Here is a 72089-nt window from a genome sequence, read left to right as displayed (position 1 = left end):
GACAACGATATCATTTTACAGAAAACGGGGAAATTAGAGAATATATTAACTCCGCAAAAAGAAAATGATCCGACATAACACAAGGTAAAGAACTCAAAATTCGTTTAAAAATCGATGTATTGATAGAGATCTAATTTAAACTGAACGTTAACAATATTTGTTACACTCTCTGACCATCCCGGGTATATATTTAAAAATAATAATAACTTGGAAAGTAATTTCATTAAACACTAAAGGATATTAAATAACGAAAAACCTATAATCACGAATTATTTAGGAAAAATTAAACAAATCAAGAATAAACCAAAATAACTACATTTCCTTAATTTTTCCAAGTTTTCACTCATTTTTTTAAAAAAATTCCTCCGAATGAAATAAAATATCGAGCAAACTTTACACATTCCGTTACGTTCTCCCGATATCCCTAATTAAAATTTCCTCACGAAAGAACATTTTAATCTCAAATCATATCTAAAAAAGTTGTACGATGACACAGCATTACACAAAATTCTAAAAATTATACGAATCTCATCGGAATCGCTTGAGTTTTTAAACGCAAATCAAACGAAAAGGTATCCATAATATTAATAACGTAGATTCTCATGTTCTCTACAGTGTTATTCTCATAATCAACATAATATACACAGCACTAATAATACAGATAAAAATATTTAAAGAAATGGAATATCTATAATGACAACGCATTCGAAGCAATACACGTCTCTTCTGAAAGTCTACACATCCATTTTTACTCTACAATAAAATTGGTCATCGAAGATATGAGACTTAAACAATTCAAGCATATCCCAACAAATCATCAACGGTCGACGAAGCAGAGGAGAGGCTGACCCGACAACGATTGGATTTCAGGTAACAGGAAAATATCTAACATATTACTTCCGGAAGAAATATATTTTCCAGCAAAAACAGAACACAATGGAGTCAAATCTCGTTAACAAATATAGGTTGTCATACAAATTTAATTTTTACTGAAGGTTAACAGTATTTAATATACCCTCCGACCCTCCCAGGTATATTAATTAATGATACATACTTAGAACGTAATTTCATTAATAATTATTGGTTATTAAATTACGATATCTTGTAATCATAAAATAAATTCGGAAAACTTAAACAAATCAAGAACACATTCAAAGGTCTACTTTTAAAACCCTCTTAGTTATGACTTTAGTAACATTTCTATCCGAAAAAAATATTTTTCGAGGAGCAAATAATACATTCCGGTACAGTCTCTCGATATCCAGAATCATATTCATCTCATCAATGAAATGAAATACTCACAATTCATCTCCAGAACATATTGTACGAACCAAAAAAAATCGACAACATAATGAAACACCATATCATTCTCAAAACCGATTGATTTTTTAAAACTCAGATCAATAGAAATTCTACCCAAACTATTCTTAACGTTCTATCTCGTGTTCTCTACAGTTCTATTCTCATAATCAAAATGAAATAAACAGGAATAACAAGACACATAAGAATATTGTAAAGAATTCGAATATCTTTATTAAGAACGCATTCGAAGTAATAAAGGTATTTTCTGAAGGGTACACGCATCCATCGTTTCTCTCTTCAAAATTATTGGTCATCGAAGATAAGACATAAACAATTCAAACTTATCGCAACAAAAACATCAACGGCCGATGAAGCATAATAAAACGCCGGCAAGACAACGATATCATTTTACAGAAAACGGGGAAATTAGAGAATATATTAACTCCGCAAAAAGAAAATGATCCGACATAACACAAGGTAAAGAACTCAAAATTCGTTTACAAATCGATGTATTGATAGAGATCTAATTTAAACTGAACGTCAACAATATTTGTTACACTCTCTGACCATCCCGGGTATATATTTAAAAATAATAATAACTTGGAAAGTAATTTTATTAACCACTAAAGGATATTAAATAACGAAAAACCTATAATCACGAATTATTTAGGAAAAATTAAACAAATCAAGAATAAACCCAAATAACTACATTTCCTTAATTTTTCCAAGCTTTTACTCATTTTCTTAAAAAAATTCCTCCGAATGAAATAAAATATCGAGCAAACTTTACACATTCCGGTACGTTCTCCCGATATCCAGAATGAAAATTTGCTCACGAAAGAACATTTTAATCTCAAATCATATCGAAAAAAGTTGTACGATAACACAGCATTACACAAAATTCTAAAAATTATACGAATCTCATCAGAATCGCTTGAGTTTTTAAACGCATATCAAACGAAAATGTATCCATAATATTAATAACGTAGATTCTCATGTTCTCTACAGAGTTATTCTCGTAATCAACATAATATACACAGCACTAATAAAACAGATAAAAATATTTTTTAAAAATAGAATATCTATAATAACAACGTATTCGAAGCAATACACGTCTCTTCTGAAAGTCTACACATCCATTTTTTACTCTACAATAAAATTGGTCATCGAAGATATGAGACTTAAACAATTCAAGCATATTTGAACAAATCATCAACGGTCGACGAAGCAGAGGAGAGGCTGACACGACAACGATTGGATTTCAGGTAACAGGAAAATATCTAACATATTACTTCCGCAAGAAATATATTTTCCAGTAATAACAGAACACAATGGAGTCAAATCTCGTTTACAAATATAGGTTGTCATACAAATTTAATTTTAACAGAACGTTAACAGTATTTAATATACCTTCCGACCCTCCCAGGTATATTAATTAATAATACATACTTAGAACGTAATTTCATTAATAATTATTGGTTATTAAATTACGATATCTTGTAATCATAAAATAAATTCGGAAAACTTAAACAAATCAAGAACACATTCAAAGGTCTACTTTTAAAACCCTCTTAGTTATGCCTTTAGTAACATTTATATCCGAAAAAAATATTTTTCGAGGAGCAAATAATACATTCCGGTACAGTCTCTCGATATCCAGAATCATATTCATCTCATGAATGAAATGAAATACAGTACTCACAATTCATCTCCAGAACATATTGTACAATCCAAAAAAAATCGACAACATAATGAAACACCATATCATTCTCAAAACCGATTGATTTTTAAAACTCAGATCAACCAAAATTCTACCCAAACTATTCTTAACGTTCTATCTCGTGTTCTCTACAGTTCTATTCTCATAATCAAAATGAAATAAACAGGAATAACAAGACACATAAGATTATTGTAAAAAATTCGAATATCTTTATTAAAAACGCATTCGAAGTAATAAAGGTATTTTCTGAAGGGTAGACACATCCATCGTTTCTCTCTTCAATATTATTGGTCATCGAAGATATGAGACATAAACAATTCAAACATATCGCAACAAAACATCAACGGCCGATGAAGCATAATAAAACGCCGGCAAGACAACGATATCATTTTACAGAAAACGGGGAAATTAGAGAATATATTAACTCCGCCAAAAAGAAAATGATCCGACATAACACAAGGTAAAGAACTCAAAATTCGTTTACAAATCGATGTATTGATACAGATCTAATTTAAACTGAACGTTAACAATATTTGTTACACCCTCTGACCATCCCGGGTTTATATTTAAAAATAATAATAACTTGGAAAGTAATTTCATTAAACACTAAAGGATATTAAATAACGACGAACCTATAATCACGAATTATTTAGGAAAAACTAAACAAATCAAGAATAAATAAAATAACTACTTTTCCTTAATTTTCCAAGTCTTTACTCATTTTTTTAAAAAAATTCCTCCGAATGAAGTAAAATATCGAGCAAACTTTACACATTCCGGTACGTTCTCCCGATATCCAGAATGAAAATTTGCTCACGAAAGAACATTTTAATCTCAAATCATATCTAAAAGAGTTGTACGATAACACAGCATTACACAAAACTCTAAAAATTATACGAATCTCATCACAATCGCGTGAGTTTTTAAACGCATATCAAACGAATATGTATCCATACTATTAATAACGTTGATTCTCATGTTCTCTATAGTGTTATTCTCGTAATCAACATAATATACACAGCACTAATAAAACACATAAAAATATTTTAAAAAATGGAATATCTTTAATAACATCGCATTCGAAGCAATACAAGTCTCTTCTGAAAGTACACACATCCATTTTTTACTCTACAATAAAATTGGTCGACGAAGATTTGAGACTTAAACTATTCAAGCATAACCCAACAAATCATCAACGGTCGACGAAGCAGAGGAGAGGCTGACACGACAACGATTGGATTTCAGGTAACAGGAAAGTATCTAACATATTACTTCCGCAAGAAATATATTTTCCAGTAATAACAGAACACAATGGAGTCATATCTCGTTTACAAATATAGGTTCTCATACAAATTTAATTATAACTGAACGTTAACAGACCTCCGATCCTCCCAGGTATATTAATTAATAATGCATACTTAGAACGTAATTTCATTAATAATTATTGGTTATTAAATTACGATATCTTGTAATCATAAAATAAATTCGGAAAACTTAAACAAATCAAGAACACACTCAAAGGTCTACTTTTTATACCCTCTTAGTTATGCCTTTAGTAACATTTATATCCGAAAAAAATATTTTTCGAGGAGCAAATAATACATTCCGGTACAGTCTCTCGATATCCAGAATCATATTCATCTCATGAATGAAATGAAATACTCACAATTCATCTCAAGAACATATTGTACAATCCAAAAAAATCGACAACATAATTAAACACCATATCATTCTCAAAACCGATTGATTTTTTAAAACTCAGATCAACCGAAATTCTACCCAAACTATTCTTAACGTTCTATCTCGCGTTCTCTACAGTTCTATTCTCATAATCAAAATGAAATAAACAGGAATAACAAGACACATAAGATTATTGTAAAAAATTCGAATATCTTTATTAAAAACGCATTCGAAGTAATAAAGGTATTTTCTGAAGGGTAGACACATCCATCGTTTCTCTCTTCAATATTATTGGTCATCGAAGATATGAGACATAAACAATTCAAACATATCGCAACAAAACATCAACGGCCGATGAAGCAGGATAAAACGCCGACAAGACAACGATATCATTTTACAGAAAACGGGGAAATTAAAGAATATATTAACTCCGCAAGAAGAAAATGATCCGACATAACACAAGGTAAAGAACTCAATTTCGTTTACAAATCGATGTATTGATACAGTTCTAATTTAAACTAAACGTTAACAATATTTTTTACACCCTCTGACCATCCCGGGTATATATTTAAAAATAACAATAACTTGGAAAGTAAATTCATTAACCACTAAAGGATATTAAATAACGACGAACCTATAATCACGAATTATTTAGGAAAAATTAAACAAATCCAGAATAAACCAAATAACTACTTTTCCTTAATTTTCCAAGTTTTCACTCATTTTTTAAAAAAAATTCCTCCGAATGAAATAAAATATCGAGCAAACTTTACACTTTCCGGTACGTTCTCCCGATATCCAGAATGAAAATTTCCTCACGAAAGAACATTTTAATCTCAAATCATATCTAAAAATGTTGTACGATAACACAGAATTACACAAAATTCTAAAAATTATACGAATCTCATCAGAACCGTTTGAGTTTTTAAACGCATATCAAACGAAAATGTATCCATACTATTAATAACGTTGATTCTCATGTTCTCTACATTGTTATTCTCATAATCAACATAATATACACAGCACTAATAAAACAGATAAAAATATTTTTTAAAAATGGAATATCTATAATAACAACGTATTCGAAGCAATACACGTCTCTTCTGAAAGTCTACACATCCATTTTTTACTCTACAATAAAATTGGTCATCGAAGATATGAGACTTAAACAATTCAAGCATATCCGAACAAATCATCAACGGTCGACGAAGCAGAGGAGAGACTGACACGACACCGATTGGATTTCAGGTAACAGGAAAATATCTAACATATTACTTCCGCAAGAAATATATTTTCCAGTAATAACAGAACACAATGGGGTCAAATCTCGTTAACAAATATAGGTTGTCATACAAATTTAACTTTAACTGAACGTTAACAGTATTTAATATACCCTCCGACCCTCCCAGGTATATTAATTAATAATACATACTTAGAACGTAATTTCATTAATAATTATTGGTTATTAAATTACGATATCTTGTAATCATAAAATAAATTCGGAAAACTTAAACAAATAAAAAACACATTCAAAGGTCTACTTATAAAACCCTCTTAGTTATGCCTTTAGTAACATTTATATAAGAAAAAAATATTTTTCGAGGAGCAAATAATACATTCCGGTACAGTCTCTGGAAATCCAGAAACATATTCATCTCATGAATGAAATGAAATACTCACAATTCATCTCCAGAACATATTGTACAATCCAAAAAAAATCGACAACATAATGAAACACTATATCATTCTCAAAACCCATTGATTTTTTAAAACTCAGATCAACCTAAATTCTACCCAAACTATTCTTAACGTTCTATCTCGTGTTCTCTACAGTTCTATTCTCATAATCAAAATCAAATAAACAGGAATAACAAGACACATATGAATATTGTAAAGAATTCGAATATATTTATTAAGGACTAATTCGAAGTAATAAAGGTATTTTCTGAAGGGTAGACACATCCATCGTTTCTCTCTTCAATATTATTGGTCATCGAAGATATGAGACATAAACAATTCAAACATATCTTAACAAAACATCAACGGCCGATGAAGCAGGATAAAACGCCGACAAGACAACGATATCATTTTACAGAAAACGGGGAAATTAAAGAATATATCAACTCCGCGAAAAGAAAATGATCCGACATAAGACAAGGTAAAGAACTCAAAATTCGTTTGCAAATCGATGTATTGATACAGATCTAATTTAAACTAAACGTTAACAATATTTGTTACACCCTCTGACCATCCCGGGTATATAATTAAAAATAACAATAACTTGGAAAGTAATTTCATTAACCACTAAAGGATATTAAATAACGACGAACCTATAATCACGAATTATTTAGGAAAAATTAAACAAATCCAGAATAAACCAAATAACTATTTTTCCTTAATTTTCCAAGTTTTCACTCATTTTATTAAAAAAATTCCTCCGAATGAAATAAAATATCGAGCAAACTTTACACATTCCGGTACGTTCTCCCGATATCCAGAATGAAAATTTCCTCACGAAAGAACATTTTAATCTCAAATCATGTCTAAAAATGTTGTACGATAACACAGCATTACACAAAATTCTAAACATTATACGAATCTCATCAGAATCGCTTGAGTTTTTAAACGCATATCAAACGAAAATGTATCCATACTATTAATAACGTTGATTCTCATGTTCTCTACTGTCGTGTATTCACACGTATAGGTTAATTGATTCGCACACGTAGGTACTTCACAGTATAAAGATAGAAACGAGGATACAAAATAACGATTTAATATTGAACTTACAATAACCATTTCTAAGATGGCTGAACTCTCAATTTTAACAATAACAACTTTTCAAACAATTGAATATCGATTCAGATATTATGCACACGTAACATTCCCCCTCTTCCTTATTTGACTCAGTTATATTTCAGTCTATCAGGCGGTTTTCTCTGTCGAGAGGACCTCCTACACTGATGCTGCTGTTGTCGCTGATGTTGGCTGCAGGAATCATCCAAGTACGATGTAGATGGTTTGTCATTTGGTGTAGAAGCTTCCGGCGCCACAGAACCACTGCCATTACTTTCACTTTTTCCTGTAATGAATAAGTCTTGATCGCAGAAAATTGATTCGCCGTCTTGACCTGTATCTGGTCCATGAATTCGTTCATCATTATTCTCCGCCTTCTTCTGACTTCCAAAATGATATCTATCTTTCTTGTCTTGCATCCATTTTAACTGATCTTCATGCACGACCCGGTTTCTACCTTCAACATTCACCAGCCATGTAACTTTGCTTTTCCGTGCTATAAGTTTTCCCTTGACATACCTCATAGCATTCCTCTTGTCTTTAAATGGTAACATAACCCATGCAAAATCGCCTCTTTGGTTCACCTTTTCATCTGCTTCTGCTTTATCCCTTTCGCAGTTTTGACCTATTATTTCTTCCATTTGGGCATCAAATTTATTCCTGAGAATGTAGGAAAATATCATTTGTTGTGGCGTTTTGTCACCTGATGCGTTATATTCGCTTCTCAAAGCTACCAATACTCTCTGCAACAATTCTTCAACGTTGACATGTGTATTCTTATTCAATTGCTCCCGTACAGCACAGTCTAGCTTTGTTTTCACTGTCTGCACGTAGCGCTCGACCTGACCATTGCTTTCAGGATGGTACGCAGGAGTATGGTACAAATTGACGTGACGTTCATCACAGAATGTTTTAAATTCTGAAGATGAGAATGGGGGACCATTATCTACCACAATACACTTTGGTAACCCAAAAATAGCAAAATGTTTAATTAGATAACGCTTTACTTCTTTAAATGAAGTAGACGAAACCCTATCACAATCTACCCATTTGCTGTAGGCATCTACTATTATAATATAAGTAATACTTCTATACACAAAAAAATCCATATGCATCCTTTCCCACGGATGTCTGCATTCAGTCCATGCACTATAGTTCTTAGAACTAGTATTTGGCTTGACTGCCGCACAAACTTCACATTTATTTACATACTCTTCAATAGCCTTATCTATTCCTGGCCACCAATATCTCTCTCTGAGCATTACTTTCATTTTTACAATACCACAATGATCTTCATGGGCTCTCTGAATAATGTAATTTCGCACTCCTTTGGGAACAACCAGTCTCCGACCCCAATACAGTAACTCATCCGTAATGCATAATTCTGCCTGTCTTCTCTTGTACGCCAACAGTTCCTTCAATTCATCTCCTTTGAACCCTTTCACATCTTGTGGCCATCCATTATTGCAATAAGATTTCGTTAACTTAAGAATTTCATCTCGTTTCAAATACGTCAAAATCGCCTGCTTTGCATTCGGCGTAAGCGTAACCTGGTACACAAATTCTTCTTGCCTAGGATCATCATCATGTACGTCAGGAAGTGGCAACCTTGATAACATGTCTGCAAGTTCAACCTTTTTAGTACATATTAGTTTGTATGTGAAAGAAGCCAAAAATAAGCACCACCTTTGAATGCGTGGCGACGCCATAATAGGAATTGGTTTTTCCATAGCTAACAATTGCTTAGCTGGCATTGAATCTGTCCATATTTCAAACGATCTACCTTGTACGTATTTTTGGAATTTCCTCACTGCATATATGATACATAAAGCTTCCTTTTCATGCATAGGATACTTAACCTCATGCTTATTTAACGTACACGAAATACATTCAATCGTACGCAATTCCCCTTGTACTTTATGGCATAATTGCGAACCTAATCCATTTTGAGATGCATCACACTGTATAATAACTTCTTTATTCTGGTCGTATGGAACAAGGACCTTGGTATTTTGCAAAGCCAGTTTAGCTGCCTCAAATTGCCGCTGACAATCATTTGTCCATTGCCACCGCACATTTTTCTTCAATAAATTGTAAAGATCCGACAAGATAACTGACAGATTAGGCACACATCTTCTGTAAAAATTAATACCTCCAAGGAAAGCCTTTAATTGTTTGGTGTTGCAAGGCTTTGGACATTGTATCAATGCATGCAGCTTCTTTTCAGAAGGATGTATTCCTTCTTTACTTAAAGTACATCCTAAATAATCTATTTTGTTTTTGAAGAATGAACACTTGCTCCAATTAACCTTAACATTGTACTCATTCAAACGGTTTAAAACTTCAAGTGTTCTGGATACTGCTTGTTCTAATCCCTTGCTAACAATGAGTAAGTCATCTTGGTATGGAATGACAAAATCTAATCCCTGTAGTATGCCTTCAATAGTTCTTTGAAATATTTGTGATGCGATCCGTACACCAAATGGCAATCTAGTATGTTGTACCAATCCCCATGGGGTATTCATTACTAGTAACTGTTTGGCTTGATCATCAAGTTTTATTTGAAGGGAAGCACTTCTGAGATCCAAGGTAACAAATACATCACATCCATTAACTTTTGGAAACACTTCGTCTATCCTGGGCAATGGATAAGTTACGTTTTCTACATATTTATTCACTGTGTTCTTGAAATCGCAGCAAAGCCTCAAATTACCATCATTCTTACACACAACGACCATAGGACTCGCCCAATCCTTGAGTCAATCTTCTCTAGAATGTATTGCTCAATCAATTTGTCTAATTCAGACTTAACTTTGTCACGTAAACCATACGGAACATTATAAAATTTCTTAAAAATTGGTGTAATGCCTTGTTTCATTGGAATAGTGGCGGTAAAATGTTTAATTGGCTGCGACAAATCATTATCGAATAACTCTTTATATTCGTGCTTAATAAATTTTATTAATCCTTGCACATCACAAGATGCAATCAGATTTTCACACTAAACCATCTGTGATTTAATCAAGGCTTGCGCATGCACAATTTTCAACTTGTCAGCTGTTAACACAGACGAAGCTTTAGACGTATCCTTCGACTTAACCAAAGTTTGCCCTTGCACAAATTTCAACTTGTCAGATGTTAACATAGACGAAATACGAGTCTTGTCGTCATACACTTCCAACGATGGCCTAAGTTGAGATAGATTAATGTGACAATCAGGCAATAAATGCTTAATCCATTGTCTTCCCATGAGTGGATATTTTAAATCACATGCGACTACATATAAGTCTAGTGTTTTATCTACATGTTCATAACGAACTCTTACAGCGACCTTTCCTACTAACGGCAAAGTCATATTGCTAGCACATCGTAAAACACACTCAGCTTCCAGATATTGCAAACCATGCAGTTGACTGTCACAAAATGTTTTACTTGCAATCGAAACTTGTGAACCCCTATCTATTTCAAAGTTCAACATAGAATCATTAATATTGAGAGCAATTAGATATTCGGACGAAAAAAACAAACTTACTAGTAGCTTTATCACAATGAGCTATTTTCATAGGCAATGAAGAATGGTCAGATTTAAGATATGGTTGCGACGAAACTGAACTTTCATTACAGTGGGACAAACTATACTCAATCGATTTTTCTTGCATACATTTACTTTCTCCATTTACTTCCATAGTAATCATTCCAACCCTTAATTCATTTACATCTAACACCTCATTGTCCATATCATCCGAAGAAACAGGTTCAACAGCCTGTACAGCGTTAGCCATGTACTTGCTATACGGTTTAGTACTATTAGTTTCTTTATTGCGCTGTAACTTGAAACACTGGGAAACATCGTGACCGAATTTCTTACAGTATCTGCAATGCTTGAAATATTGTTGCTTTCTTTCCCGTTCATTTTTACTTCCCTCATTATCCGATTGATTTTGTCTGAACCTAAGATTGGATCCAATTGACACAGTATTTTGGAATTTCCAGCTATCCTGTTTTGGATTAGAATTGGCACCGGAGTTCAAACGCGTATCGCCCTTGCACTTATTTACCCTTGCGCGGTTAGTGTTCACGAAATTTACATTGGACTGGACGTAATACTCCTTCATATCTGCTTCTAATTTTTCCATCTGCTTAGCTACCTCAAAAGCTTTGTGAAATTCCATTACATTGTCAGCAATGAGTTTCTTACGAATAGTGTTAGACCTGATTCCGCTAATTAGTGAATCAAATAAAGCAATGGAAAGAAACTCACCATAACCACACGGCTCTCCGATCTTTCTTAATCTCCTTACAAAATCTTCTATTTGTTCGTCTTCTTCTTGTACACATTTTCTAAGCTTTAACCTTTGCAGAATATAGTTGCTTGATGGACTATAATAAGATTTTAATCTATTTCCTGATAGGATTTATCATGAGGCAATGTAGGTGCAAATAATTCACGCAGAACTTCATATGGCTTGTTTCCAATGACTGATATTAATCTAGGAACTTTTTTGTCCTCTGGAATAGCTTGTGTTTGACAATAATTATCAAAGCGCTCCAAATACGCTACTATCGATCCAGCTTGGGGATCATATTTATCAAAACCAGCTACTAAAGCCATTATACATTTACACTATAACACGAAGCTTAGAAGTGAAATATACTTATCCTCGATTTCAAACTAAATTCTCGTCGCAATGTATAAATCTCTGTCGTGTATTCACAAGTATAGGTTAATTGATTCGCACACGTAGGTACTTCACAGTATAAAGATAGAAACGAGGATACAAAATAACGATTTAATATTGAACTTACAATAACCATTTCTAAGATGGCTGAACTCTCAATTTTAACAATAACAACTTCTCAAACAATTGAATATCGATTCAGATATTATGCACACTTAACATCTACATTGTTATTCTCATAATCAACATAATATACACAGCACTAATAAAACAGATAAAAATATTTTTAAAAAATGGAATATCTATAATAACAACGCATTAGAAGCAATACACGTCTCTTCTGAAAGTCTACACATCCATTTTTTACTCTACAATAAAATTGGTCATTGAAGATATGAGACTTAAACAATTCAAGCATATCCGAACAAATCATCAACGGTCGACGAAGCAGAGGAGAGGCTGACACGACAACGATTGGATTTCAGGTAACAGGAAAATATCTAACATATTACTTCCGCAAAATATATATTTTCCAGTAATAACAGAACACAATGGAGTCAAATCTCGTTAACAAATATAGGTTGTCATACAAATTTAACTCTAAATGAACGTTAACAGTATTTAATATACGCTCCGACCCTCCCAGGTATATTAATTAATAATACATACTTAGAACGTAATTTCATTAATAATTATTGGTTATTAAATTACGATATCTTGTAATCATAAAATAAATTCGGAAAACTTAAACAAATCAAGAACACATTCAAAGGTCTACTTTTAAAACCCTCTTAGTTATGCCTTTAGTAACATTTATATCCGAAAAAAATATTTTTCGAGGAGAAAATAATACATTCCGGTACAGTCTCTCGATATCCAGAATCATATTCATCTCATGAATGTAATGAAATACAGTACTCACAATTCATCTCCAGATCATATTGTACAATCCAAAAAAAATCGACAACATAATGAAACACCATTTCATTCTCAAAACCGATTGAAATTTTAAAACTCAGATCAACCGAAATTCTACCCAAACTATTCTTAACGTTCTATCTCGTGTTCTCTACAGTTCTATTCTCATAATCAAAATGAAATAAACAGGAATAGCAAGACACATAAGAATATTGTAAAAAATTCGAATATCTTTATTAAAAACGCATTCGAAATAATAAAGGTATTTTCTGAAGGGTAGACACATCCATCGTTTCTCTCTTCAATATTATTGGTCATCGAAGATATGAGACATAAACAATTCAAACATATCGCAACAAAGCATCAACGGCCGATGAAGCAGGATAAAACGCCGACAAGACAACGATATCATTTTACAGAAAACGGGGAAATTAGAGAATATATTAACTCCGCAAAAAGAAAATGATCCGACATAACACAAGGTAAAGAACTCAAAATTCGTTTACAAATCGATGTATTGATAGAGATCTAATTTAAACTGAACGTTAAAGATATTTGTAACACCCTCTGACCATCCCGGGTATATATTTAAAAATAACAATAACTTGGAAAGTAATTTCATTAACCACTAAAGGATATTAAATAACGACGAACCTATAATCACGAATTATTTAGGAAAAATTAAACAAATCAAGAATAAACCAAATAACTACTTTTCCTTAATTTTTCCAAGTTTTTACTCATTTTTTTAAAAAAATTCCTCCCAATGAAATAAAATATCTAGCAAACTTTACACATTCAGGTACGTTCTCCCGATATCCAGAATGAAAATTTCCTCACGAAAGAACATTTTAATCTCAAATCATATCTAAAAAAGTTGTACGGTGACACAGCATTACACAAAATTCTAAAAATTATACGAATCTCATCAGAATCGCGTTAGTTTTCAAACGCATATCAAACTAAAATGTATCCATACTATTAATAACGTTGATTCTCATGTTCACTACATTGTTATTCTCATAATCAACATAATATACACAGCACTAATAAAACAGTTAAAAATATTTTTAAAAAATGGAATATTTATAATAACAACGCATTCGAAGCAATACACGTCTCTTCTGAAAGTCTACACATCCATTTTTTACTCTACAATAAAATTGGTCATCGAAGATATGAGACTTAAACAATTCAAGCATATCCGAACAAATCATCAACGGTCGACGAAGCAGAGGAGAGGCTGACACGACAACGATTGGATTTCAGGTAACAGGAAAATATCTAACATATTACTTCCGCAAGAAATATATTTTCCAGTAATAACAGAACACAATGGAGTCAAATCTCGTTAACAAATATAGGTTGTCATACAAATTTAACTCTAAATGAACGTTAACAGTATTTAATATACGCTCCGACCCTCCCAGGTATATTAATTAATAATACATACTTAGAACGTAATTTCATTAATAATTATTGGTTATTAAATTACGATATCTTGTAATCATAAAATAAATTCGGAAAACTTAAACAAATCAAGAACACATTCAAAGGTCTACTTTTAAAACCTTCTTAGTTATGCCTTTAGTAACATTTATATCCGAAAAAAATATTTTTCGAGGAGCAAATAATACATTCCGGTACAGTCTCTCGATATCCAGAATCATATTCATCTCATGAATGTAATGAAATACAGTACTCACAATTCATCTCCAGATCATATTGTACAATCCAAAAAAAATCGACAACATAATGAAACACCATTTCATTCTCAAAACCGATTGATTTTTTAAAACTCAGATCAACCGAAATTCTACCCAAACTATTCTTAACGTTCTATCTCGTGTTCTCTACAGTTCTATTCTCATAATCAAAATGAAATAAACAGGAATAGCAAGACACATAAGAATATTGTAAAAAAATCGAATATCTTTATTAAAAACGCATTCGAAGTAATAAAGGGTATTTTCTGAAGGGTAGACACATCCATCGTTTCTCTCTTCAATATTATTGGTCATCGAAGATATGAGACATAAACAATTCAAACATATCCCAACAAAGCATCAACGGCCGATGAAGCAGGATTAAACACCGACAAGACAACGATATCATTTTACAGAAAACGGGGAAATTAGAGAATATATTAACTCCGCAAAAAGAAAATGATCCGACATAACACAAGGTAAAGAACTCAAAATTCGTTTACAAATCGATGTATTGATAGAGATCTAATTTAAACTGAACGTTAAAGATATTTGTAACACCCTCTGACCATCCCGGGTATATATTTAAAAATAACAATAACTTGGAAAGTAATTTCATTAACCACTAAAGGATATTAAATAACGACGAACCTATAATCACGAATTATTTAGGAAAAATTAAACAAATCAAGAATAAACCAAATAACTACTTTTCCTTAATTTTTCCAAGTTTTCACTCATTTTTTTAAAAAAATTCCTCCGAATGAAATAAAATATCGAGCAAACTTTACACATTCCGGTACGTTCTCCCGATATCCAGAATGAAAATTTCCTCACGAAAGAACATTTTAATCTCAAATCATATCTAAAAAAGTTGTACGATAACACAGCATTACACAAAATTCTAAAAATTATACGAATCTCATCAGAATCGCGTTAGTTTTTAAACGCATATCAAACCAAAATGTATCCATACTATTAATAACGTTGATTCTCATGTTCACTACATTGTTATTCTCATAATCAACATAATATACACAGCACTAATAAAACAGATAAAAATATTTATATAAAATGGAATATCTATAATAACAACGCATTCGAAGCAATACACGTCTCTTCTGAAAGTCTACCCGTCCATTTTTTACTCTACAATAAAATTGGTCATCGAAGATATGAGACTTTAACAATTCAAGCATATCCCAACAAATCATCAACGGTCGACGAAGCAGAGGAGAGGCTGACACGACAACGATTGGATTTCAGGTAACAGGAAAGTATCTAACATATTACTTCGGCAAGAAATATATTTTCCAGTAATAACAGAACACAATAGAGTCAAATCTCGTTAAGAAATATAGGTTCTCATACAAATTTGATTTTAACTGAACGTTAACAGTATTTAATATTTAACAGTATTTAATATACACGCCGACTCTCCCAGGTATATTAATTAATAATACATACTTAGAACGTAATTTCATTAATAATTATTGGTTATTAAATTACGATATCTTGTAATCATAAAATAAATTCGGAAAACTTAAACAAATCAAGAACACATTCAAAGGTCTACTTTTAAAACCCTCTTAGTTATGCCTTTAGTAACATTTATATCCGAAAAAAATATTTTTCGAGGAGAAAATAATACATTCCGGTACAGTCTCTCGATATCCTGAATCATATTCATCTCATGAGAGAAATGAAATACTCACAATTCATCTCCAGAACATATTGTACAATCCAAAAAAAATCGACAACATAATGAAACACCTTATCATTCTCAAAACCGATTGATTTTTTAAAACTCAGATCAACCGAAATTCTACCCAAACTATTCTTAACGTTCTATCTCGTGTTCTCTACAGTTCTATTCTCATAATCAAAATGAAATAAACAGGAATAACAAGACACATAAGAATATTGTAAAAAATTCGAATATCTTTATTAAAAACGCATTCGAAGTAATAAAGGTATTTTCTGAAGGGTAGACACAGCCATCGTTTCTCTCTTCAATATTATTGGTCATCAAAGATATGAGACATAAACAATTCAAACATATCGCAACAAAGCATCAACGGCCGATGAAGCAGGATAAAATGCCGACAAGACAACGATATCATTTTACAGAAAACGGGGAAATTAAAGAATATATTAACTCCGCAAAAAGAAAATGATCCGACATAACTCAAGGTAAAGAACTCAAAATTCGTTCACAAATCGATGTATTGATACAGATCTAATTTAAACTGAACGTTAACAATATTTGTTACACCCTCTGGTCATCCCGGGTATATATTTAAAAATAATAATATCTTGGAAAGTAATTTCATTAACCACTAAAGGATATTAAATAACGACGAACCTACAATCACGAATTATTTAGGAAAAACTAAACAAATCAAGAATAAACCAAATAACTACATTTCGTTAATTTTCCAAGTTTTTACTGATTTTTTAAAAAAAATTCCTCCCAATGAAATAAAATATCTAGCAAACTTTACACATTCCGGTACGTTCTCCCGATATCCAGAATGAAAATTTCCTCACGAAAGAACATTTTAATCTCAAATCATATCTAAAGGACTTGTACGATAACACAGCATTACACAAAACTCTAAAAATTATACGAATCTCATCACAATCGCGTGAGTTTTTAAACGCATATCAAACGAATATGTATCCATACTATTAATAACGTTGATTCTCATGTTCTCTATAGTGTTATTCTCATAATCAACATAATATACACAGCACTTATAAAACAGATAAAAATATTTAAAAAAATGGAATATCTATAATAACAACGCATTCGAAGCAATACACGTCTCTTCTGAAAGTCTACACATCCATTTTTTACTCTACAATAAAATTGGTCATCGAAGATATGAGACTGAAACAATTCAAGCATATCCGAACAAATCATCAACGGTCGACGAAGCAGAGGAGAGGCTGACACGACAACGATTGGATTTCAGGTAACAGGAAAATATCTAACATATTACTTCCGCAAGAAATATATTATCCAGTAATAACAGAGCAAAATGGGGTCAAATCTCGTTTACAAATATAGGTTCTCATACAAATTTAATTATAACTGAACGTTAACAGATCTCCGACCCTAACAGGTATATTAATTAATAATACATACTTAGAACGTAATTCCATTAATAATTATTGGTTATTAAATTACGATATCTTGTAATCATAAAATAAATTCGGAAAACTTAAACAAATCAAGAACACATTAAAAGGTCTACTTTTAAAACCCTCTTAGTTATGCCTTTAGTAACATTTATATCCGAAAAAAAAAATTTTCGAGGAGCAAATAATACATTCCGGTACAGTCTCTCGATATCCAGAATCATATACATCTCATGAATGAAATGAAATACTCACAATTCATATTCAGAACATATTGTACAAACCAAAAAAATCGAAAAAATAAAGAAACACCATATCATTCTCAAAACAGATTGATTTTTTAAAACTCAGATCAACCGAAATTCTACCCAAACTATTCTTAACGTTCTATCTCGTGTTCTCTACAGTTCTATTATCATAATCAAAATGAAATAAACAGGAATAACAAGACACATAAGGATATTGTAAAAAATTCGAATATCTTTATTAAAAACGCATTCGAAGTAATAAAGGTATTTTCTGAAGGGTAGACACATCCATCGTTTCTCTCTCCAATATTATTGGTAATCGAAGATAAGAGACGTAAACAATTCAAACATATCGCAACAAAGCATCAACGGCCGATGAAGCAGGATAAAAAGCCGACAAGACAACGATATCATTTTACAGAAAACGGGGAAATTAGAGAATTTATTAACTCTGCAAAAAGAAAATGATCCGACATAACACAAGGTAAAGAACTCAAAATTCGTTTACAAATCGATGTATTGATAGAGATCTAATTTAAACTGAACGTTAACAATATTTGTTACACTCTCTGACCATCCCGGGTATATAGTTAAAAATAATAATAACTTGGAAAGTAATTTCATTAACCACTAAAGGATATTAAATAACGAAAAACCTATAATCACGTATTATTTAGGAAAAATTAAACAAATCAAGAATAAACCCAATTAACTACATTTCCTTAATTTTTTCAAGTTTTCATTCATTTTTTTAAAAAAATTCCTCCGAATGAAATAAAATATCGAGCAAACTTTACACATTCCGGTACGTTCTCACGATATCCAGAATGAAAATTTCCTCACGCAAGAACATTTTAATCTCAAATCATATCTAAAAAAGTTGTACGATAACACAGCATTACACAAAATTCTAAAAATTATACGAATCTCATCAGAATCGCGTTAGTTTTTAAACGCATATCAAACGAAAATGTATCCATACTATTAATAACGTTGATTCTCATGTTCACTACATTGTTATTCTCATAATCAACATAATATACACAGCACTAATAAAACAGATAAAAATATTTTTAAAAAATGGAATATCTATAATAACAACGCATTCGAAGCAATACACGTCTCTTCTGAAAGTCTACACATCCATTTTTACTCTACAATAAAATTGGTCATCGAAGAATTGAGACTTAAACAATTCAAGCATATCCCAACAAATCATCAACGGTCGACGAAGCAGAGGAGAGGCTGACACGACAACGATTGGATTTCAGGTAACAGTAAAATATCTAACATATTACTTCCGCAAGAAATATATTTTCCAGTAATAACAGAACACAATGGAGTCAAATCTCGTTAAGAAATATAGGTTCTCATACAAATTTAATTTTAACTGAACGTTAAGAGTATTTAATATTTAACAGTATTTAATATACACGCCGACTCTCCCAGGTATATTAATTAATAATACATACTTAGAACGTAATTTCATTAATAATTATTGGTTATTAAATTACGATATCTTGTAATCATAAAATAAATTCGGAAAACTTAAACAAATCAAGAACACATTCAAAGGTCTACTTTTAAAACCCTCTTAGTTATGCCTTTAGTAACATTTATATCCGAAAAAAATATTTTTCGAGGAGAAAATAATACATTCCGGTACAGTCTCTCGATATCCTGAATAATATTCATCTCATGAATGAAATGAAATACTCACAATTCATCTCCAGAACATATTGTACAATCCAAAAAAAATCGACAACATAATGAAACACCATATCATTCTCAAAACCGATTGATTTTTTAAAACTCAGATCAACCGAAATTCTACCCAAACTATTCTTAACGTTCTATCTCGTGTTCTCTACAGTTCTATTCTCATAATCAAAATGAAATAAACAGGAATAACAAGACACATACGAATATTGTAAAAAATTCGAATATCTTTATTAAAAACGCATTCGAAGTAATAAAGGTATTTTCTGAAGGGTAGACACATCCATCGTTTCTCTCTTCAATATTATTGGTAATCGAAGATAAGAGACGTAAACAATTCAAACATATCCCAACAAAGCATCAACGGCCGATGAAGCAGGATAAAACGCCGACAAGACAACGATATCATTTTACAGAAAACGGGGAAATTAGAGAATATATTAACTCTGCAAAAAGAAAATGATCCGACATAACACAAGGTAAAGAACTCAAAATTCGTTTACAAATCGATGTATTGATAGAGATCTAATTTAAACTGAACGTTAACAATATTTGTTACACTCTCTGACCATCCCGGGTATATAATTAAAAATAATAATAACTTGGAAAGTAATTTCATTAACCACTAAAGGATATTAAATAACGAAAAACCTATAATCACAAATTATTTAGGAAAAATTAAACAAATCAAGAATAAACCCAATTAACTACATTTCCTTAATTTTTCCAAGTTTTCAATCATTTTTTTAAAAAAATTCCTCCGAATGAAATAAAATATCGAGCAAACTTTACACATTCCGGTACGTTCTCCCGATATCCAGAATGAAAATTTCCTCACGAAAGAACATTTTAATCTCAAATCATATCTAAAAAATTTGTACGATAACACAGCATTACACAAAATTCTAAAAATTATACGAATCTCATCAGAATCGCGTTAGTTTTTAAACGCATATCAAACCAAAATGTATCCATACTATTAATAACGTTGATTCTCATGTTCACTACATTGTTATTCTCATAATCAACATAATATACACAGCACTAATAAAACAGATAAAAATATTTTTAAAAAATGGAATATCTATAATAACAACGCATTCGAAGCAATACACGTCTCTTCTGAAAGTCTACCCGTCCATTTTTTACTCTACAATAAAATTGGTCATCGAAGATATGAGACTTTAACAATTCAAGCATATCCCAACAAATCATCAACGGTCGACGAAGCAGAGGAGAGGCTGACACGACAACGATTGGATTTCAGGTAACAGTAAAATATCTAACATATTACTTCCGCAAGAAATATATTTTCCAGTAATAACAGAACACAATGGAGTCAAATCTCGTTAAGAAATATAGGTTCTCATACAAATTTAATTTTAACTGAACGTTAACAGTATTTAATATTTAACAGTATTTAATATACACGCCGACTCTCCCAGGTATATTAATTAATAATACATACTTAGAACGTAATTTCATTAATAATTATTGGTTATTAAATTACGATATCTTGTAATCATAAAATAAATTGGGAAAACTTAAACAAATCAAGAACACATTCAAAGGTCTACTTTTAAAACCCTCTTAGTTATGCCTTTAGTAACATTTATATCCGAAAAAAATATTTTTCGAGGAGAAAATAATACATTCCGGTACAGTCTCTCGATATCCTGAATAATATTCATCTCATGAATGAAATGAAATACTCACAATTCATCTCCAGAACATATTGTACAATCCAAAAAAAATCGACAACATAATGAAACACCTTATCATTCTCAAAACCGATTGATTTTTTAAAACTCAGATCAACCGAAATTCTACCCAAACTATTCTTAACGTTCTATCTCGTGTTCTCTACAGTTCTATTCTCATAATCAAAATTAAATAAACAGGAATAACAAGACACATAAGAATATTGTAAAAAATTCGAATATCTTTATTAAAAACGCATTCGAAGTAATAAAGGTATTTTCTGAAGGGTAGACACATCCATCGTTTCTCTCTTCAATATTATTCGTCATAGAAGATATGAGACATAAACAATTCAAACATATCGCAACAAAGCATCAACGGCTGATGAAGCAGGATAAAACGCCGACAAGACAACGATATCATTTTACAGAAAACGGGGAAATTAGAGAATATATTAGCTCCGCAAAAAGAAAATGATCCGACATAACACAAGAGTAGTGGTATTTGTACTATAACCAGCTCAAGAAAGTAGGAACCCCCCTCAAGCAGAATTGTCTACACTTAAACCTAGCTCAACATGCCCATATGAGCTTTTTGCTCAAGTGTGGAACCCCCTCTAATCCAAGATTTTTGTAAAAATGCCCTCATGGATTCCATGAGAAAGTATGACCCCCCTCAGATTGATGTGCCTAAACTTATAAAAGGCACTTCTGTGAGATTGTTGTCCATAAATTTGTCAAAAATATGCCCCTCTTGATATTTTTTTTGGCCATACATAAAAATAGGCCAAAAATACTCATATGAGCCACACACACCCACCCACACATATTTACTTCCGGTCTATTTCCGGTTATACAGTATAAATTAGAATAAACAAAATTCAACAAGACAGGACAAGAATAGACAAAATTCAACAATTCAGGACCAGTCCAAACAAAATTCAACAAGACAGGACAAGAATAGACAAGATTCAACAAGACAGGACAAGAATAAACAAAATTCAACAAGACAGGACACAATATTACAGGTTAGAACCAGTCCAAACAAAATTCAACAAGACAGGACAAGAATAAACAAGATTGGACAATTAATAAACAGAAATTTTGAAAGCAAGGTTTTGATTGGTCCGACAAAACTATATAAGCCAGGGCACAGTGCAGATTCTTCACCATTGCTGGATCGGCAGTGGAACCCACAAGTGGGGGGCAGAACCTGAACAGGCTCCACCAAAGTATAGGAGAATTGAAGCATATAATTTGGCGGAATAACCCAAGTAAGGTCATAGAAACAATATACACTATTACAATAAAAACCAATTTTTGGCAAAAAGAGGGAAAGAGGGAAAAAAGGGCCTGTGCCGCGACTAGTTCCACTGCCCGGATCAATACTCGGGGCAGTTTCTCAAATTCTCGCCCCGAGGAGCTGGGGCACGGCCAGTTCCTCTGCCCGGATCAATACTCGGGGCAGTTTCTCGGATTTCTGCGCCGCGGCACTGTGGGATCAATATTCCTCGCCCGGGCAGTTCTATTCGCGCCGCAGAGTTCTGGGATCAATATTCGGGGCAGTTTCTCAGATTCCTGCCCCGCGGCGCTGTGGGATTAATATTCCCCGCCCGGGCAGTTTTATTCCCGGGTTCCTAAATACAAAACTCAAGAACTAATTGACATAGAGCTATGCAGTTTTTTTGTCTGCACTGAACCCAACTGATCCAGCATAAAGTTTTGATTTAAAACCCAGGAAATTTTATACAAATACCAAAGCCAAAAATATTAACACACACACACACACACACACACACACACACATACACACACACAAAGCACAGTACTGAACCCAACTGATATTTTTATCCAGCATAGAATTTTGATTTGAATCCCAGGAAATTGTATATAATAAACAAACAACAAAAATGCCAAATCAAAAATATTGCAATCAATGCAATAAGAATATATCCATCCCCAATTGGGCCAAGCACCAAAAGATTTGTAACCCAGACAAATACAGAACTCCCACAAAAATATGCCCCAAATGCCATAGAAAATACAGCATGCAATACTTCACATATACACTTAAAAATACTTGCTCTGCACAGTCATCAACTTTGCCCCCACAAGCATCTACATCTGGTCTGAAAAGGAAGCATGAAGCACCTGTTAATGCTGGACCTGCAAAGCAGCCACGCTATGAACCCATCCATAGCAGTTTTAATGCAAAACTTAGGGATTATCGGTTTGTATCAGAGCCAAGATGTGGTATTCAGAATTTTTTGAGCAGTGTAAATCCTGATCTGCAGGCAATTCTAAATGCACAAAATGGCTCTTATAAGCTGTCCCTCAAATTGTATACTCAATATAAGAAACCAAATGGCACAAAATTTACACAGCCCCACATAACAGAAACTGTACCTGTATATTCAAATACAAATTTAGACAGAATAATAAGCAGTTTGATGGATCAATTGAATATTAAACACTCTGAATTTGCAGCAAAAGAGTCTGGATGGAGCCTATGCGGATCTCCACACAAGTTATATGTTAATATTTCTGAATTCAGCCCATTACAAGGATCTACATATCTGCCATTACCTGATAATATTAAAAACAAACAAGCCGTGGTTAATATTGAAAATAATGATGAGAAATGCTTTTTGTGGTGTATATTAGCTGTTTTGTATCCAGTTTCAAGGAATCCTCAGAGAATAACTTATTACAAACAACATGAACATCTTTTTGACGATGCAATGAAGGGCTTAGAATATCCAATGTCTGTTCAGAATATTGTTAAATTTGAAAAAAGGGCCAGGCATATCAATGGCAAACAATTATCTATTAATGTATTTATTTGTTCCACTGGCAATTGCTCGATAGAACCTCTCAGAATCAGTACAATTGATGATGAATCTGCTATTCCGATTGATCTGCTCTTAATTGAAGGGGATGGCACATATCATTACACTCTGATACATAATCTTGAAGCTTTAGTGAGAACACAACTAGACAAATCCAATACAATATTCAAGTTGTGTAGAAGATGTTTAAGGGTATTTGATGGCAGGAAAATGGTAAATAGAGTTCCGGAAAAAAATGCAGAAATTGCAAAAAACAAGTTAATTGAGCATCTGAAATATTGTGGCAATCATAAACCTGTTCATATGGTGATGCCCAATCCAAGTGAAAATTGCAAATTCAAAAAATTTGAAGCCTTGTTGGAACACCCAGCATATATTGTCTATGATTTTGAATCAATCCTCAAATCTCTTGCATCGTGCAATCCAGATCCTGAAGAATCTTCAATTACACCATACCAGGTACATGAACCTTCCAGCTTTTGTTATGTGGTTGTACAGGATGGTGTTGTTAGTAAAGAATATTCATACATGGGGCCAGATGCCATCAAAATATTTGCACAAAAAATAGAAAATGAGTGCCGTGACATAGCATCTAATATTTTATTAAAATCAAAACCCATGTTGCCTTTAACAGAGAAACAGATTGAAGATTTCAACAATGCAGAAAAATGCCCGGTATGTGATTCTGAATTTTCAGATACAAATATCAAGGTGAAACACCATTCTCATACAGATGGTAAATTCAAAATGGCCCTGTGTAATAGCTGTAATATTCAGATCAAGAGACCAAAATTTATCCCCATATTTTGTCATGGAGCATCCAATTATGATTTCCATCATCTGATCAGATATGAGGGGTTTGAGAAGCAGAATTTAAATATTTTAGCTGAAAATGATGAGAAATATATATCTATTAGCAAAACAATTAAAGTTAATGGTGTTCCTATTCACATAAGATTTCTTGATTCTTACAGATTTTTATCTGCTAGCCTGGATACACTGGCCACTCAATTATCTGATGATCAATTCAAAATCACACGTGCATTGTTTCCAAATCAGGACCTGAAATTAATTAGGCGGAAGGGTGTATATCCTTATGATTATGTCTCAGATTTTTCTAAATTTGATGAATGTTCTTTGCCTCCACAACATGAGTTTTACAAAAAAATCAGAGGTTCTGGAATCACAGATGAAGATTATCACCATGCCCAATTGGTGTTTAACAATTTAAAATGCCGGACATTTGGTGATTATCACATGGCATATTTGAAACTTGATGTGACCATCTCAGCTGATATAACGCAGACATTCAGAAAATCTTCTATGCAAAATTATGGACTGGACCCAGTGTATTTTTACAGTGCCCCGGGCCTAGCATGGGCTGCAATGTTTTTAAATACCAAAATGCCATTGGATCTGATCCAGGATCAAGATATGTATCTGTTTATGGAGGAAAATATAAAAGGAGGTATGGTGCAATGTTCCCAGAGATATGCCAGAGCAAATAACAAATATATGCCTGATTATAATCCAGAATTGCCATCAAATTATATACTGTATGTAGATGCCAACAGCCTCTATGGTCATGCCAGGATGCAAAAACTGCCATATGCAGGGCTTGAATGGGTTGAAGATTTCAATATTGAGGATCTTCAGGACTTTGATGACAGTAATTATGGCCTCTTCTTAGAGGTTGATTTGACAATTCCAGATCATTTACATAACAAATTTTCTGATCTGCCCCCAATTCCTGAGGTTAAGTGCTCACCTGGCTCTAAACAGAAGAAGCTCATGATGACACTGGAGGCAAAACAGGGCTATGTTATATATTACAAAAACCTCCAGTTCCTGATGAAACATGGTGTCCAAGTGACCAAACTTGGAAAAGTTTTGAGATTCAAACACTCAGAATGGTTGAAACCATACATTGATACAAACACGGAGCTTCGAACATCTGCAAAGAGCCAATTTGATAAGGCCTTGTTTAAATTGATGGTGAATTCAGTATATGGCAAAACAATTGAAAATGTCAGAAAACATACCGATGTTAAAATAATTACTGACCCCAGCCGGAGCAAAAAATTGGTTGCAAAGCCTAATTTCAATTACAGAAGAATTTATGATGAAAATATGGCACTTTTCAACATGAAGAAAACAAAAATTAAGTTTGATAAGCCTATTTATGTAGGGGCTGCAATATTGGATTTGGCCAAATTACATATGTTAACATTGTATTATGATGTGTTGAAACCTTTTTATGGTGATAATATAAAATTGATGTACATGGACACGGATAGTTTTATTCTTGATATTCAAACAGAAGATGTTTATCAAGATATGGCACAGCCTGCATTGCTTGAATATTTTGATACCAGTGAACATACAAGGATTCAACCCCACAACAAAAAAGTGCCTGGCAAGTTAAAAGATGAGACACTTGGTGATGTTATTGTGGAATTTGCTGGGTTAAGTGCCACGATGTACAGTTTTAAAACATGTAATGCTGTTGTCAAAAAGGCCAAGGGTATTGGCAAAGTAACTGTGGAAAAAGAGCTTGAATTTGAAGATTATAAAAATTGCCTCAAATCCCAGAATTTAATTAGAACATTAGAATTCAGAATTCAGGGTGTGGATCACTTATTGACTTCAAATGTTGTAAGAAAAGTGGCTCTGGACCCACATGATGATAAGAGATGCATTTTATCATGTGGCATACATACTTTACCATGGGGTCATTGTGATTTGAAAAATGGCAATCAATGCACAAGCACAGAGCATGATTTGAAATAAATAAACATGCCTATGAACTTATTTGGGTTCAAAAAACGGGCTATTATGGACCTGCCAACACCACAACCCTCTTCTGATATGCAGTCTAAACTGAGTGGCTTGTTAATTATTCATCTGAACAGCATACTTACAGATGTTGATGATGAAACAGGCAAAATATTGTACATATTTAACAATAATTTAAATCATTACCAATTACCTGTAGGTGGGCAATTGCAATTTATTACAACCCCTGAGGGTGATGTTAAAATTTCAGTAGGGAGAAATATTTCTAGAATTAAGCACTCAAACATGATTTCTGGCACTGTTTATACTGTTTCTGCTAGTGACTGCTTATATATTGAAGTCCCTGGATCCTATGATAAGCTTATACCCTTTTTTATAGAATTAAGAATCAGATACTCTATAATAAATAACTACTAAACAAAATGCCTAATGATATTTTTGGCCATACAAGACATGAAGATCACAGTGATGAGATTCTGATGCTTGATGTCAGAGTCAAGAAATTAAGAAGTGATTTACAAGCTTTACAAACCACACTCAATGCCAGTCTTCAATTAGAAATTACAAATTTGCAATCACAATGCATGGACCCTCTTCTTAAAATTGATTCTGAACTCAAATTATTGCTTCAGAAATATACTGACCTGGCGACATTGGATAATTTTCAAAGTTTAGAAGAAGCTGTTGCAGCTCTTCAAGCCAAATTTAAGACCCAAGCCACCAATTCTGAGCAATTGAAACAGCAATTGGAAGAGCAGATAAATAATGTCCAGGCACAGCTCCAAACAATTGTCAAAAGCATAAAATCACAAGACGATTTTGATCTTGTGATTTCCACTCTAAAAGAACAGATTCAGTCACTCCAGATACCTAATCTGGACCCTCTGAACAATGCCATAGCCGAGGTTAAAGAAAAAATTGAGACACTTGAAAATTTTATGAACAACTTGCCCTCTTCTGATGCTTTGAATGCAATAACTCGCAGTGTAGCAAATATTAAGCTGCAACTTGAAACATATGAAGATTTTGGAAAAAATCAAAATTCCATAACCCATCTTGAAGGTACAATAGCAGCAGTGCAAAGTGATTTGGCAAATGTACTTGAATCCCGATTGCCCGGTATTGTAGATACCCTTGTCAGTGTCCAGCAACAAATCACAAAGCTTGAAAACCTCAACACTGAATCTGAACTGTCTCATTTTCATCACTTGATAGATGATATCCAAACAAAACTTGAAATTTTACAACAATCCACACCTACTCAGGCAGACATAACCCTGCTCCAAAATGCTATGCAAAATGTAGCTCATGCTTCTGAATTAAATGATGTGAAATTGGCACTTGAATCTTTGCAAAATACAGTATCAAATTTGCCTACATCACAGGAACTTAAAAATATTAAGAGGGCAGTGAATCGGATATTGAAATCAGAAGATATCAAGAATATCCAGGCAGAGATCAAACATCTCACACAGACAGTGGCCACTCTTCCAACCAATCAACATATTAATGAACTGCATGCCCTGTTTGAGGATATCAGAAGGCAGGTCCATGATCTTACAGCTCAAAATTCAAAATTGGCAGTTGTTGAAAATTTGCAACAAATTGTAGCTAATATCAAGCAACAGCTAGGGACCATGGAATCCAATCAAGCAAATGCTCTGTCTGTTTTTGCCACCCAGCTACAAGATATTGTGCAACAATACAAGAGACTTGCTGTGGACATAAAAATCAAGCCAGGCCATGATGATGTTGTTAGGACCATCAATGAGCACCTTGAATCTGTAACAAGTAGATTGCTCAGAGCAGAAAAAGAAATAACAGGCATAATTGAAAATCCTAAACATACAGTAATTCTTGAATTGTACAGCATCCCCAACAAAGAATATGATTCTCCATTTACACCAGGTGGCAAAATATATATGCTATCCCCTGCACAATTTTATTACCAATTTTTTGTTGGGGGCACATTGAGACCAATCAAGATCAAATATTGGCTTCAGCCACAGGCACACCACTACCCTACCTTATCAATAACAAATGCTGATAACAAAGTGAAAATCACCAGTGTAGAATTGGAGGATTTTACAGATCCCAATACATTAGAAACAGCCTATACTGAAGATGATGGCACTCTGGAATTTAAAATACAAATAGGGGACAAATTATATTTAGAAAATCCTGCAGTATCAGCTGCTGAACACCCCATAGTTGCAATATTCTTGTTTACATATTATGTCTAGACAAATTATTGTTGATGAATTACACAGACAGGCCAGACATAATTTTAAGAGAATCCCAGTAGTCACAAAGGGCATAGATGATTTATGGCAAGTGGACAGTTGAAAAACTTAGACAAAATCAACAAGGGCTACAAGTATCTACTCACTGTAATAGACACATTTTCAAAATTTGCCTGGGCTGTGCGACTCAAATCCAAGACTGGAAAATGTGTTACAGAAGCTTTCAGAACAATCATCAATCAGAGTGGAAGATCCCCGCGCTATTTGCAAACAGATAATGGCAAGGAATTTTATAATTCAGTGTTTCAACAATTTATTAAAAGCCAGGCAATAAAACATTATTCGAGTTACAGTGATCTCAAGGCCTCAATTGTAGAGAGATTCAAAAGAACCTTAAAAAATCTTATGTATAAACAATTTACACTTCAAGGTAATTATAAATGGATTAATATTCTTCCAGAACTTCTACATAAATATAATAATTCTGTCCATTCCACAATCAACATGAAACCCTCTGAAGTAACTTCATCTGATGAGCAAAAATTGATCAGCACTGTTTATTATCCTAAATATCAGCCAACAACAAGAAAGGCCAAATACAGGGTAGGGGATCAAGTAAGAATCAGCAAATATAAGCACTTATTCAAGAGAGGCTTTACAAGAAACTGGAGCACTGAATTATTTACAGTGGTTCAAGTTAAACCTGGGGCTCTTAACACATATATAATAAAGGATCACCGAGGAGAAATTCTCAAAGGCAGGTTCTATGAACAAGAGCTCAGCAAAACTAAACAGCCTGACACATATCTCATAGAAAAAATCATCCGCAGAAAAGGCAACAAGATACTTGTCAAATGGCTAGGACTTCCAGAATACAGCTGGATCGATGCAAACAAAATAATAATATGAGCACCTGGGATGTTATAAAAAGGCTGCCAGAACCTGAACAACAAAATAAGAGAAATGGGAAGTTGCTACCTGATAATATTAGGTGTCTTATTGTTGGGCCATCTGCTTGTGGTAAAACTACACTAATGGTTGATAATCTTTTATTGGCACCCAACTGGTTAGACTGGAAAAACAGGCACTTGTATATCTTCTCTAAGAGCTTGGAACAATTAAAATATCAGCAGCTGATGAAGCTATATGATGGATTGGATATTGCCACTTTTGAACCAGATGTTAAGCCACTTCATGAATGTCTCGATAATTCTGTTGTTGTTTTTGATGACATTATATTGGATAATCAAAACAAGGTTAGGAATTTCTTTACACAGGGCCGGCACAAAAACATTGATTGCTTCTACCTGGCACAGACTTTTTCAAAAATACCCAAGCAGCTGATCCGGGACAATAGCAATTTTATATCTGTGTTTCATCAAGACCATACCAACCTCAAACACATACATGATGAATATGTAGGTGGGGACTTGAGCTACAATGATTTTTCCAAGTTTTGCAGCAGGTGCTGGAACCAGGACAGTTATGGGTTTGTCACAATTGATATGACAAGAACACCCAATAGTGGCAAATACAGAAATAAAATCAACAATTTTCTAGACGTTGAAACATAAATAAATAACCATGAAAAGGCCAATTATTGATGATCTTAAGTTAAGAGATTATCTTGTAAAAAGATTTAAGGGATGGAAATCAGAGAACCGAGGAATTTATGAAAAACACAAACAAACAGAACAGCCTGTAATTGATGCTATTAATAATTTAGGTAAGAATATCAAAACTGTTACAGAGCAAAATCAAAATTTGATCACAGAGCTTGTACCTGTAGCTGCAAGGAACATATTAGATTATCCAATCACCCCACTTTCAAGTATTCATACACCTAGTCCTATTGCTCCTAGAAGAATTGAGGCTAGTCAGGATCCTATTGAATTGGGTCTTCTTGCTCAAAAATATTTAACCACACCTAAAGACAATAAAGATGAGGTGTTTGGCTTATATGCCGACACAGAGCTTGATGGTAGCATCATACATAGAATTGGCAATTTCAGAGTAACATTTATGGGAGATGATATAATTGTATATTCAGAATCTCGACTTGGAGAAAAAGGTGCTTTTGTTAAATATGCCGGAACACCTGGATTGTGGGAACTGATGACTAGGAAAAGGCCTGGCAGCTATACAGATCAAGATTATGAGGATTACAAAGAAATATTAATAAAATCAGATGCTCTATACCAGAACAATGATCCCACACAAAAAAGGGTTAAGTCTAGCAGTGGGGCAAAATACAATAATTTAATCAAGCCCATATGGTCACAGATCAAGACTGGCAGTGGAATCAAACAATACAACACCCTGCCTAAAGAATTTGTATGGGTTGATGATGTCAGGAAACTTGTAGATAGGTTATTGGTGATAGCTGGGGAGGAAAATGCTGGGAACCACAATTTTTACAATGAAAAGGTTGGAATTATGGACATGATAAGCACAAAATTGTCTAATTTTATAGTGAATGACACTAAGGGGATTGGATATCTCATAAAAATTATTAATACTCTACCACCTAAATTTTGGAATATTTCTGAGGGTCGGGGCTTGGTTAATGACATTATAAACAAACTGCCATTTGAACTACACATTCCAGGCTATCAATATTGTGGTCCCCGTACAAAATTGGACCATAGATTAAACAGAGGGGATCCTGGTGTTAATCCCCTAGATGCTGCTTGTAGAAACCATGACATAGCATACAACACACATTCTGATCTTGACAAGAGACATGTTGCAGACAAGAAATTAGAAGAGGCTGCATTTGGCAGATTTGTAAGCAAAGATGCTTCTTTAAGTGAAAAAATAGCAGCATTGGGAACCACCATAGCCATGAGCACCAAACAAAAATTGGGGTGGGGGTTGTGAATATGTATATAATAAACCTACAATGAAGGCCAAGGGTGTTATGTATCAAATACCTTATGCAGGTCTCAAATCTCTTAAAACTATTGACAGTCTTTTGACCAAAAAGCAGCGCAAGAAAAAAAATTCTTGTCTTGCAAAGGGACATGGTATGAAATTGTTGCTTAGCACCCCCCAATTAAAAAAATTACAGCAATCAAGAAAAAAATCACATGTGGGGGGATTTATATTTACCATCCCTGCCATCTTAGCTGCTCTCGGGGCTGTTGGGAGCTTGGCTGGGGGATCAGCTGCAATAGCAAAAACAGTAATAGATGCCAAGAAAAATAAGGCAGAATTAGATGAGCAGAAGCGCCATAACCTGGCAATGGAGAAACAAGGCAAAGGTGTTAAAAGAGCCATGAATAAGTTTAAAAAAAACAAGAGCCGCTTACAAACCAAGATATTGAAGCTTTAATCAAGCCACTGGGCATCAAACATTTTAGAGGTGTGTACATGTCTGATTCTTTACCGGAACAACCACTCAACAAAGAGTGTGGCATTGTTAATTTGGATAAGTACAAAAATCAAGGCACTCACTGGATTTGTTATCTTAAATATTTAAAAGATGAGGCATTTGTATTTGATTCATTTGGAGGTGTTCCACCTGAAAATTTAATAAAATATCTAAAATCACCTAATCTTTATTACAATAATGCCCGTGTTCAAAACTTCAAAGATGTTAATTGCGGACATTTGTGTTTATCTGTTCTTAGATATATGTCTCAAATAAATAAACCATCAATTGAAGATTTTCAAAAAGCCTTGTGGTATCTGAAACATCATGGGGGTATTCCATCTCACCAGCCAAAATTCAATATTGAAACTCAAATTGCATGATGACATAGTGTATCCCAAAACAATAGCTCTCAGGGCATTTTATGGCATGTACCTAATCCCCAATATTACACACCACAACAACACAATTGCAGTTGGGGATGAAAAAATTGTCATCACTCCAGGGCAATATAATCTCTCCACTCTAAATGCTCAATTACCCAGAGGTATAGTGTTAAGTCAAAATTCTGTCACTCACAGAGTAGAGATTGTATCTGCTACAGAAACAGTAGATCTGGGTACTATAGGAGAGCTGTTAGGCTTTGAGAACAACACAAAACTTGAACCAGGCATCAAACACACTGCTATGAATATACCTAAATTCTTAGCCATAGAGACTCTGAATATTCACTGCAATGTGGCTGAGGGTATGATCACCAAATCAAATGGCATAGGCACTCACAAACAAACAGGCATCATTGCAACATTCAAACCTAATTCTGAATTCATGGAGCCCATCATCTACAATCCATCCCCAACATTATATTTTCCTGTGTGTCATAACAGAATAGATAATATTGAATTGATGGTCACTAATGAAAAAGAAGAATTAGTTGATTTTGCTGGAGCCACAACAACTGCAATCATAGAGATTAACATTTAAATAAAAATACATACAAGAAGAAAATGGAAAATATTGAGAGTTATGAGCTACAATCATTCCCCCCAAACAGGAGGACATTTGCAAATTTAAATCAACCCAACACAGAGATTGAGGTTGATCTTGATGTAGGGGATGGATTTATACAACCTCACAGAGCAGATCTATACATCAAATTTGATGTTGTAAAGCTCGATGGTACAGATTACCCGGCAAATTCAAATATAAGATTGGTGGACAATTTTGTGCCACATCTATTCTCTGAAATTGAGATCAGAAAGCATGGCGTTGTTATAAACAGAGTGGATTATCCCGGCATTACCTCCACAGCTTTGGCCACATTAAAATTATCCAAAACCGAGGCTTCATACTACAAAATCGGTGGATTTCAGGCTGGTGATAAGATATTATCTAAGAACCACACTGTGCTGTTCCCGATGCGCCTGTTGCCAGGATTCTTCTCAGATTATAAAGAAATTATGTGGAAGGGAGGTTTAAGAATCACATTTAGAAGAGCTGCAAATGATAACAATGCTTTGATGAGGTACAGTGCAATAAACCCTGCAGGGGAAGCTCTGCCCAATACCCTACCAGATGCAGGCAAATGCATTATTCAGACTATGGAGTTAAGAATCCCTGTTGTTGGGTATGAGGCCAGTTATGCTCTTAAATACAAAGCAGATATAATAAAAAATCCACAGATTCCTCTGCAATTTTATACATATCAATGTGTACAGAAGCCCGCATCTGGTACATATTATGAATTTGATGCCACAAATTCATTCTCCAGTATTCAATATGACATGCCTGATTTTGTAGTGGTATTGTTTCAGACTAGGAGACACAATAATCAAGAAAAAAATTCAAGTAAATTTGATAACTGCAACATCAAGAACATATATCTTAAAAATGGCAGAAATGAGGTGTTTCCTAGAGAGAATTATAATTTAGACATGTCCAAGAATGATTTCCTCAAAATATATGAGGCATTTACATCCTTCAAAAGGGTCACTACAGGCAATACTGACATGTATTACACACCAGATGAATTCAAGGCACAGAGACCCATGTTTGTAATTAACACTTCAAAAAGGAAACAGGTTGTGGTGAATGACAGAACAAATATTAAAATTATCTGTGAATTCCATGAGGCATTACCTGATGACACCATATGTGGTGTTATTCTCATAGGAGAAAAATCATATGTTTATGATGTAAGAAATGAGAGGGTCACAGAGCAATTCTAGAGGGGCTCTGCATATTACATTGTTTTAATATTGGATATGCAAGTTGAGGCTGGGGTCCAATTAAACTTAAACTGGAAGTAAATATGTGTGTATATGGGTGGGTGTGTGTGTATGTGTGTATCTTAGCATAGTATTAAGTGTGGCCAAAAAAAATATCAAGAGGGGCATATTTTTGACAAATTTATGGACAACAATCTCACAGAAGTGCCTTTTATAAGTTTAGGCACATCAATCTGAGGGGGTCATACTTTCTCATGGAATCCATGAGGGCATTTTTACAAAAATCTTGGATTAGAGGGGGTTCCACACTTGAGCAAAAAGCTCATATGGGCATGTTGAGCTAGGTTTAAGTGTAGACAATTCTGCTTGAGGGGGGTTCATACTTTCTTGAGCTGGTTATAGTACAAATACCACTACTCACAAGGTAAAGAACTCAAAATTCGTTTACAAATCGATGTATTGATACAGATCTAATTTAAACTGAACGTTAACAATATTTGTTACACCCTCTGGTCATCCCGGGTATATATTTAAAAAAATAATAACTTGGAAAGTAATTTCATTAAACACTAAAGGATATTAAATAACGACGAACCTATAATCACGAATTATTTAGGAAAAACTAAACAAATCAAGAATAAATAAAATAACTACTTCTCCTTAATTTTCCAAGTTTTTTCTCATTTTTTTAAAAAAATTCCTCCGAATGAAATAAAATATCGAACAAACTTTACACATTCCGGTACGTTCTCCCGATATCCAGAATGAAAATTTCCTACGAAAGAACATTTTAATCTCAAATCATATCTAAAAAAGTTGTACGATAACACAGCATTACACAAAATTCTAAAAATTATACGAATCTCATCAGAATCGCGTGAGTTTTAAACGCATATCAAACGAATATGTATCCATACTATTAATAACGTTGATTCTCATGTTCTCTACATTGTTATTCTCATAATCTACATAATATACACAGCATTAATAAAACAGATAAAAATATTTAAAAAATGGAATATCTTTAATAACAACGCATTCGAAGCAATACACGTCTCTTCTGAAAGTCTACACGTCCATTTTTTACTCTACAATAAAATTGGTCATCGAAGATATGAGACTTAAACAATTCAAGCATATCCGAACAAATCATCAACTGTCGACGAAGCAGAGAAGAGGCTGACACGACAACGATTGGATTTCAGGTAACAGGAAAATATCTAACATATTACTTCCGCAAGAAATATATTATCCAGTAATAACAGAGCACAATGGAGTCAAATCTCGTTAACAAATATAGGTTGTCATACAAATTTAATTTTAACTGAACGTTAACAGTATTTAATATACCCTCCGTCCCTCCCAGGTATATTAAATAATAATTCATACTTAGAACGTAATTTCATTAATAATTATTGGTTATTAAATTACGATATCTTGTAATCATAAAATAAATTCGGAAAACTTAAACAAATCAAGAACACATTCAAAGGTCTACTTTTAAAACCCTCTTAGTTATGCCTTTAGTAACATTTATATCCGAAAAAAATATTTTTCGAGGAGCAAATAATACATTCCGGTACAGTCTCTCGATATCCAGAATCATACACATCTCATGAATGAAATGAAATACTCACAATTCATATTCAGAACATATTGTACAAACCAAAAAAATCGAAAAAATAAAGAAACACCATATCATTCTCAAAACAGATTGATTTTTTAAAACTCAGATCAACCGAAATTCTACCCAAACTATTCTTAAAGTTCTATCTCGTGTTCTCTACAGTTCTTTACCCATAATCAAAATGAAATAAACAGGAATAACAAGACACATAAGAATATTGTAAAGAATTCGAATATCTTTATTAAGAACGCATTCGAAGTAATAAAGGTATTTTCTGAAGGGTAGACGCATCCATCGTTTCTCTCTTCAATATTATTGGTCATCGAAGATATGAGACATAAACAATTCAAACATATCGCAACAAAACATCAACGGCCGATGAAGCAGGATAAAACGCCGACAAGACAATGATATCATTTTACAGAAAACGGGGAAATTAGAGAATATATTAACTCCGCAAAAATAAAATGATCCGACATAACACAAGGTAAAGAACTCAAAATTCGTTTACAAATCGATGTATTGATAGAGATCTAATTTAAACTGAACGTTAACAATATTTGTTACACTCTCTGACCATCCCGGGTATACATTTAAAAATAATAATAACTTGGAAAGTAATTTCATTAACCACTAAAGGATATTAAATAACGACGAACCTATAATCACGAATTATTTAGGAAAAACTAAACAAATCAAGAATAAATAAAATAACTACTTTTCCTTAATTTTCCAAGTTTTTACTCATTTTTTTAGAAAAATTCCTCCGAATGAAATAAAATATCGAGCAAACTTTACACATTCCGGTACGTTCTCCCGATATCCAGAATGAAAATTTCCTCACGAAAAAACATTTTAATCTCAAATCATAACTAAAAAAGTTGTACGATAACACAGCATTACACAAAATTCTAAAAAATTATACGGATCTCATCGAATCGCTTGAGTTTTTAAACTCATATCAAACGAAAATGTATCCATAATATTAATAAAGTTGATTCTCATGTTCTCTACAGTGTTATTCTCGTAATCAAGATAATATACACAGCACTAATAAAACATAAAAATATTTAAAAAATGGAATATCTATAATAACTACGCATTCGAAGTAATACACATCTCTTCAGAAAGTCTACACTTCCATTTTTTACTCTACAATAAAATTGGTCATCGAAGATATGAGACTTAAACAATTCAAGCATATACCAACAAATCATCAACGGTCGACGAAGCAGAGGAGAGGCTGACACGACAACGATTGGATTTCAGGTAACAGGAAAATATCTAACATATTACCTCCGCAAGAAATATATTTTCCAGTAAAAACAGAACACAACGGAGTCAAATCTCGTTAACAAATATAGGTTGTCATACAAATTTTATTTTAACTGAACGCTAACAGTATTTAATATACCCTCCGACCCTCCCAGGTATATTAATTAATAATACATACTTAGAACCTAATTTCATTAATAATTATTGGTTATTAAATTACGATATCTTGTAATAATAAAATAAATTCGGAAAACTTAAACAAATCAAGAACACATTCAAAGGTCTACTTTTAAAACCCTCTTAGTTATGCCTTTAGTAACATTTATATCCGAAAAAAATATTTTTCGAGGAGCAAATAATACATTCCGGTACAGTCTCTCGATATCCAGAATCATATTCATCTCATGAATGAAATGACATACAGTACTCACAATTCATCTCCAGAACATATTGTACAATCCAAAAAAAATCGACAACATAATGAAACACCATATCATTCTCAAAACCGATTGTTTTTTTAAAACTCAGATCAACCGAAATTCTACCCAAACTATTCTTAACGTTCTATCTCGTGTTCTCTACAGTTCTATTCTCATAATCAAAATGAAATAAGCAGGAATAACAAGACACATAAGAATATTGTAAAAAAATTCGAAAATCTTTATTAAAAAAGCATTCGATGAAATAAAGGTATTTTCTGAAGGGTAGACCCATCCATCGTTTCTCTCTTCAATATTATTGGTAATCGAAGATATGAGACGTAAACAATTCAAACATATCGCAACAAAGCATCAACGGCCGATGAAGCAGGATAAAACGCCGACAAGACAACGATATCATTTTACAGAAAACGGGGAAATTAGAGAATATATTAACTCTGCAAAAAGAAAATGATCCGACATAACACAAGGTAAAGAACTCAAAATTCTTTTCAAATCGATGTATTGATAGAGATCTAATTTAAACTGAACGTTAACAATGTTTGTTACACTCTCTGACCATTCCGGGTATATAATTAAAAATAATAATAACTTGGAAAGTAATTTCATTAACCACTAAAGGATATTAAATAACGAAAAACCTATAATCACGTATTATTTAGGAAAAATTAAACAAATCAAGAATAAACCCAATTAACTACATTTCCTTAATTTTTCCAAGTTTTCACTCATTTTTTTAAAAAAATTCCTCCGAATGAAATAAAATATCGAACAAACTTTACACATTCCGGTACGTTCTCCCGATATCCAGAATGAAAATTTCCTCACGAAAGAACATTTTAATCTCAAATCATATCTAAAAAAGTTGTACGATAACACAGCATTACACAAAATTCTAAAAATTATACGAATCTCATCAGAATCGCGTTAGTTTTTAAACGCATATCAAACCAAAATGTATCCATACTATTAATAACGTTGATTCTCATGTTCACTACATTGTTATTCTCATAATCAACATAATATACACAGCATTAATAAAACAGATAAAAATATTTTTTAAGAATGGAATATCTATAATAACAACGCATTCGAAGCAATACACGTCTCTTCTGAAAGTCTAACCGTCCATTTTTTACTCTACAATAAAATTGGTCATCGAAGATATGAGACTTTAACAATTCAAGCATATCCCAACAAATCATCAACGGTCGACGAAGCAGAGGAGAGGCTGACACGACAACGATTGGATTTCAGGTAACAGGAAATTATCTAACATATTACTTCGGCAAGAAATATATTTTCCAATAATAACAGAACACAATGGAGTCAAATCTCGTTAAGAAATATAGGTTCTCATACAAATTTAATTTTAACTGAACGTTAACAGTATTTAAAATTTAACAGTATTTAATATACACGCCGACTCTCCCAGGTATATTAATTAATAATACATACTTAGAACGTAATTTCATTAATAATTATTGGTTATTAAATTACGATATCTTGTAATCATAAAATAAATTCGGAAAACTTAAACAAATCAAGAACACATTCAAAGGTCTACTTTTAAAACCCTCTTAGTTATGCCTTTAGTAACATTTATATCCGAAAAAAATATTTTTCGAGGAGAAAATAATACATTCCGGTACAGTCTCTCGATATCCTGAATAATATTCATCTCATGAATGAAATGAAATACTCACAATTCATCTCCAGAACATATTGTACAATCCAAAAAAAAATCGACAACATAATGAAACACCTTATCATTCTCAAAACCGATTGATTTTTTAAAACTCAGATCAACCGAAATTCTACCCAAACTATTCTTAACGTTCTATCTCGTGTTCTCTACAGTTCTATTCTCATAATCAAAATGAAATAAACAGGAATAACAAGACACATAAGAATATTGTAAAAAATTCGAATATCTTTATTAAAAACGCATTCGAAGTAATAAAGGTATTTTCTGAAGGGTAGACGCATCCATCGTTTCTCTCTTCAATATTATTGGTCATCGAAGATATGAGACATAAACAATTCAAACATATCGCAACAAAACATCAACGGCCGATGAAGCAGGATAAAACGCCGACAAGACAACGATATCATTTTACAGAAAACGGGGAAATTAGAGAATATATTAACTCCGCAAAAAGAAAATGATCCGACATAACACAAGGTAAAGAACTCAAAATTCGTTTACAAATCGATGTATTGATAGAGATCTAATTTAAACTGAACGTTAACAATATTTGTTACACTCTCTGACCATCCCGGTTATATATTTAAAAATAATAATAACTTGGAAAGTAATTTCATTAACCACTAAAGGATATTAAATAACGAAAAACCTATAATCACGTATTATTTAGGAAAAATTAAAGAAATCAAGAATAAACCAAATAACTACATTTCCTTAATTTTTCCAAGTTTTCATTCATTTTTTTAAAAAAATTCCTCCGAATGAATTAAAATATCGAGCAAACTTTACACATTCCGGTACGTTCTCCCGATATCCAGAATGAAAATTTCCTCACGAAAGAACATTTTAATCTCAAATCATATCTAAAAGAGTTGTACGATAACACAGCATTACACAGAACTCTAAAAATTATACGAAACTCATCACAATCGCGTGAGTTTTTAAACGCATATCAAACGAATATGTATCCATACTATTAATAACGTTGATTCTCAAGTTCTCTACAGTGTTATTCTCATAATCAACATAATATAAACAGCACTAATAAAACAGATAAAAATATTTAAAAAAATGGAATATCTATAATAACAACGCATTCGAAGCAATACACGTCTCTTCTGAAAGTCTACACATCCATTTTTTACTCTACAATAAAATTGGTCATCAAAGATATGAGACTTAAACAATTCAAGCATATCCGAACAAATCATCAACGGTCGACGAAGCAGAGGAGAGGCTGACACGACAACGATTGGATTTCAGGTAACAGTAAAATATCTAACATATTACTTCCGCATGAAATATATTTTCCAGTAAAAACAGAACACAATGGAGTCAAATCTCGTTAACAAATATAGGTTGTCACACAAATTTAATATTAACTGAACGTTAACAGTATTTAATATACCCTCCGACCCTCCCAGGTATATTAATTAATAATACATACTTAGAACGTAATTTCATTAATAATTATTGGTTATTAAATTACGATATCTTGTAATCATAAAATAAATTCGGAAAACTTAAACAAATCAAGAACACATTGAAAGGTCTACTTTTAAAACCCTCTTAGTTATGCCTTTAGTAACATTTATATCCGAAAAAAATATTTTTCGAGGAGCAAATAATACATTCCGGTACAGTCTCTCGATATCCAGAATCATATTCATCTCATGAATGAAATGAAATACTCACAATTCATCTCCAGAACATATTGTACAATCCAAAAAAAATCGACAACATAATGAAACACCGTATCATTCTCAAAACCGATTGATTTTTTAAAACGCAGATCAACCGAAATCTACCCAAACTATTCTTAACGTTCTATCTCGTGTTCTCTACAGTTCTATTCTGATAATCAAAATGAAATAAACAGGAATAACAAGACACATAAGAATATTGTAAAAAATTCGAATATCTTTATTAAAAACGCATTCCAAGTAATAAAGGTATTTTCTGAAGGGTAGACACATCCATCGTTTCTCTCTTCAATATTATTGGTCATCGAAGATATGAGACATAAACAATTCAAACATATCGCAACAAAGCATCAACGGCCGATGAAGCAGGATAAAACGCCGACAAGACAACGATATCATTTTACAGAAAACGGGTAAATTAGAGAATATATTAACTCCGCAAAAAGAAAATGATCCGACATAACACAAGGTAAAGAACTCAAAATTCGTTTATAAATCGATGTATTGATACAGATCTAATTTAAACTGAACGTTAACAATATTTGTTACACCCTCTGACCATCCCGGGTATATATTTAAAAATAATAATAACTTGGAAAGTAATTTCATTAACCACTAAAGGATATTAAATAACGACGATCCTATAATCACGAATTATTTAGGAAAAACTAAACAAATCAAGAATAAATAAAATAACTACTTTTCCTTAATTTTCCAAGTTTTTACTCATTTTTTTAAAAAAATTCCTCCGAATGAAATAAAATATCGAGCAAACTTTACACATTCCGGTACGTTCTCCCGATATCCAGAATGCAAATTTCCTCACGAAAGAACTTTTTAATCTCAAATCATATCTAAAAAAGTTGTACGATAACACAGCATTACACAAAATTCTAAAAATTATACGAATCTCATCAGAATCGCGTGAGTTTTAAACGCATATCAAACGAATAAGTATCCATACTATTAATAACTTTGATTCTCATGTTCACTACAGTGTTATTCTAATAATCAACATAATATACACAGCATTAATAAAACAGATATAAACATTTAAAAAATTGAATATTTATAATAACAACGCATTCGAAGCAATACACGTCTCTTCTGCAAGTCTACACGTACATTTTTTACTCTACAATAAAATTAGTCATCGAAGAATTGAAACTTAAACAATTCAAGCATATCCCAACAAATCATCTACGGTCGACGAAGCAGAGGAGAGGCTGACACGACAACGATTGGATTTCAGGTAACAGGAAAGTATCTAACATATTACTTTGGCAAGAAATATATTTTCCAGTAATAACAGAACACAATGGAGTCAAATCTCGTTTACAAATATAGGTTCTCATACAAATTTAATTATAACTGAACGTTAACAGACCTCCGACCCTCCCATTTATATTAATTAATAATACATACTTAGAACGTAATTCCATTAATAATTATTGGTTATTAAATTACGATATCTTGTAATCTAAAAATAAATTCGGAAAACTTAAACAAATCAAGAACACATTCAAAGGTCTACTTTTAAAACCCTCTTAGTTATGCGTTTAGTAACATTTATATCCGTAAAAATTTTTTTCGAGGAGCAAATAGTGCATTCCGGTACAGTCTCTCGATATCCAGAATCATATTCATCTCATGAATGAAATGAAATACTCACAATTCATCTCCAGAACATATTGTAAAAACTAAAAAATCGACAGCATAATGAAACACCATATCATTCTCAATACAGGTTGTATTTTAAAACTCAGATCAACCGAAATTCTACCCAAACATTTCTTAACGTTCTATCTCGTGTTCTCTACAGTTCTTTACCCATAATAAAAATGAAATGAACAGGAATAACAAGACACATTAGAATATTGTAAAGAATTCGAATATCTTTATAAAGAACGCATTCGAAGTAATAAAGGTATTTTCTGAAGGGTAGACACATCCATCGTTTCTCTATTCAATATTATTCGTCATAGAATATATGAGACATAAACAATTCAAACATATCGCAACAAAGCATCAACGGCCGAAGAAGCAGGATAAAACGCCGACAAGACAACGATATCATTTTACAGAAAACGGGTAAATTAGAGAATATATTAACTCCGCAAAAAGAAAATGATCCGACATAACACAAGGTAAAGAACTCAAAATTCGTTTACAAATCGATGTATTGATCCAGATCTAATTTAAACTGAACGTTAACAATATTTGTTACACCCTCTGACCATCCCGGGTATATATTTAAAAATAATAATAACTTGGAAAGTAATTTCATTAACCACTAAAGGATATTAAATAACGACGATCCTATAATCACGAATTATTTAGGAAAAATTAACAAATCAAGAATAAATAAAATAACTACTTTTCCTTAATTTTCCAAGTTTTTACTCATTTTTTTAAAAAAATTCCTCCGAATGAAATAAAATATCGAGCAAACTTTACACATTCCGGTACGCTCTCCCGATATCCAGAATGCAAATTTCCTCACGAAAGAACATTTTAATCTCAAATCATATCTAAAAAAGTTGTACGATAACACAGCATTACACAGAACTCTAAAAATTATACGAATCTCATCAGAATTGCTTGAGTTTTTAAACGCATATCAAACGGAAATGTATCCATAATATTAATAACGTTGATTCTCATGTTCTCTACAGTGTTATTCTCATAATCAATATAAAAAACACAGCACTAATATAACAGATAAAATTTTTTAAAAAAATTGAATATCTTTAATAACTACGCATTCAAAGCAATCGATACAAATCGATGTATTATTACAGATCTAATTTAAACTGAACGTTAACAATATTTGTTACACCCTCTGACCATCCCGGGTATACATTTAAAAATAATAATAACTTGGAAAGTAATTTCATTAACCACTAAAGGATATTAAATAACGACGAACCTATAATCACGAATTATTTAGGAAAAACTAAACAAATCAAGAATAAATAAAATAACTACTTTTCCTTAATATTCCAAGTTTTTACTCATTTTTTTAGAAAAATTCCTCCGAATGAAATAAAATATCGAGCAAACTTTACACATTCCGGTACGTTCTCCCGATATCCAGAATGAAAATTTCCTCACGAAAGAACATTTTAATCTCAAATCATATCTAAAAATGTTGTACGATAACACAGCATTTCACAAAATTCTAAAAATTATACGAATCTCATCAGAATCGCGTGAATTTTTAAACGCATATGAAACGTATATGTATCCATACTATTAATAACGTTGATTCTCATGTTCTCTACAGTGTTATTCTCATAATCAACATAATATTTACAGCATTAATAAAAGAGATAAAAATATTTAAAAAATGGAATATCTATAATAACAACGCATTCGAAGGAATACACGTCTCTTCTGAAAGTCTACACGTCCATTTTTTACTCTACAATAAAATTGGTCATCGAAGATATGAGACTTAAACAATTCAAGCATATCCGAACAAATCATCAACGGTCGACGAAGCAGAGAAGAGGCTGACACGACAACGATTGGATTTCAGGTAACAGTAAAATATCTAACATATTACTTCCGCAAGAAATATATTTTCCAGTAATAACAGAGCACAATGGAGTCAAATCTCGTTATCAAATATAGGTTCTCATACAAATTTAATTTTAACTGAACGTTAACAGTATTTAATATACACGCCGACTCTCCCAGGTATATTAATTAATAATACATACTTAGAACGTAATTTCATTAATAATTATTGGTTATTAAATTACGATATCTTGTAATCATAAAATAAATTCGGAAAACTTAAACAAATCAATAACACATTCAAAGGTCTACTTTTAAAACCCTCTTGGTTATGCCTTTAGTAACATTTACATCCGATAAAAATATTTTTCGAGGAGCAAATAATACATTCCGGTACAGTCTCTCGATATCCAGAATCATATTCATCTCATGAATGAAATGAAATACTCACAATTCATCTCCAGAACATATTGTACAATCCAAAAAAAATCGACAACATAATGAAACACCTTATCATTCACGAAAACCGATTGATTTTTTAAAACTCAGATCAACCGAAATTCTACGCAAACAATTCTTAACGTTCTATCTCGTGTTCTCTGCAGTTCTATTCTCATAATCAAAATGAAATAAACATTAATAACAAGACACATAAGAATATTGTAAAAAATTCGAATATCTTTATTAAAAACGCATTCGAAGTAATAAAGGTATTTTCTGAAGGGTAGACACATCCATCGTTTCTCTCTTCAATATTATTGGTCATCGAAGATATGAGACATAAACATTTCAAACATATCGCAACAAAGCATCAACGGCCGATGAAGCAGGATAAAACGCCGACAAGACAACGATATCATTTTACAGAAAACGATTAAATTAGAGAATATATTAACTCCGCAAAAAGAAAATGATCCGACATAACACAAGGTAAAGAACTCAAAATTCGTTTACAAATCGATGTATTGATACAGATCTAATTTAAACTGAACGTTAACAATATTTGTTACACCCTCTGGTCATCCCGGGTATATATTTAAAAATAATAATAACTTGGAAAGTAATTTCATTAACCACTAAAGGATATTAAATAACGACGAACCTATAATCACGAATTATTTAGGAAAAACTAAACAAATCAAGAATAAATAAAATAACTACTTTTCCTTAATTTTCGAAGTTTTTACTCATTTTTTTAAAAAAATTCCTCCGAATGAAATAAAATATCGAGCAAACTTTACACATTCCGGTACGTTCTCCCGATATCCAGAATGAAAATTTCCTCACGAAAGAACATTTTAATCTCAAATCATATCTAAAAAATTTGTACGATAACACAGCATTACACAAAATTCTAAAAATTATACGAATCTCATCAGAATCGCGTGAGATTTTTAAACGCATATCAAACCAATATGTATCCATACTATTAATAACGTTGATTCTCATGTTCACTACATTGTTATTCTCATAATCAACATAATATACACAGCACTAATAAAACAGATAAAAATATTTTAAAAAATGGAATATCTTTAATAACTACGCATTCGAAGCAATACACGTCTCTTCTGAAAGTCTACACATCCATTTTTTACTCTACAATAAAATTGGTCATCGAAGAATTGAGACTTAAACAATTCAAGCATATCCTAACAAATCATCTACGGTCGACGAAGCAGAGGAGAGGCTGACACGACAACGATTGGATTTCAGGTAACAGGAAAGTATCTAACATATTACTTCGGCAAGAAATTTATTTTCCAGTAATAACAGAACACAATGGAGTCAAATATCGTTTACAAATATAGGTTCTCATACAAATTTAATTATAACTGAACGTTAACAGACCTCCGACCCTCCCATTTATATTAATTAATAATACATACTTAGAACGTAATTCCATTAATAATTATTGATTATTAAATTACGATATCTTGTAATCTAAAAATAAATTCGGAAAACTTAAACAAATCAAGAACACATTCAAAGGTCTACTTTTAAAACCCTCTTAGTTATGCCTTTAGTAACATTTATATCCGAAAAAAATATTTTTCGAGGAGCAAATAATACATTCCGGTACAGTCTCTCTATATCCAGAATCATATTCATCTCATGAATGAAATGACATACAGTACTCACAATTCATCTCCAGAACATATTGTACAATCCAAAAAAAATCGACAACATAATGAAACACCATATCATTCTCAAAACCGATTGATTTTTTAAAACTCAGATCAACCGAAATTCTACCCAAACTATTCTTAACGTTCTATCTCGTGTTCTCTACAGTTCTTTAGCCATAATCAAAATGAAATAAACAGGAATAACAAGACACATAAGAATATTGTAAATAATTCGAATATCTTTATTAATAACGCATTCGAAGTAATAAAGGTATTTTCTGAAGGGTACACGCATCCATCGTTTCTCTCTTCAATATTATTGGTCATCGAAGATATGAGACATAAACAATTCAAACATATCGCAACAAAACATCAACGGCCGATGAAGCAGGATAAAACGCCGACAAGACAACGATATCATTTTACAGAAAACGGGGAAATTAGAGAATATATTAACTCCGCAAAAAGAAAATGATCCGACATAACACAAGGTAAAGAACTCAAAATTCGTTTACAAATCGATGTATTGATAGAGATCTAATTTAAACTGAACGTTAACAATATTTGTTACACTCTCTGACCATCCCGGTTATATATTTAAAAATAATAATAACTTGGAAAGTAATTTCATTAACCACTAAAGGATATTAAATAACGAAAAACCTATAATCACGTTTTATTTAGGAAAAATTAAAGAAACCAAGAATAAACCAAATAACTACATTTCCCTAATTTTTCCAAGTTTTCATTCATTTTTTTAAAAAAATTCCTCCCAATGAATTAAAATATCGAGCAAACTTTACACATTCCGGTACGTTCTCTCGATATCCAGAATGAAAATTTCCTCACGAAAGAACATTTTAATCTCAAATCATATCTAAAAGAGTTGTACGATAACACAGCATTACACAGAACTCTAAAAATTATACGAATCTCATCACAATCGCGTGAGTTTTTAAACGCATATCAAACGAATATGTATCCATACTATTAATAACGTTGATTCTCAAGTTCTCTACAGTGTTATTCTCATAATCAACATAATATACACAGCACTAATAAAACAGATAAAAATATTTTAAAAAAATGGAATATCTATAATAACAACGCATTCGAAGCAATACACGTCTCTTCTGAAAGTCTACACATCCATTTTTTACTCTACAATAAAATTGGTCATCGAAGATATGAGACTTAAACAATTCAAGCATATCCGAACAAATCATCAACGGTCGACGAAGCAGAGGAGAGGCTGACACGACAACGATTGGATTTCAGGTAACAGTAAAATATCTAACATATTACTTCCGCATGAAATATATTTTCCAGTAAAAACAGAACACAATGGAGTCAAATCTCGTTAACAAATATAGGTAGTCACACAAATTTAATATTAACTGAACGTTAACAGTATTTAATATACCCTCCGACCCTCCCAGGTATAATAATTAATAATACATACTTAGAACGTAATTCCATTAATAATTATTGGTTATTAAATTACGATATCTTGTAATCATAAAATAAATTCGGAAAACTTAAACAAATCAAGAACACATTCAAAGGTCTACTTTTAAAACCCTCTTAGTTATGCCTTTAGTAACATTTATATCCGAAAAAAATATTTTTCGAGGAGCAAATAATACATTCCGGTACAGTCTCTCGATATCCAGAATCATATTCATCTCATGAATGAAATGAAATACACACAATTCATCTCCAGAACATATTGTACAATCCAAAAAAAATCGACAACATAATGAAACACCGTATCATTCTCAAAACCGATTGATTTTTTAAAACGCAGATCAACCGAAATCTACCCAAACTGTTCTTAACGTTCCATCTCGTGTTCTCTACAGTTCTATTCTCATAATCAAAATGAAATAAACAGGAATAACAAGACACATAAGAATATTGTAAAAAATTAGAATATCTTTATTAAAAACGCATTCGAAGTAATAGAGGTATTTTCTGAAGGGTAGACACATCCATCGTTTCTCTCTTCAATATTATTGGTCATCGAAGATATGAGACATAAACAATTCAAACATATCGCAACAAAGCATCAACGGCCGATGAAGCAGGATAAAACGCCGACAAGACAACGATATCATTTTACAGAAAACGGGGAAATTAGAGAATATATTAACTCCGCAAAAAGAAAATGATCCGACATAACACAAGGTAAAGAACTCAAATTTCGTTTACAAATCGATGTATTGATACAGATCTAATTTAAACTGAACGTTAACAATATTTGTTACACCCTCTGACCATCCCGGGTATATATTTAAAAAGAATAATAACTTGGAAAGTAATTTCATTAACCACTAAAGGATATTAAATAACGACGAACCTATAATCACGAATTATTTAAAAAAAACTAAACAAATCAAGAATAAATAAAATAACTACTTTTCCTTAATTTTCCAAGTTTTTACTCATTTTTTTAAAAAAATTCCTCCGAATGAAATAAAATATCGAGCAAACTTTACACATTCCGGTACGTTCTCCCGATATCCAGAATGCAAATTTCCCCACGAAAGAACATTTTAATCTCAAATCATATCTAAAAAAGTTGTACGATAACACAGCATTACACAAAATTCTAAAAATTATACGAATCTCATCAGAATCGCGTGAGTTTTAAACGCATATGAAACGAATAAGTATCCATACTATTAATAACGTTGATTCTCATGTTCTCTACAGTGTTATTCTAATAATCAACATAATATACACAGCATTAATAAAACAGATAAAAATATTTAAAAAATGGAATATTTATAATAACAACGCATTCGAAGCAATACACGTCTCTTCTGAAAGTCTACACGTCCATTTTTTACTCTACAATAAAATTAGTCATCGAAGAATTGAAACTTAAACAATTCAAGCATATCCCAACAAATCATCTACGGTCGACGAAGCAGAGGAGAGGCTGACACGACAACGATTGGATTTCAGGTAACAGGAAAGTATCTAACATATTACTTTGGCAAGAAATATATTTTCCAGTAATAACAGAACACAATGGAGTCAAATCTCGTTTACAAATATAGGTTCTCATACAAATTTAATTATAACTGAACGTTAACAGACCTCCGACCCTCCCATTTATATTAATTAATAATACATACTTAGAACGTAATTCCATTAATAATTATTGGTTATTAAATTACGATATCTTGTAATCTAAAAATAAATTCGGAAAACTTAAACAAATCAAGAACACATTCAAAGGTCTACTTTTAAAACCCTCTTAGTTATGCGTTTAGTAACATTTATATCCGAAAAAAATATTTTCCGAGGAGCAAATAGAACATTCCGGTACAGTCTCTCGATATCCGAATCATATTCATCTCATGAATGAAATGAAATACTCACAATTCATCTCCAGAACATATTGTATAAACCAAAAAATCGACAACATAATGAAACACCATATCATTCTCAATACAGGTTGTTTTTTAAAACTCAGATCAACCGAAATTCTACCCAAACATTTCTTAACGTTCTATCTCGTGTTCTCTACAGTTCTTTACCCATAATCAAAATTGAAATAAACAGGAATAACAAGACACATAAGAATATTGTAAAGAATTCGAATATCTTTATAAAGAACGCATTCGAAGTAATAAAGGTATTTTCTGAAGGGTAGACACATCCATCGTTTCTCTCTTCAATATTATTCGTCATAGAAGATAAGAGACATAAACAATTCAAACATATCGCAACAAAGCATCAACGGCCGATGAAGCAGGATAAAACGCCGACAAGACAACGATATCATTTTACAGAAAACGGGGAAATTAGAGAATATATTAACTCCGCAAAAAGAAAATGATCCGACATAACACAAGGTAAAGAACTCAAAATTCGTTTACAAATCGATGTATTGATAGAGATCTAATTTAAACTGAACGTTAACAATATTTGTTACACTCTCTGACCATCCCGGTTATATATTTAAAAATAATAATAACTTGGAAAGTAATTTCATTAACCACTAAAGGATATTAAATAACGAAAAACCTATAATCACGTATTATTTAGGAAAAATTAAAGAAACCAAGAATAAACCAAATAACTACATTTCCTTAATTTTTCCAAGTTTTCATTCATTTTTTTAAAAAAATTCCTCCGAATGAATTAAAATATCGAGCAAACTTTACACATTCCGGTACGTTCTCCCGATATCCAGAATGAAAATTTCCTCACGAAAGAATATTTTAATCTCAAATCATATCTAAAAGAGTTGTACGATAACACAGCATTACACAGAACTCTAAAAATTATACGAATCTCATCACAATCGCGTGAGTTTTTAAACGCATATCAAACGAATATGTATCCATACTATTAATAACGTTGATTCTCAAGTTCTCTACAGTGTTTTTCTCATAATCAACATAATATACACAGCACTAATAAAACAGATAAAAATATTTTAAAAAATGGAATATCTATAATAACAACGCATTCGAAGCAATACACGTCTCTTCTGAAAGTCTACACATCAATTTTTTCCTCTACAATAAAATTGGTCATCGAAGATATGAGACGTAAACAATTCAAGCATATCCGAACAAATCATCAACGGTCGACGAACCAGAGGAGATGCTGACACGACAACGATTGGATTTCAGGTAACAGTAAAATATCTAACATATTACTTCCGCATGAAATATATTTTCCAGTAAAAACAGAACACAATGGAGTCAAATCTCGTTAACAAATATAGGTTGTCACACAAATTTAATATTAACTGAACGTTAACAGTATTTAATATACCCTCCGACCCTCCCAGGTATATTAATTAATAATACATACTTAGAACGTAATTTCATTAATAATTATTGCTTATTAAATTACGATATCTTGTAATCATAAAATAAATTCGGAAAACTTAAACAAATCAAAAACACATTCAAAGGTCTACTTTTAAAACCCTCTTAGTTATGCCTTTAGTAACATTTATATCCGAAAAAAATATTTTTCGAGGAGCAAATAATACATTCCGGTACAGTCTCTCTATATCCAGAATCATATTCATCTCATGAATGAAATGACATACAGTACTCACAATTCATCTCCAGAACATATTGTACAATCCAAAAAAAATCGACAACATAATGAAACACCATATCATTCTCAAAACCGATTGATTTTTTAAAACTCAGATCAACCGAAATTCTACCCAAACTATTCTTAACGTTCTATCTCGTGTTCTCTACAGTTCTTTAGCCATAATCAAAATGAAATAAACAGGAATAACAAGACACATAAGAATATTGTAAATAATTCGAATATCTTTATTAATAACGCATTCGAAGTAATAAAGGTATTTTCTGAAGGGTACACGCATCCATCGTTTCTCTCTTCAATATTATTGGTCATCGAAGATATGAGACATAAACAATTCAAACATATCGCAACAAAACATCAACGGCCGATGAAGCAGGATAAAACGCCGACAAGACAACGATATCATTTTACAGAAAACGGGGAAATTAGAGAATATATTAACTCCGCAAAAAGAAAATGATCCGACATAACACAAGGTAAAGAACTCAAAATTCGTTTACAAATCGATGTATTGATAGAGATCTAATTTAAACTGAACGTTAACAATATTTGTTACACTCTCTGACCATCCCGGTTATATATTTAAAAATAATAATAACTTGGAAAGTAATTTCATTAACCACTAAAGGATATTAAATAACGAAAAACCTATAATCACGTTTTATTTAGGAAAAATTAAAGAAACCAAGAATAAACCAAATAACTACATTTCCCTAATTTTTCCAAGTTTTCATTCATTTTTTTAAAAAAATTCCTCCCAATGAATTAAAATATCGAGCAAACTTTACACATTCCGGTACGTTCTCTCGATATCCAGAATGAAAATTTCCTCACGAAAGAACATTTTAATCTCAAATCATATCTAAAAGAGTTGTACGATAACACAGCATTACACAGAACTCTAAAAATTATACGAATCTCATCACAATCGCGTGAGTTTTTAAACGCATATCAAACGAATATGTATCCATACTATTAATAACGTTGATTCTCAAGTTCTCTACAGTGTTATTCTCATAATCAACATAATATACACAGCACTAATAAAACAGATAAAAATATTTTAAAAAAATGGAATATCTATAATAACAACGCATTCGAAGCAATACACGTCTCTTCTGAAAGTCTACACATCCATTTTTTACTCTACAATAAAATTGGTCATCGAAGATATGAGACTTAAACAATTCAAGCATATCCGAACAAATCATCAACGGTCGACGAAGCAGAGGAGAGGCTGACACGACAACGATTGGATTTCAGGTAACAGTAAAATATCTAACATATTACTTCCGCATGAAATATATTTTCCAGTAAAAACAGAACACAATGGAGTCAAATCTCGTTAACAAATATAGGTAGTCACACAAATTTAATATTAACTGAACGTTAACAGTATTTAATATACCCTCCGACCCTCCCAGGTATATTAATTAATAATACATACTTAGAACGTAATTCCATTAATAATTATTGGTTATTAAATTACGATATCTTGTAATCATAAAATAAATTCGGAAAACTTAAACAAATCAAGAACACATTCAAAGGTCTACTTTTAAAACCCTCTTAGTTATGCCTTTAGTAACATTTATATCCGAAAAAAATATTTTTCGAGGAGCAAATAATACATTCCGGTACAGTCTCTCGATATCCAGAATCATATTCATCTCATGAATGAAATGAAATACACACAATTCATCTCCAGAACATATTGTACAATCCAAAAAAAATCGACAACATAATGAAACACCGTATCATTCTCAAAACCGATTGATTTTTTAAAACGCAGATCAACCGAAATCTACCCAAACTGTTCTTAACGTTCCATCTCGTGTTCTCTACAGTTCTATTCTCATAATCAAAATGAAATAAACAGGAATAACAAGACACATAAGAATATTGTAAAAAATTAGAATATCTTTATTAAAAACGCATTCGAAGTAATAGAGGTATTTTCTGAAGGGTAGACACATCCATCGTTTCTCTCTTCAATATTATTGGTCATCGAAGATATGAGACATAAACAATTCAAACATATCGCAACAAAGCATCAACGGCCGATGAAGCAGGATAAAACGCCGACAAGACAACGATATCATTTTACAGAAAACGGGGAAATTAGAGAATATATTAACTCCGCAAAAAGAAAATGATCCGACATAACACAAGGTAAAGAACTCAAAATTCGTTTACAAATCGATGTATTGATACAGATCTAATTTAAACTGAACGTTAACAATATTTGTTACACCCTCTGACCATCCCGGGTATATATTTAAAAAGAATAATAACTTGGAAAGTAATTTCATTAACCACTAAAGGATATTAAATAACGACGAACCTATAATCACGAATTATTTAAAAAAAACTAAACAAATCAAGAATAAATAAAATAACTACTTTTCCTTAATTTTCCAAGTTTTTACTCATTTTTTTAAAAAAATTCCTCCGAATGAAATAAAATATCGAGCAAACTTTACACATTCCGGTACGTTCTCCCGATATCCAGAATGCAAATTTCCCCACGAAAGAACATTTTAATCTCAAATCATATCTAAAAAAGTTGTACGATAACACAGCATTACACAAAATTCTAAAAATTATACGAATCTCATCAGAATCGCGTGAGTTTTAAACGCATATGAAACGAATAAGTATCCATACTATTAATAACGTTGATTCTCATGTTCTCTACAGTGTTATTCTAATAATCAACATAATATACACAGCATTAATAAAACAGATAAAAATATTTAAAAAATGGAATATTTATAATAACAACGCATTCGAAGCAATACACGTCTCTTCTGAAAGTCTACACGTCCATTTTTTACTCTACAATAAAATTAGTCATCGAAGAATTGAAACTTAAACAATTCAAGCATATCCCAACAAATCATCTACGGTCGACGAAGCAGAGGAGAGGCTGACACGACAACGATTGGATTTCAGGTAACAGGAAAGTATCTAACATATTACTTTGGCAAGAAATATATTTTCCAGTAATAACAGAACACAATGGAGTCAAATCTCGTTTACAAATATAGGTTCTCATACAAATTTAATTATAACTGAACGTTAACAGACCTCCGACCCTCCCATTTATATTAATTAATAATACATACTTAGAACGTAATTCCATTAATAATTATTGGTTATTAAATTACGATATCTTGTAATCTAAAAATAAATTCTGAAAACTTAAACAAATCAAGAACACATTCAAAGGTCTACTTTTAAAACCCTCTTAGTTATGCGTTTAGTAACATTTATATCCGAAAAAAATATTTTCCGAGGAGCAAATAGAACATTCCGGTACAGTCTCTCGATATCCGAATCATATTCATCTCATGAATGAAATGAAATACTCACAATTCATCTCCAGAACATATTGTACAAACCAAAAAATCGACAACATAATGAAACACCATATCATTCTCAATACAGGTTGTTTTTTAAAACTCAGATCAACCGAAATTCTACCCAAACATTTCTTAACGTTCTATCTCGTGTTCTCTACAGTTCTTTACCCATAATCAAAATTGAAATAAACAGGAATAACAAGACACATAAGAATATTGTAAAGAATTCGAATATCTTTATAAAGAACGCATTCGAAGTAATAAAGGTATTTTCTGAAGGGTAGACACATCCATCGTTTCTCTCTTCAATATTATTCGTCATAGAAGATAAGAGACATAAACAATTCAAACATATCGCAACAAAGCATCAACGGCCGATGAAGCAGGATAAAACGCCGACAAGACAACGATATCATTTTACAGAAAACGGGGAAATTAGAGAATATATTAACTCCGCAAAAAGAAAATGATCCGACATAACACAAGGTAAAGAACTCAAAATTCGTTTACAAATCGATGTATTGATAGAGATCTAATTTAAACTGAACGTTAACAATATTTGTTACACTCTCTGACCATCCCGGTTATATATTTAAAAATAATAATAACTTGGAAAGTAATTTCATTAACCACTAAAGGATATTAAATAACGAAAAACCTATAATCACGTATTATTTAGGAAAAATTAAAGAAACCAAGAATAAACCAAATAACTACATTTCCTTAATTTTTCCAAGTTTTCATTCATTTTTTTAAAAAAATTCCTCCGAATGAATTAAAATATCGAGCAAACTTTACACATTCCGGTACGTTCTCCCGATATCCAGAATGAAAATTTCCTCACGAAAGAATATTTTAATCTCAAATCATATCTAAAAGAGTTGTACGATAACACAGCATTACACAGAACTCTAAAAATTATACGAATCTCATCACAATCGCGTGAGTTTTTAAACGCATATCAAACGAATATGTATCCATACTATTAATAACGTTGATTCTCAAGTTCTCTACAGTGTTTTTCTCATAATCAACATAATATACACAGCACTAATAAAACAGATAAAAATATTTTAAAAAATGGAATATCTATAATAACAACGCATTCGAAGCAATACACGTCTCTTCTGAAAGTCTACACATCAATTTTTTCCTCTACAATAAAATTGGTCATCGAAGATATGAGACGTAAACAATTCAAGCATATCCGAACAAATCATCAACGGTCGACGAACCAGAGGAGATGCTGACACGACAACGATTGGATTTCAGGTAACAGTAAAATATCTAACATATTACTTCCGCATGAAATATATTTTCCAGTAAAAACAGAACACAATGGAGTCAAATCTCGTTAACAAATATAGGTTGTCACACAAATTTAATATTAACTGAACGTTAACAGTATTTAATATACCCTCCGACCCTCCCAGGTATATTAATTAATAATACATACTTAGAACGTAATTTCATTAATAATTATTGCTTATTAAATTACGATATCTTGTAATCATAAAATAAATTCGGAAAACTTAAACAAATCAAAAACACATTCAAAGGTCTACTTTTAAAACCCTCTTAGTTATGCCTTTAGTAACATTTATATCCGAAAAAAATATTTTTCGAGGAGCAAATAATACATTCCGGTACAGTCTCTCGATATCCAGAATCATATTCATCTCATGAATGAAATGAAATACTCACAATTCATCTCCAGAACATATTGTACAATCCAAAAAAAATCGACAACATAATGAAACACCGTATCATTCTCAAAACCGATTGATTTTTTAAAACGCAGATCAACCGAAATCTACCCAAACTATTCTTAACGTTCTATCTCGTGTTCTCTACAGTTCTATTCTCATAATCAAAATGAAATAAACAGGAATAACAAGACACATAAGAATATTGTAAAAAATTCGAATATCTTTATTAAAAACGCATTCGAAGTAATAAAGGTATTTTCTGAAGGGTAGACACATCCATCGTTTCTCTCTTCAATATTATTGGTCATCGAAGATATGAGACATAAACAATTCAAACATATCGCAACAAAGCATCAACGGCCGATGAAGCAGGATAAAACGCCGACAAGCCAACGATATCATTTTACAGAAAACGGGGAAATTAGAGAATATATTAACTCCGCAAAAAGAAAATGATCCGACATAACACAAGGTAAAGAACTCAAAATTCGTTTACAAATCGATGTATTGATACAGATCTAATTTAAACTGAACGTTAACAATATTTGTTACACCCTCTGACCATCCCGGGTATATATTTAAAAAGAATAATAACTTGGAAAGTAATTTCATTAACCACTAAAGGATATTAAATAACGACGAACCTATAATCACGAATTGTTTAGGAAAAACTAAACAAATCAAGAATAAATAAAATAACTACTTTTCCTTAATTTTCCAAGTTTTTACTCATTTTTTAAAAAAAATTCCTCCGAATGAAATAAAATATCGAGCAAACTTTACACATTCCGGTACGTTCTCCCGATATCCAGAATGCAAATTTCCTCACGAAAGAACATTTTAATCTCAAATCATATCTAAAAAAGTTGTACGATAACACAGCATTACACAAAATTCTAAAAATTATACGAATCTCATCAGAATCGCGTGAGTTTTAAACGCATATCAAACGAATAAGTATCCATACTATTAATAACGTTGATTCTCATGTTCTCTACAGTGTTATTCTAATAATCAACATAATATACACAGCATTAATAAAACAGATAAAAATATTTAAAAAATGGAATATTTATAATAACAACGCATTCGAAGCAATACACGTCTCTTCTGAAAGTCTACACGTCCATTTTTTACTCTACAATAAAATTAGTCATCGAAGAATTGAAACTTAAACAATTCAAGAATATCCCAACAAATCATCTACGGTCGACGAAGCAGAGGAGAGGCTGACACGACAACGATTGGATTTCAGGTAACAGGAAAGTATCTAACATATTACTTTGGCAAGAAATATATTTTCCAGTAATAACAGAACACAATGGAGTCAAATCTCGTTTACAAATATAGGTTCTCATACAAATTTAATTATAACTGAACGTTAACAGACCTCCGACCCTCCCATTTATATTAATTCATAATACATACTTAGAACGTAATTCCATTAATAATTATTGGTTATTAAATTACGATATCTTGTAATCTAAAAATAAATTCTGAAAACTTAAACAAATCAAGAACACATTCAAAGGTCTACTTTTAAAACCCTCTTGGTTATGCCTTTAGTAACATTTACATCCGATAAAAATATTTTTCGAGGAGCAAATAATACATTCCGGTACAGTCTCTCGATATCCAGAATCATATTCATCTCATGAATGAAATGAAATACTCACAATTCATCTCCAGAACATATTGTACAATCCAAAAAAAATCGACAACATAATGAAACACCTTATCATTCACGAAAACCGATTGATTTTTTAAAACTCAGATCAACCGAAATTCTACCCAAACAATTCTTAACGTTCTATCTCGTGTTCTCTACATTTCTATTCTCATAATCAAAATGAAATAAACAGGAATAGCAAGACACATAAGAATATTGTAAAAAATTCGAATATCTTTATTAAAAACGCATTCGAAGTAATAAAGGTATTTTCTGAAGGGTAGACACATCCATCGTTTCTCTCTTCAATATTATTGGTCATCGAAGATATGACACATAAACAATTCAAACATATCGCAACAAAGCATCAACGGACGATGAAGCAGGATAAAACGCCGACAAGACAACGATATCATTTTACAGAAAACGAGGAAATTAGAGAATATATTAATTCCGCAAAAAGAAAATGATCCGACATAACACAAGGTAAAGAACTCAAAATTCGTTTACAAATCGATGTATTGATACAGATCTAATTTAAACTGAACGTTAACAATATTTGTTACACACTCTGGTCATCCCGGGTATATATTTAAAAATAATAATAACTTGGAAAGTAATTTCATTAACCACTAAAGGATATTAAATAACGACGAACCTACAATCACGAATTATTTAGGAAAAACTAAACAATTCAAGAATAAACCAAATAACTACTTTTCCTTAATTTTCGAAGTTTTTACTCATTTTTTTAAAAAAATTCCTCCGAATGAAATAAAATATCGAGCAAACTTTACACATTCCGGTACGTTCTCCCGATATCCAGAATGAAAATTTCCTCACGAAAGAACATTTTAATCTCAAATCATATCTAAAAAAGTTGTACGATAACACAGCATTACACAAAATTCTAAAAATTATACGAATCTCATCAGAATCGCGTGAGTTTTAAACGCATATCAAACGAATAAGTATCCATACTATTAATAACGTTGATTCTCATGTTCTCTACAGTGTTATTCTAATAATCAACATAATATACACAGCATTAATAAAACAGATAAAAATATTTAAAAAATGGAATATTTATAATAACAACGCATTCGAAGCAATACACGTCTCTTCTGAAAGTCTACACGTCCATTTTTTACTCTACAATAAAATTAGTCATCGAAGAATTGAAACTTAAACAATTCAAGAATATCCCAACAAATCATCTACGGTCGACGAAGCAGAGGAGAGGCTGACACGACAACGATTGGATTTCAGGTAACAGGAAAGTATCTAACATATTACTTTGGCAAGAAATATATTTTCCAGTAATAACAGAACACAATGGAGTCAAATCTCGTTTACAAATATAGGTTCTCATACAAATTTAATTATAACTGAACGTTAACAGACCTCCGACCCTCCCATTTATATTAATTCATAATACATACTTAGAACGTAATTCCATTAATAATTATTGGTTATTAAATTACGATATCTTGTAATCTAAAAATAAATTCGGAAAACTTAAAAAATCAAGAACACATTCAAAGGTCTACTTTTAAAACCCTCTTAGTTATGCGTTTAGTAACATTTATATCCGAAAAAAATATTTTTCGAGGAGCAAATAGTACATTCCGGTACAGTCTCTCGATATCCGAATCATATTCATCTCATGAATGAAATGAAATACTCACAATTCATCTCCAGAACATATTGTACAAACCAAAAAATCGACAACATAATGAAACACCATATCATTCTCAATACAGGTTGTTTTTTAAAACTCAGATCAACCGAAATTCTACCCAAACATTTCTTAACGTTCTATCTCGTGTTCTCTACAGTTCTTTACCCATAATCAAAATGAAATAAACAGGAATAACAAGACACATAAGAATATTGTAAAGAATTCGAATATCTTTATAAAGAACGCATTCGAAGTAATAAAGGTATTTTCTGAAGGGTAGACACATCCATCGTTTCTCTCTTCAATATTATTCGTCATAGAAGATAAGAGACATAAACAATTCAAACATATCGCAACAAAGCATCAACGGCCGATGAAGCAGGATAAAACGCCGACAAGACAACGATATCATTTTACAGAAAACGGGTAAATTAGAGAATATATTAACTCCGCAAAAAGAAAATGATCCGACATAACACAAGGTAAAGAACTCAAAATTCGTTTACAAATCGATGTATTGATACAGATCTAATTTAAACTGAACGTTAACAATATTTGTTACACCCTCTGACCATCCCGGGTATATATTTAAAAATAATAATAACTTGGAAAGTAATTTCATTAACCACTAAAGGATATTAAATAACGACGAACCTATAATCACGAATTATTTAGGAAAAACTAAACAAATCAAGAATAAATAAAATAACTACTTTTCCTTAATTTTCCAAGTTTTTACTCATTTTTTTAAAAAAATTCCTCCGAATGAAATAAAATATCGAGCAAACTTTACACATTCCGGTACGTTCTCCCGATCTCCAGAATGCAAATTTAATCACGAAAGAACATTTTAATCTCAAATCATATCTAAAAAATTGTACGATAACAGAGCATTACACAAAATTCTAAAAATTATACGAATCTCATCAGAATCGCTTGAGTTTTTAAACGCATATCAAACGGAAATGTATCCATAATATTAATAACGTTGATTCTCATGTTCTGTACAGTGTTATTCTCATAATCAATATAAAAAACACAGCACTAATAAAACAGATAAAAATATTTAAAAAAATTGAATATCTTTAATAACTACGCATTCGAAGCAATACACGTCTCTTCTGAAAGTCTACACATCCATTTTTACTCTACAATAAAATTGGTCATCGAAGAATTGAGACTTAAACAATTCAAGCATATCCCAACAAATCATCAACGGTCGACGAAGCAGAGAAAAGGCTGACACGACAACGATTGGATTTCAGGTAACAGGAAAGTATCTAACATATTACTTCCGCAAGAAATATATTTTCCAGTAAAAACAGTACACAATGGAGTCAAATCTCGATTACAAATGTAGGTTCTCATACAAATTTAATTATAACTGAACGTTAACAGTATTTAATATACCCTCCGACCCTCCCAGGTATATTAATTAATAATACATACTTAGAACGTAATTTCATTAATAATTATTGGTTATTGATAAAATTACGATATCTTGTAATCATAAAATAAATTCGGAAAACTTAAACAAATCAAGAACACATTCAAAGGTCTACTTTTAAAACCCTCTTAGTTATGCCTTTAGTAACATTTATATCCGATAAAAATATTTTTCGAGGAGCAAATAATACATTCCGGTACAGTCTCTCGATATCCAGAATCATATTCATCTCATGAATGAAATGAAATACTCACAATTCATCTCCAGAACATATTGTACAATCCAAAAAAAATCGACAACATAATGAAACACCTTATCATTCACGAAAACCGATTGATTTTTTAAAACTCAGATCAACCGAAATTCTACCCAAACAATTCTTAACGTTCTATCTCGTGTTCTCTACATTTCTATTCTCATAATCAAAATGAAATAAACAGGAATAGCAAGACACATAAGAATATTGTAAAAAATTCGAATATCTTTATTAAAAACGCATTCGAAGTAATAAAGGTATTTTCTGAAGGGTAGACACATCCATCGTTTCTCTCTTCAATATTATTGGTCATCGAAGATATGAGACATAAACAATTCAAACATATCGCAACAAAGCATCAACGGACGATGAAGCAGGATAAAACGCCGACAAGACAACGATATCATTTTACAGAAAACGAGGAAATTAGAGAATATATTAATTCCGCAAAAAGAAAATGATCCGACATAACACAAGGTAAAGAACTCAAAATTCGTTTACAAATCGATGTATTGATACAGATCTAATTTAAACTGAACGTTAACAATATTTGTTACACCCTCTGACCATCCCGGGTATATATTTAAAAATAACAATAACTTGGAAAGTAATTTCATTAACCACTAAAGTATATTAAGTAACGACGAACCTATAATCACGAATTATTTAGGAAAAATTAAACAAATCAAGAATAAACCAAATAACTACTTTTCCTTAATTTTCCAAGTTTTCACTCATTTTTTTAAAAAAAATTCCTCCGAATGAAATAAAATATCGAGCAAACTTTACACATTCCGGTACGTTCTCCCGATATCCAGAATGAAAATTTCCTCACGAAAGAACATTTTAATCTCAAATCATATCTAAAAAAGTTGTACGATAACACAGCATTACACAAAATTCTAAAAATTATACGAATCTCAACAGAATCGCGTGAGTTTTTTAAACGCATATCAAACCAATATGTATCCATACTATTAATAACGTTGATTCTCATGTTCACTACATTGTTATTCTCATAATCAACATAATATACACAGCACTAATAAAACAGATAAAAATATTTTAAAAAATGGAATATCTTTAATAACTACGCATTCGAAGCAATACACGTCTCTTCTGAAAGTCTACACATCCATTTTTTACTCTACAATAAAATTGGTCATCGAAGAATTGAGACTTAAACAATTCAAGCATATCCCAACAAATTGAATTGAATTGAATTGAATTGAGAAGTCTTTTTATTTACTACAGAGCGAGATTCAGCCTTGGGCTGCTCTACCACCTAACTCTGGTGAATAAAAGTTACAATACGTACATTTATAATACTGAATACTACTGAAATCAAATAACAAAACATGAATGAATTTGACATAAATGAAAAATAATAAAATTATAAGAGAATACAATGACAGATACATTAACACACACACACACACATACACACGTGTACATACGCAATTTCCAAATCGATACTAAAATAGCATGCCTACAGGATGAAATAAATATTCGTTGTGTCAGATAAGTGTTTGCAAAATACATGGTTTTACTTTACTTGATTCCTGTTGCTTAGCCGTACGAGCTAATGCTCAATTGTTGTCTTTGCAATAAAAATAGTACGACTTGTTCTTTGAGGTTTTTGGGTGTTGTAGCAAAAGAAACATAATCGGGAAGAGCATTCCAAACCTTTGCAGACCAGAGGGAGAAGGAGCCTTCGAAACTGACAGCAGAGTGGCGGGGAATGTCGATTTTTCGCCGACCTCTAGTATTGTATGGATGTATGGAATTTCTAAATGCCAGTTTCTCGTGGAGATAGCTAGGTGTTTGCAATTTTAATACTTTATATATTGTAGAACACTGATGCAGAAGGCGTCGCCTAGACATGTTAAGGATTTTGTATGTATTGAGCAAGGGTAGGATGTGCTGATTTCTCCTGATCGAGAGAACGTAACGAATGCAAGAATTCTGTATTTTTTGTATTCTGTTCGATATTTTACGTTGTAAATTCGTGCCGTACACCACATCACAGTAATCGAAAATAGGATATATTAGAGTTTCGATGAGATATAATTTCGTTTCTTTAGTGAAAAATTCTCTCCTCCTGTAGAGTGATCTCATTATTGTTAGCGCTTTTGTGCATTGAGCTGAAATATGCCCTGCCCAGGAAAGTTTGGGATCAAAAGTAAGGCCTAGATTTTTAACGGTTGGTGCATAAATTATGTTTTGGTTTTTAATTTTGATGTTAATCGTATCATAATTTACTTTTTCAAGATAATAGTTAGAGCCTAAAATTGTGTATACGCATTTATTCTGGTTAATTGCGAGCCCATTTGCAGTGAGCCACTTGTTAAGGGTATGTAGATCATTGTTTAGATTATCTATCTTGTTTAACAAATCCGATGGTGATGACGATATCATCAACTGCGTATCATCCGCGTAACAATGTATATTACAATGGCTGATGGTCTTTGATATATCAGCGACGTATAAGGTGTATAAAAGGGGGGCCAGAATGGAACCTTGCGGGACTCCTCCATTTAATGTTATCGGTGATGATCCGGTGTCGGCAGGGTAAAAAACTCTTTGTCTTCTTTCGTGTAGATATGATTGGAACCAGTTTATTACAGGCTTCGAAAAACTGTAGTATTTCATTTTTGCTAGGAGAAGGTTATGATTGACAAGATCGAAAGCTTTAGAAAGGTCTAATAATACTAGTATAGTTAGTTTTTTATCGTTAATCGAACGTAAAATATTGTCCGTGACCGATAACAATGCCGTGGTTGTACTATGAGAAGTACGGAAACCTGATTGAGAATCAGGTAAGATTTTATATTTTGCGATGTACTCTTTTAATTGTATAGATACTATCTTTTCTGTGACTTTTGAAAATATTGATAGAATGCTGATTGGTCTTAAATCGCTTAGAGAGGTTAACGTCTGCTTTTTGGGGAGCGGAATAACTCGAGCTTCTTTCCATGCATTTGGAAATTGGCTGGTTTTCAGAGAAAAATTTATGGTATGCGTGAGTGCCGTAAGTATGAAGGGAAGGGCCAGTTTAAGCATTTTGCACGTAATGTTGTCCACTCCTGCAGCATTTGATCGAATGCTGTACACTGCCTTTTCAACCTCAGAATCTTGAACCTGGCGAAAGGATAATTCTTTTGCATCGTTTTGAAAGCAGTTCTCTAAGAAATACTTGCACTCTTTTGCAATAATGGCGTTGTCTCGAGGAACACTGTCGTAGACATTTGCAAAATGTTTATTAATTTCAGAGGGACTGCTCAGGTGAGGCGGAAGTTCTCCCGCGTTCCGTTTGCTACCGATACCAATTGTTTTCAGGCTATTCCACATATTCTTTGAATTTCTCTTATTGTTATTTACAATAAAAGAAAAATAAGCTTTTTTCTCTTGCCTCATAACAGAGGTGGTAAAATTTCTTAATCTTTTATATTCGTCCCAATGTAAAATTAATTTGCTTCGCTTGTATTTATGCAGCGCACCATCCCTCAGTTTCATGAGCAGCTTAAGATTATCCGTTAGCCACGGTGCTGGCTCTTTCGTCACCCTAACCGTTCGTAATGGGGCGTGAACGTTAAACAGGTCGACGAGATTTTTCTCAAGAAATTCTATTTTAGAATCGATGTTTCCAAGTTTAAACGTTTCGTTCCAATTCATGTTTACAGCATCTAGACAAAAATTTTCATATTCAAATTCCTTAAAATCTCGGTACGTAACGTATTTGGCTTTATCCCTGGGTTTTGCGCAATGCAGTGACACGCTCGTCAAGCAGTGGTCTGAAGTTCCGATTGGACTCGCGATTTCGAAAGAAGATACAATGTTGGGGTTGTCAACAATTATTAAATCTAACAATGTTTCGGAAGATTCTGTTATTCTAGTGGGTTTATCAATCAATTGTGTTAAACTATACGACTTTATAATATCTTTAAGAAACAGGGTCTCCGCTTTTTGTGTGCTGAGCATGTCGCAATTAAAATCGCCTAGCATAAGGAAAGCGTCTACACTGGCATAGTTATCTGAAATAATTTCTTCTATGATGGCGAGATTTGTATAGGGTACATTTGGTGGACGGTAAAACGCGCAAATGCCAACTTTTAAGTCACTTACACTAACTATCATGCTAATATATTCAATATCATTGGCTTCGGATGGTCGGAAGTCTACGAATTTTACTGCCAGCGCCGAGCGGATAAATATGGCAATGCCCCCGCCTTCTTTCTTGTTTCTGTCGTTACGGAAAACCGAGTAACCGGGGATGTTGATTTCGTTCGTCCCGTCTGCGCTACAGAGCCACGTTTCCGTTATTATTACGATATCGTAAGCACGTTGGCGTACCACGAACCTCAGTTCGTCTATTTTCGGGATTAAAGAACGAACGTTTGCGTGTGCTATGCTGAGGTCGGATAAATTTGGCAACCTCTGCTTCCGAACCAGGGTGTCGTGGGTCTTTGACCGAGTAACGGGGGTTGAGACTGTTTGATGGTCAGGCGGGTAGGGGTCGCTCTCTCTCATGACGTTTTCACCCATTCTTGAAAGAAAAAGGAGCTACTGTTTCTCCTTCCCTCCCCTCTCTCTGCGGCCGATCGGAATACGTAGCTGTGGGGACATTCTTTTATCGAAAAAGCGAACGATATATCAAGGCAAGCACTTACCTGACTTACACGAAAATTTCTAAGACACACATCCAGGTTATTTCTTCTCTTCATCGGGTGGAAACAAGTACACAAACAACGACACACAATCACACACACATTTACACACACTATTGCTTGAGACGAAGACACAAACACATAATATTTTAATGGCACAATAGAATGCAACATGTTTAGATTATTAGTTTTCATGGCTCTTGTAGAATAATACACTTCCTACGAGCGACTTGCTGCTGTCCCAGAGTTTTTTTGTTTTTTTTTTGCGTATTGCGACTTGATTGTTTTACAGGTTTGATAGTTGTCTACACGATGTGACATAGTGTTTCGTGTTACCTTTCCTGATCACTATTTTCCCATCTTCCGTGTACACCTGTTTGAGACCGAACTTCTCGATGGCCTTCCTGAGAAGCTGCAGCCGTGCACTGCAGAGATCTTCTCTTATGGAGATTCCAGAGTTTTTTAGTTTTCTTTTGTTCCTGAAAACTAGCGACCTTGCCCTGTAATTAGTAAATTTCACGATGATGCCTCTGTGCGACCCGGGAGACTTCGGACCTACCCTGTGGGTGCGGCACAAATCACCGTTGCTTACGTGAACCCCTAAATGCTCCTCAAAAAGAGACAGGGCGATGTTGTCGGTACTTTCCCCTTCGGTCTCTGGAATTCCGAAGATACGTATGCTATTTCTTCTTTGGTATTGTTCCAGATCCTCTGTTTTTTCTTGCAAATTTCGGATATTTTCGTCTCTGTCCGCCAGTTCCGCGCGAAGGGAGTCGACTTCTTCCGAATTGAACTTCATCGTTTCTGTCAAACGATCCACCACAGCTTTTGTGATCGATTCAATTATGGAATCTGTGATCAGTTTTAGCACTTCTGGGGTTTGCACCGCTGATTTCACTTGCTCGCAGATCTCCCTGACGAAGGCCGCTGTGTCCTGCAGGGGTGACTGACCTCCAGCTGCTGCTGATGCTCCGCGTTTTCTAGGCGCCATGGCTGCTGGCTGCTTTGTTCGCGTTCACAAGCGAGAGAAACTATTCAATATTTCGATAGAGTGACTGGGGTGGGAAAGTATCTCTATACAGAAATCGTTCACACTATCACTTAGGAAACAGTTTCTATGAAACAACACCGCTTATCCTCTTTACACCTGCCTTTGTATAACGAAATTCTGGGAGCACAACTTACACACGTTCACTCGGCCATTAGCTCAATAGGCATAAACGGTCGACGAAGCAGAGGAGAGGCTGACACGACAACGATTGGATTTCAGGTAACAGGAAAGTATCTAACATATTACTTCGGCAAGAAATATATTTTCCAGTAATAACAGAACACAATGGAGTCAAATCTCGTTTACAAATATAGGTTCTCATACAAATTTAATTATAACTGAACGTTAACAGACTTCCGACCTTCCCAGGTATATTAATTAATAATACGTACTTAGAACGTAATTTCATTAATAATTATTGGTTATTGATAAAATTACGATATCTTTTTAATCATAAAATAAATTCGGAAAACTTAAACAAATCAAGAACACATTCAAAGGTCTACTTTTAAAACCCTCTTAGTTATGCCTTTAGTAACATTTATATCCGAAAAAAATATTTTTCGAGGAGCAAATAATACATTCCGGTACAGTCTCTCCATATACAGAATCATATACATCTCATGAATGAAATGAAATACTCACAATTCATCTTCAGAACATATTGTACAAACCAAAAAAATCGACAAAATAATGAAACATCATATCATTCTCAAAACAGATTGATTTTTTAAAACTCAGATCAACCGAAATTCTACCCAAACTATTCTTAACGTTCTATCTCGTGTTCTCTACAGATCTATTCTCATAATCAAAATGAAATAAACAGGAATAACAAGACACATAAGAATATTGTAAAAAATTCGAATATCTTTATTAAAAACGCATTCGAAGTAATAAAGGTATTTTCTGAAGGGTAGACACATCCATCGTTTCTCTCTCCAATATTATTCGTCATAGAAGATATGAGACATAAACAATTCAAACATATCGCAACAAAGCATCAACGGCCGATGAAGCTGGATAAAACGCCGACAAGACAACGATATCATTTTACAGAAAACTGGGAAATTAGAGAATATATTAACTCCGCAAAAAGAAAATGATCCGACATAACACAAGGTAAAGAACTCAAAATTCGTTTACAAATCGATGTATTAATAGAGATCTAATTTAAACTGAACGTTAACAATATTTGTTACACTCTCTGACCATCCCGGGTATATATTTAAAAATAATAAGAACTTGGAAATTAATTTCATTAACCACTAAATGATATTAAATAACGAAAAACCTATAATCACGAATTATTTAGGAAAAATTAAACAAATCAAGAATATACCCAAATAACGTAATTTCATTAATAATTATTGGTTATTAATTTACAATATCTTGTAATCTAAAAATAAATTCGGAAAACTTAAACAAATCAAGAACACATTCAAAGGTCTACTTTTAAAACCCTCTTAGTTATGCCTTTAGTAACATTTATATCCGAAAAATATATTTTTCGAGGAGCAAATAATACATTCCGGTACAGTCTCTCGATATCCAGAATCATATTCATCTCATGAATGAAATGAAATACTCACAATTCATCTCCAGAACATATTGTACAAACCAAAAAATATCGACAACATAATGAAACACCATATCATTCTCAAGACAGGTTGTTTTTTAAAACTCAGATCAACCGAAATTCTACCTAAACTATTCTTAACGTTCTATCTCGTGTTCTCTACAGTTCTTTACCCATAATCAAAATGAAATAAACAGGAATAACAAGACACATAAGAATATTGTAAAGAATTCGAATATCTTTATTAAGAACGCATTCGAAGTAATAAAGGTATTTTCTGAAGGGTAGACGCATCCATCGTTTCTCTCTTCAATATTATTGGTCATCGAAGATATGAGACATAAACAATTCAAACATATCGCAACAAAACATCAACGGCCGATGAAGCAGGATAAAACGCCGACAAGACAATGATATCATTTTACAGAAAACGGGGAAATTAGAGAATACATTAATTCCGCAAAAATAAAATGATCCGACATAAGACAAGGTAAAGAACTCAAAATTCGTTTACAAATCGATGTATTGATAGAGATCTAATTTAAACTGAACGTTAACAATATTTGTTACACTCTCTGACCATCCCGGTTATATATTTAAATATAATAATAACTTGGAAAGTAATTTCATTAACCACTAAAGGATATTAAAAAACGACGAACCTATAATCACGAATTATTTAGGAAAAATTAAACAAATCAAGAATAAACCCAAATAACTACATTTCCTTAATTTTTCCAAGCTTTTACTTATTTCTTTAAAAAAATTCCTCCGAATGAAATAAAATATCGAGCAAACTTTACACATTCCAGTACGTTCTCCCGATATCCAGAATGAAAATTTCCTCACGAAAGAACATTTTAATCTCAAATCATATCTAAAAAAGTTGTACGATAACACAGCATTACACAAAATTCTAAAAATTATACGAATCTCATCAGAATCGCTTGAGTTTTTAAACGCATATCAAACGGAAATGTATCCATAATATTAATAACTTTGATTCTCATGTTCTCTACAGTGTTATTCTAATAATCAACATAAAATACACAGCACTAATAAAACAGATAAAAATATTTTAAAAAATGGAATATCTTTAATAACTACGCATTCGAAGCAATACACGTCTCTTCTGAAAGTCTACACATCCATTTTTTACTCTACAATAAAATTGGTCATCGAAGAATTGAGACTTAAACAATTCAAGCATATCCGAACAAATCATCAACGGTCGACGAAGCAGAGAAGAGGCTGACACGACAACGATTGGATTTCAGGTAACAGTAAAATATCTAACATATTACTTCCGCAAGAAATATATTTTCCAGTAAAAACAGTACACAATGGAGTCAAATCTCGTTAACAAATATAGGTTGTCATACAAATTTAATTTTAACTGAACGTTAACAGTATTTAATATACCCTCCGACCCTCCCAGGTATATTAATTAATAATACATACTTAGAACGTAATTTCATTAATAATTATTGGTTATTAAATTACGATATCTTGTAATCTAAAAATAAATTCGGAAAACTTAAACAAATCAAGAACCCATCAAAGGTCTACTTTTAAAACCCTCTTAGATATGCCTTTAGTAACATTTATATCCGAAAAATATATTTTTCGAGGAGCAAATAATACATTCCGGTACAGTCTCTCGATATCCAGAATCATATTCATCTCATGAATGAAATGAAATACTCACAATTCATCTTCAGAACATATTGTACAAACCAAAAAAATCGACAAAATAATGAAACACCATATCATTCTCAAAACACATTGATTTTTTAAAACTCAGATCAATCGAAATTCTACCCAAACTATTCTTAACGTTCTATCTCGTGTTCTCTACAGTTCTTTACCCATAATCAAAATGAAATAAACAGGAATAACAAGACACATAAGAATATTGTAAAAAATTCGAATATCTTTATTAAGAACGCATTCGAAGTAATAAAGGTATTTTCTGAAGCGTAGACGCATCCATCGTTTCTCTCTTCAATATTATTGGTCATCGAAGATATGAGACATAAACAATTCAAACATATCGCAACAAAACATCA

Source organism: Lepisma saccharinum, chromosome 17 (assembly GCF_977018435.1).
Source record: "Lepisma saccharinum chromosome 17, izLepSacc3.1, whole genome shotgun sequence".
NCBI lineage: Eukaryota > Metazoa > Arthropoda > Insecta > Zygentoma > Lepismatidae > Lepisma > Lepisma saccharinum.
Note: the sequence above shows the minus strand (reverse complement) of the source record.